The sequence below is a fragment of the Pararge aegeria genome, chromosome 18, assembly GCF_905163445.1.
Source record: "Pararge aegeria chromosome 18, ilParAegt1.1, whole genome shotgun sequence".
NCBI lineage: Eukaryota > Metazoa > Arthropoda > Insecta > Lepidoptera > Nymphalidae > Pararge > Pararge aegeria.
Window position 1 is genome coordinate 1,994,189 of NC_053197.1, and position 72,089 is coordinate 2,066,277.

The following is a 72,089-nucleotide window of genomic DNA, read 5'->3' on the forward strand; positions in this document are numbered from 1 at the left end:
TTGTGCACGCCACTGAAGGTATTCGGTAGTCGTGTTTTTTTTAATAACTAACTAAAATTGATTATACTGATAACTTACACGTAAGTTGGAGGATCTGTGACTGAAAAACTGCGGTAGTTAAGTAAAGTTGCCATAATTTGATAAAATATTATAAAAATTGGTGATCGACTTTAGAGCGTACATCCGCCTTAAAAGTCTTTAAACTGTCAATAACTCAGCGAGCAATGGAATTACGAAAATTTATGCTCATAAGAACTACTCAACCGATAGTGATAAAACTTTTCGCCGTCAGACATACAAATTTGCATACTTAATAATACGTTTGTAAAGAAATCCGTTTCACTTGAACCTAATTATATAGGAAGTGATTAATGCAAATTTTAATAATAAACATTTGTGAAATATCTTAAATTCCCATTAAAACAGTCAAAATAAAATATAATTTTAAATGCTCTACCTATATTTCATGTCGAGAACTACAATGCGGTTGACAGTAACGCCATCTATGCAAAAACTAAAGAACTACGTAGTAAATACAAAGTGTCTGGCACAGTTTTACTTAGATAGCGCTGTTAAAGCTTCTGTACTTTTAATACAACTTTAGGCAAAGTCAAAGTAAAATATTTCTTTATTCAAATAGGCACATAGATGGCACTTTTAATGCGTTGATTACCTATATACAAAATGTGTACATTGTAGTGAGTATTGATGTCGATAACTACATTCGTAATGATAAAACTAGACGGGTGTTCTTTTTGTTATCACCATCTCACATAGTCATTTGAAAATAATTAAGAAGCAACCTGGTTAGAGCAATAGTTTAAACCCAAGCTTTTTTATCGTTTACGTATTCCTTTATACTATAACTAACTGTCTCGGCGAACTTCGTACCGCGGATCATTATTTCTTTGATGAATTTTATATTTTAATACTTATTATTCTGTTATCTAAGAGGAATCCAAAAAATCAAATATTATAAAAATTGGTCCAGCCGTTCTTGAATTATAAATGGTGTAACTAACACAACTTTCTTTTATATATAAAGATAGGACTTTCCTTTAATTTTTCTATAAGCTTTTCAACAAACTTCGAGCATTTTATGATGAGTTTATCGCAAATATAAGCTACTCAAAACAAATTAGGGCCCACCGCGGGTTCATCTCGAATTTTGATTATAAGTATGCGGTATGGCAATCATAAGCTGGTCTTCTACGGCCGATAGTTTTCTACTTATCATCAGGTGTGCAATCTTATTGGGTCAATTATTACTATAAAAAATCCATCTCCAAGACAAAATTACCCTTTTTTAAACGCAGCCACCATCAAGGAGTTAATGAAAGTTTTAAGCCCTAAAATTCTGCTTAAAAATTTATTGGTATGTGCACAGAGCACAAAAATACGTTTCCTAAAATTACCTAAGTACCTTTACCTATACCTACCTACCTATTTTTTTTTTTAAAAAACCCCTTGATACAAGTAATTTCGAATATAAATTTATTTACTTTTTTTTAGCTCTTATTGCTTTCTCCGACTATTAATACAATAAAAAACTTAGTTTTGATTAGGTATGTAGTTACATTTTTAGCTTGCAAATTCTTAAGCAAATTCCCTGAGGTCATAAGTTTATCTTAGATTTACATCAAATAATTGCGTTTGCACGAGAACGAAAATGTCCATAGCGATCCAATCTAGAAAGTTGGATGAAAAATATTCTTAACACTGACGTGAGACGGTAATGTCATTTCGCAGATTAGGTAAGTACAAATTGTATTTAAGAATTGTGGTAGGAACCACAAACGTGACGGTCTGCCATTTCGTAATTTGCTATCTGGCAGGTATCAGGTGGTTAATCGATTGATCAGTATTATGGCCAGTTTACATTTTTCAAGTCGCTGGATCTTCTTAGCTGCAGCAAGTCTTTCAACCTTATAGCGGAACAAGATAAGATATCGCAAACAGGTAGATAGGTGCATTTTTTTATTTCAGTAAGTATATTCCCTTGCAAGCAAACCATAAATTAAAAAGAATTCAAATTCAAAAATGTTTTATTCGTGTAGACCTTATCAGCAGGCACTTATCAAGCGTTCATACAATTAACCTGTTAAGACTTATGTTAGGTGATGGGGATAACTGCATTCGTTAATTTAAAAATTAAAGCTAGTAGGGTTCCTAACGCGTCCTGGTCTAAGAAGAGCCTACAACAAACTGAGACAGTTTTTTTTTGTTATCACCATCTCACAGTCGAGTTAATGTTTAGCTATCATGTTAGAGCAATAGCATACGTGTACCAGATCAATAATGTCCATTTTTTTTACAATTTTCTAAAAGCTTTGGTCATTAAAAGCCTTCCTTAGTAGATTCTTCGTTAGTATATTTCACGAAAAAGTCAATATTCTTTCACAAGGTTATCCTCGTCACTATTGACTCTTTAAATAAGTTGTTTTAATACTATTCTCGTATTTAAAAATCATTTTATGGTAACGCGTTACTGAAGACTGCCACTGTCATCGCTTTTGCATACGAAACCAAATTCTTGGGCTGATTGAATTTTAATATGATAGTTTGTTAAATTTGAGTCTTATCCACGAACTAAGCGCTGGATCAGATATCTGGATTCTGCACGGCAATACTACTGGAAAAATATGAACTGGCTTTTATAATATCTTGAAGGAGAGGAGCGAAAGAGTAAACCTGGTATTGGCATGTCATACAATAGTGCTTTCGGTTATTACAAAGCAGCTAAAATAAATTGAAACTTAACAAAATTTAAACTTTGTGTAAAAGAATCAATCAGTGTTCTATTACATCCTTAAAACAACTTATCCAAAGTTGTTTTCAGAATGAAATAGAACGACTAATTAACAAAAATTTATTCGTAATATTAGAAAAATCAACTTACCAGTCTAGTTTACTTTTAATGAAAGTTCAATGATAAACGGTTAATCATTTAAGAGATTTATAGCGGTGCTACATTTGCATAGGGCGATAAAATTAGCAAACAATCAATAATTTTCGCACGTCCCAGCCTTTACTTTCTCACCTCGTTTAACAATGCTAACAGCGTACTGACAATGTAGCTAGCTAATCAGAAAGGTGTATCCACACGCATACAACATCGGCCGGTTTATGCAGTTAAAAATTATATCCCCCGATTATATCCCCAGCACGGCTAGCATGGGCAGGAGATCCCCGGTCAGGGTATATAATCGGGGGATATAATTTATGTTTCCAGCACGGCTAGCATGGGCAGGAGACAATTATATCCCCGGGCAAAGGTTACAAATTTATCTTCTCCCACAGCTTTATCAACTCTCGGAGCACTGGCGCACAGGTGGAAATAACATATGTTTAATATATGTGTCAAAATGAATTGAACGGGGGTGAATTTCTCCTATTCCATGTTCCCGTGCTTTAGCAGGTGGACACGTTAATTATATCCCCGGGATATAATCCGGGGATATAATTTTTGTCTTCAGGCCTATGCTAGCCCTGCTAGGGGATATAATTAACATATCCACCTACTAAAGCAGGGGAACATGGAATTCGGATACATCGCAAGAATCCAGGGTTCACATTTAGCTAGCATTCGAAAATCTCAATTATAATAAAAGTAATAATTACTGTTATATTGTAATATACTGTAATAAGTACTATTTACACATATTTTACGTTAAATGTGGCACATATATTATTTTAATTGGATTCATTGTCGAGTTTTCCAACTTCACGGTACGCGATTGATCTGCATTTTAAATAAATTATTGACATTATAAGACATCGATCTATCTTAATAACTTTAATTCTAGGAACTAACTTATCATACTAAGGTGGGACTTTTTGTATTTGTACGTCTAAAGACACGTACAGAAGGAGTAAATAAACAATGGGTAACCAGTGGCGTGCACTGGGCTCCTTACCAGTGTATGCATACAGTAGGAAGCATGCTAAAACCGCCTAACTCATTTTATGCGAGTTATATATCTATTTTAAGGTAGGCAGTGCTTTTGTGAACGTACGAAGTGCACGCCACTGTGGGTTACCTACCCAGTGGCGTACATAGAGTGCACAGGGTATGCAGATGATATAAAATAAAAATCTTAAAGATAGGCTTTGTAAGAGTGATAAAAAGCACTATATAAGATATTAAGTATTTATAACTCGTACTGGAGATTTTCTTCATTTTATATCATCTGCATACCCTGTGCATACCCTCTATGCACGCCACTGTATCTACCCAATAAGATTTTATTGAATTTCATGGATGGCGATGTCGACGACCCTGGCGAGTGGCTCTTTGGTTATAAGTTGAGAAGTCCTGGGTCCTAGCTTTCTCATGGCGTGTTCTCGGACCTCCTTCTTGACTTCGTTAAGTATTTTATCACCCTCCTTGTCCTTAACGCTATACTATGTGAGGTTTGTCGATATCCCACCCGGGGGAGTTAGGTAACTAATATTTTTTACATTTTATCTGGTCTGGCGTGGTAAAAGGTTTCGGCCTTGGTTAGTAAGGATGTGCCGCTAAGCGATTGGACATTCCGGTATAATACTGAAACAAAACAAAACAATTAGGTGTACACACCTGATGTTCCCCGGGCGTCTTACAAAGCCAACAAGAGGTACATGAACCACCACAACCGTGGTGGTTTTTAGTTTGGGTATACCCCCTTTTGAGGGGGGAGTCCCACATAACCTCCGGCCTCCGTCCTGCCCAATTAATTCTTTAGCAATAAATCTTTTCCACCACGCCAAAAAAAAGAAAAAAAGGGGGTACCAGGTATGAGCTTAAGGAAAACTGATAAGAGGTATGGTTTATATAACATAAATTCCATACAGGTTAGCTCGCTATCATAACCATAAACTGCATCACTTACCACCATGTGAAATTGCATTCATTTTTTTATTCTTCTTGACTGCAATCTCACTTATAACTTAAGTTTAAGTTCTATCTCACTTCTAAGTTAAGTTTCGGCGCATTTCATTGTTTTATATTTCATCATAATTTTTTTTTATACATATACTATGACAATACAAACATCGCCATCTAGTCGCAAAGTAAGCGTGGTTTGTGTTACGGTTACTAAGATGACGGTGAACATTTTTATGAATAATGTAAAAAAAATACTTATAGGACACAGATAAACACCCTGATACAGAAAATAATTCTGGTTCGTCACACAAACATTGTCCAGTTGTGGAAATCGAACCCACGGCCTTGGACTCAGAAGGCAGGCCGCTGCCCACTGCGCCAATCTGCCGTCAGATTCGGAGTGGAACGTTCAATGGCGAATCATGGTAAAGTGGGAAAAAGACCCAGAAATTTAGCTTTTACTGAAATTGGAAATACTTACAAATGATGTTAATCAAACTTGCTCAACCATATCACATCTAAATCTATATAACATATCAAATTACTAAAACTGTATAATTATTTTATCGAAAGGCAAGACGTTTAGGCCACTGCGCTTCTTAAACGGTACGTAGATAACTCTTTAATAAAACAAAAGTCTTTTTTAATACCGGTAGTTAGTCTTCGTAATGCGTTACCACCAAAACAAGTAATGATTCGAAATGGCCACTTTTACCATCAACTCTAACACGCCAGCTTTATTCCAACGGAATAGAGTTTATATTCATATAAAATAATCTTTGATGCAACCTTTATGTATTTAACGTGTAATTCAGCGTATACCTTATCGTAAGAACATAAAGTTCAATATGGTATGAAAAATATTTACAGGTGATGTAAATGATACTTAGTTTAACGATATATACAACCTTATTGCAATGGAATAAGGTCCAACTTATTATGAAACAAGCTTTGATTTAACTTCGACTCAGTATTTTGTTGATACTGTGCTGTAGTAAGCGTCGGGAAGAAGACGTTTGGTGACATTTTTTTTTTCGAAAACTTTTTTAAAATTTGTGCAAGTGATCAGTGTTTTGAGACAGTAAATTGGAGATATTGGCTTTAAAACAATTGTAAGTAGTTTTTATGGACTTCTCTTATTTTAAATGTAATCTCCCCCTCTGTATATTACTAGACGTCTAAAAATATAAAATAAAATTATTTTTCTTTTTTAAAAATAACTATAAATGAATACTTATGATATATATTCCACATACCTGTAGACCGCTCGTCAAAATCAGTTTAGGTACTTACGTCCAAAATTAATCAGTATATAGTATATACAGTAAATAGTATATATACTTTATAGTAGGTATATACTAGGGCTACCCTTTTCATAAATTTCTTTAATTTAATTTTGTGATCTGGAGATATTGAATTGAATCTTACCATTGATTTTTATATTATTTATTTCTTAATTTTGTTCATTAGCTGTTCCGTTCATTCCGTTCGTTCAATAGACATACAGATATAATGACAACAACCTTTTTTGACACAAAGAGTCTCTGTCTCAGGGAGAGAGGATTCCTTTTTTTAGACGGCCGATTGGCACAGTGGGCAGCGACACTGTTGTCTGAGATAAGGCCGTGGGTTCGATTACCACAACTTGATTTGTTTTAAGTTTTAAGTGAACTAATGCAGTTATCACCATCACTAACATTAGTGTAACATGTCAAATGTATTAACGCTTCATACATTTGACATGTTACACTAATCAAGTGCCTGTAATAAGGTATACATGAATAAAACATTTTTTGTTTTTTTTTTATTATTTAACAATGACAAACAATGCCAAACTTTGTATTTTATTTATTTGGAAGTTGAAATACGAGTAAATAGGCAACTCCCCACCGAACTAGATTAAATAGACTTTGTATACATAATAAGTAGGTAGCATAGTTTATTATGTAAAGTATATACATTTTAATCTACCCTGCTTCTGATACAGTCGGGTAATAAAGCCGAGTTCCGACCCAGCGCCTTAGATTCTAATCATAATGACTGAGATCGTACACATGGCATTATCGTCGCATACCGACCCGGTTTACATAAGCACTAAGAACACTACCGATGGTACCACCCACCACATGGTTATCATAAGTTATAATATTAACGGCAGCTTTGCTTTACAAAGGAACTTTTGGCAGTCAAAAATTCAAAATTCATTTATTTCAAGTAGGCCTAATTAATAAGCACTTTTGGAACGTCAAGTCAGTCTGTTTGTTGTGACTCTACCACCGGTTCGGAAGGCAGATTCCACTGAGAAGAGCCGACGAACGACGAACTCAGCAGATTGCTCCTTTTTAACATCATTTTAAAGTTTAACAATCTTAAGAATTTTTCGGTTTTGTGAGAGATGAGAGCGGTGTGGCCTACTTCCAAACAGCCGTGTCGTTAAGGAATTCATCAATCGTGAAGTAACCACAATTTGTTAAACGTGTTTTAATATATTGTTTAAACTCAGGTAAAGTCAACTTTGAATATTGGATCTTCTCGAAGATCTGTTTGGTGTGGAGTATAAGGATTGAAGAAATTATAAATTACACCATACAGGTTCTCCTGCTGTTCGCGGAGTGTAGCAAATTAAGCTTAATTTTCATAATATAAGTCAACTTTGGATTCTATCAACGAATACTGTAAATGATTCCATAAGGTGCGGTTCCATGTGGTTATGACTCCATAATATAATTATCATGACACTATCAACCAATTACTCAATACACGGGTATCCTCTCAGAATGAAAAATTTTAGGCAGTTGTCCACAATGCTGGTGAAGTGCGGATTGCTAGACTTTTTTTGTTTTTTTTTTGGTTCACAAACAGCTTTACATTTCAAAAAAACAATATAAACTAGCTTATACAGTTTGAAGACTTGATGAAGATTTGATAGAATCGGCACGAATTTGATATTTTCAACTGGTCTGACCATCTTTTTGAGGACCGGCCTCTACGTATTTTGCCTTCGGTGTTGCCCGTAACTATACGTGTAACCTAGTAGAAAAAATAACTATAGGCACGCGCGAAGTTGTAGGCAAAAGCTATGCTCCCATTTTTTTCTTGTCTGTTGTAATAAAACAAGTATGACTGACCGTAATTTAACGCCAAATTATCGATTATATTTATTTTTAGGGTTCCAGCTTATCGATCTGTAAAATCGGAAGAGAATTATGCATTGGTGCTTCTTCTGCCAAACAGTAACAAAACAAATAATCTCAAATCTCATAAAAAAATACAAAATAGAGTCCGAAAAAGCCTAACTCTATTTACCTTCTAATAATAAAATAGCTTAGAAACAAAAAAATACAATGCACGTTAAAAATAATTATTGTAAAGCTTTAATGAGTTCTTAGTTAAAGGATTATTAAACGTATATAGGTTATTTAAATTAAACGAATAGTTCCTGTGATCTTGTTTCCAAACACACTAAATTTTCAGCTGTATATTATTGAGCTTATTTTCTGCATATTAAACTCAAATATTACTGAAAATATAAAAGAAACAGATTTCTATTAATTTAACTACAATTTTAAAATCCATAATACGAAAACCTTAACACCGTCGTCATGAGTTTGGAGGTTTGATATGGTATCGACTAAGATCGAGGTTAGGTACTTGCTAGCATCGGGTTACATCTCTTACAAGATAAATAAGGCTAAATTAAACTTAGACTAATATTTGTATTTTATTTTTTTTAATTTTTATTATTTGTTTAATATTAATTTCTTTTATTCTCACTATTTTTGCTTTTAATTTAATTTAATTATTTTTAACCGAACTAACTTGATGTGTATACATGTGAGTGATAACTTTAGTCGGACTATAAACCATAATTTAAAATTATTTATGATGATAATACCGTAGTATCGTTGATATATGATCTAATGAAATAAATAAAAAATAATAAATAAAATAAATAAAGAGCAACTGCAGAATTTCTTGCCCGATTTTTTCCGGTAGAGTCTGCCTTCCAAAGTGGTTGTAGAGTCTGTACAATGAGATTGAATTGATGTTTATAAAGTGCTTATTGAGTAAGCCTATTTTAAATTATTATACGGAAAACCAGAGTTATACTCAATCAAAAACGATATCACACTTGACCGGATATATATAAATCATTAATTAACAAAGAATTTCAGTGAAAATGGGAAGTGGAAAAGTGGCCGACTATGACAAAATATGGTGTGCCGCGTAGAGGTAAAGTGATGGTGGTTTCGCTTCTGCCTTATTTAGTGCATAATCTTGTTTTGTTTCCTTAACATAGACAAGTTTACCATTTGTTGATGTTTAAGATAGTACCTACCCTAGGTACTTACCTCCATAAGCACCTACCTACGCTATGTGGGGTCGGCTCTCTTCATTTCTCTTCAATCTTCAAGATAGGCTTGTCGTTTTAGTTTTAGGCATATTTTTTACAACTGACCCATCTAACTTACACCCACCTTGGAAATGTAGGTGAGAAAAAACTACCATCTATCAGTTCAAAGAGGTCAATGTTTTAATCGCAAAGTCAGTCTCTAGTGTCTGAGTAACCACATGTTTTCATTCTGGACCTTCTTGCCTTCCTTCCCGACGAAAGCTTCCACACTAAATGATAACCGAGTACAGAAAAAAATGGTGCATAAGGAATACCAAAGAGATTATTAGGGACTGCAAGAGCAAGTAATTATTCGTAGTAGTAATGTATTGTTTGTTTACATTATAAGACAAGTCAGAAAAATAAAGTGTAGGCAATATTCAAATGTGTAGGTATAGTTTACGGCACTAGTGATTAAGGACGACATTTAATACATAATAGGTAGATCCTACAATGCATTGCATTTTATTATCTACCTATTTATACTATACCTACAAATTTTGAATATTGCCTACACTCCATTTTTCTGACTTGTCTTATGATGTCAGCAAACTATACATTTATTGAAAATTATGTTTTTGATTATACTAGAAAACAATTGCGATAAAATAACTAAAACAAACGCAAGAAAAAGAGATAGTGTCTATGTAAGTGCGATTTTATATAGTTTATATTAAATTGATTGTTTACGTTATAAGAAGAGTAAGAAAAAATAGAGAATAATTTAGGGTGCATCATCATCATCATCATTATCAATCCAGACCACTCAGTGGCGTGCACTTAATACATGCACAAAAGCACTGTCTGCCCTAAAATATTTGTATAACTTATAAAGGCGAAGGATTCAATTTTATGCCATTTTCCTTCTATTCCTTTATGCATACCCTGGTCAAAAACCCTGTGCACGCCAATGAGGCCACTACGTGGCATGAGTTTCCTCTCAGAGTCTTAGATTGAGAATGGTCTGGGCCGCAGTCCACCACGCTGGAAAAGTGCGTATTGGTAGACTTCACATATCTTAGGGAACTTTATGGAGAACTCTCATACATGCAGGTTTCCTAATGATGTTTTCCTACACATTTAATTAGGTACTATGTTCAATAAGGTACTTAGATTCAGGATTGGACAGGATGGGGCTCTTGCCGTTTCAATTTACACGACCCGGGGAGGACAGCAGCTTGCCGTAGCCCATAGCGAGGCTAATGAGGTCGGGAGAATATTTTCTCCTGGACGAGTTTTACATGCGCTTTACTAGGGAGGCACCGGTGCGTTCTTAGGAGATCCCGGAGCCTCCCAAATATGAGCCTCCCAGAGTTTTAGTGTGTAGAAATCCCACATAACCCGATCTTCCCTGAGGTCGAGTATCTTTGAAGATTTCCCCCCCGTGAACAAAAAAAAGGTACTTAGTAGATTCATCTATTCAAAGTTCTAACACTTGTCAACAGTTTTCATTGATGTCTTAAGTTTTAGTATATGCGATGCAAGGAAAGTAAAATTGTAATGTCACCATTATTATGCGCGCCGGTTGCTGAGAACGAGAGATGACAGACAAGAAATGCTAAAGTGGTCTCAGTCTGTGGTCTCGCATGCAAATTGCTGTGGACTTTCGTTTGTTTTTACTTTTTATATAAGTACTATTACGGTGACATCGGATCGCATAAATGTTTTACGAGTTTATATACCTCCCTAACTACTGTAGACTATTTAGGAGTTTTTGAAGTAAAACTTCTTTAGGCGCGACTACTCTAACGCTTACGACAGACGCCTGTGTAGTTTTCGCTTTTTAAAAATAATTATTTGGATTGGTTGTAAGAATATGTCATATACTCCACGCTACTTGACTTATACGCCAGCTATTGGCAAATATCATGATCAATTAGGATTATTTATTGCGAATATGTTCAAACGGATTTTTGAATTTGTGAATAGCAAAGTGAATAAAAGTTCAAGAGTTTTAAAAAAAATATTTTAAATTTCAAACTTTTTTGAAAATCTCTAAATTTTCTGACGATTGCGACATTCTATATTATTCAATGACAAGGTTAAATTGTTCTAGTTCAATCGTGCGTAAAGGTTACACACACAAACTTTTTTAAATGGTACCTATGCTATGCTTTTTTTAGTTTATAACACAACTATACCAGGTTTTGTTATGTCGCTTAGATTGATTCTTAGCATCAAATCGCGGATTTTACGGGTTGCCAACATTTAAGGTGAGGTATTATAAGCGGTGATAGCCCAATGGTAAGGACTTTGACTTCACTTTCAGTGGCCGAGTTCGAATCCCACCTCTAAGTTTGCTAAGTTATGCAATTAAGATATCACTTGCTTCAACGGTGAAGTAAAACATCGTCAGGAACATGTTCTCAAAGTTTTGTGGAGTTCACCAATCAGCATTGGGCCAGCGAGGCTACGGTATTAAACCCTTCTCATTGTGAGGGTAGATTTATGCCGGCAATGGGTTGATATGATGAAATAAGATTTTCGTGCTTTTTGTTTCCAAAATCCCAAGTGAGGTAATGTTAGAAAATACATATACATGTATAGTTGCAATTTGCACCATCAGTAAACCTTCTTCGCTTTTGTTAAATAAATAAACCATGAATGAACGTATGTTCTACAATAACCTTAATTAAAATTTTTAATTGTTAACGGATCATACACCTCTTGTCTGGCCAATAATTGTTAGGTACTCACATTTCTCTGCCAAGAAATGACTATACCAGCCTAGATCCAGCGTTGGTGCAAAATCTGTTGTACCTTAATGTCTAAACTAAAATGACATGTCTAGAACTAGTATTCTCCTAATCAAGGGGATACAAAGTGAAAAGGAGAGTATTACTTTTAGTTTGGTTAAGAGATTTGTGTAAAACGGAATCACATGAACACTTATAACACCACGTCGTTTTTGCGTCGATGATTAAAAATAGGCTACTATATCGGTTAATTCCTATTGAACAATATATAGCCATTCAAGCACGCAGCTAAGCAGCGAGTAGCTAACGGAAGTCTCACATAATATAACTATAATGGACTCTCTATCGGTAACCTTGTTACCCCATGAACTTTTATTGTGTATTATTTGCAGTTATCCACAATATAAGCTATGCCAGAGCGAGTTGTAGCTATTGAAACTACTTATTCGTATATTAGCAATATCAAAACCTTAACATTATTTTTAAATAGGATTTTTTTTATTAAAAGCTAGAAATTAAACCTAAAACCGCAAAACCGGTAAAATAAATAAATATAATACACACATCACCATCTAGTCTAAAGTAGGTAAGCGCAGCTAGTGTTATGGGGAACTAATGAATATGATTTTGATTAATATATATAAATACTCATTTACAGATCAACAACCAGATACTGATAAACATTCAACTTCTTATATTTATAACTTATTATATCTTAACATTAATAGTAAAGCCCACAGGGCTGTCAAACGATGTGTCGTTTCGGAGCCAGCCAGCCACAAAGTTTCGGAGCGAAACGTGCTTAGTGCATCAAACAGATCTTCGGCAATGTACTCTACATTTCCGAAGATCTGTTTGATGTAGAGTAGGTATAGACATTAAAAAAAAATATATAAATTACACCATACAGATTCTCTTGTTTTTCGCGGAGTATAGCAAATAAGTTTAATTTTCATAATATATCATGGATTTCCGTAAAGTAACGCCTGCTCCTATCCATCATCATGATCATCATTATATCAACCCATTACCGGCCCACTTCAGGGCACGGGTCTCCCCCCACAGTCCGTAGTCGACCGTAGTCGACCATGCTGGCCTAGTGCGGATTGGGAGACTTCACACACCTTTGAGAACATTATGGAGAACTCTCAGGCAATCAGGTTTCCTCACGATGTTTCCCTTCACCAGCACCTATCCAACGATACAAAATTGAAAATATCTACTAATAAAAAAAATGGGAATAAACTTTTATAGCTTGGCTCTGTGAAAGGCTCACCAGCCTAACTTTGATAGTGCACTGTGCTGCATGAATACTTGTAGCAGATCGTAAATGGGTCACTTTCTAAGGATACCGAATAATAAAATAGTTAATACGAAAGTTTGCTTCGATTTGTTCTACTTTGTACAAGTGTACAATTCAAACAAGTACGTAAATAAAAAAAAAATTTAAAGACATGACTGCAGTCTACTGCACGAATTTTCACATTCAAATAGAGAACTCTGAGATGTGCTATATTCTTCACGATGTCTTTTTTGCCCGTTAAAATTTTCATGTGTACCTCACAGGCATTTATTAGGCGTTAATACATATAATATGTTTACATAATTAAAAGGATAGTGATAACTTCGTTCGCTAACTGGAACCCAAAGCTACGAGTGTTCAAAACGCGCCCTGGTATAAGAAGAGCCTACACGAAACTTAGTCGGGTATTTTCTTAACTCAAAAAAAGTAAAGTAATATTAAGCTATGAAGTTAAGGCAAGTCACACCCAAGCTTTTTTATTGTTTAAGTAATCCTTAACATTATAATGGGATTTTGATGTAAGCTTGAATTTAACTTTGAACTTATTTTTAATAAAGTACTAGGGTACTAGGAGTGAGAAGCGCAACATTCTTACGGTATTGATACTCATACATGTATAAACGTTGAGATGTTGAGTTTGAAAGATTCAAGCAACAAGTTATTTTCTTTTAAAATGCTAATAATAAATCAAGCTTATATATAATATCTTTATCAGTATATCTTAATCAAATTTTCCGAGAAATTAAGTTTGCTTTCTCCTTAGACGTCGATCTTATTACAATCTAAACTACCTTTGCCTCTTGATTTTACCTACCCGAAGTCCTACCTATCACCGGCTATCACCGCTTCCGATAAAATGAATATCAAACGCAAAAAAAACTTTCATACCTACCTTTCAGATGTTTATCAGAGTAGCGCTAAACTATAAATTCCCAAGCAGGAAATCGAACCCCAAACTTTCTATGTAAAGGTCTCCGGCACACTCCTCAACAGAAGTTAAATAATGCTGTGGGAAAACTGTATAATGTTGGGTCTGAGCTCTGTAGTATGAGAGATCAAAAGATCAACAAATAATGTATAATGCGTTACTTCCATAGGAATAGATAATAACATATAACTGCACAGTTATTTTCATTTATGAGTTAGGCAAAATTGCTAGGTACGTTTACCAAGTAGAATTTGTTATAACTAGTTAGGAGTCAGATTCTCCCCACGCCATCCTTTCCCTATTTAAGATTTTTTAACTTAATGATTTCAAATATTTGTGGGTCATAGTAATAAACATTGTTTTTATATAAAAAAAAAAAAGTCCACTACAATTTTTTTTTTATAAAATTACAACTTGTTTTGTACAAGTAGGTAATTTAAGCATTTTAAATATCACTTGCTTTAAACGGTGAAGGAAAACATATTTAGGAAACGATGCCTGAGAGTTATCCATAGTCTCAGAGTGTGAAGTCCACCAAACTACAATGGCCTAGCGTGGTGGACTACGGGCTAAACCCTTCTCATTGTGGGGGGAGACCCGTGCCCTGTAGTGGGCCGGTAATGATGATAATGACGATGAAGCCACAAATTAGCCCTTGACAACAAACTCGCATCATTTCTTTCGCATTGTTTGAAAGTATATTAGCAAACATAAGTAGTTGAGTTTGAGGGAAGCTAATACTTTATGATTTGAAATTTGTTTGTGGTATACTAGTCCAGCACTTTCATTCGATACCCATATTAAGGGAATTGTGAAAATTTTATTTGTAAACCGCCATTTTGTGACGGCGGCCATCTTGAACTGATTTTCATTAAACATATTTAGTTGAGTTAGAGTGAATTTAGTCCAGCACTTTCATTCGATACCCATAAGGGAATTGTGAAAATTTTATTTGTAAACCGCCATTTTGTGACGGCGGCCATTTTGAACTGATTTACATCAAACATATTTAGTTGAGTTAGAGTGAATTTAGTCCAGCACTTTCATTCGATACCCATAAGGGAATTGTGAAAATTTTATTTGTAAACCGCCATTTTGTGACGGCGGCCATCTTGAACTGATTTTCATCAAACATAGCTAAAAATACTCCCGATCAATTCACATATCATCATCTGTCTGCGCCTTTTCCCATCTTCTGGGGTCAGCTCTCCTTGTCCGTTTCCTCCATTCAAGACGGTTTTGAGCAGTTTCCGCGTTAATGTTATTTAGCTTCAGGTCATTTTGTACCGTCGTTAACCAGGTTGCGGGGGGTCTTCTGCGCCCACGCTTCGTCGTCGGTATGTCCAGGGCTACTCGTACCATGTGGTCTGGCGGTCGTCTGACAACGTTTCCGTACCATACATTTTTGCGTCGGAAGTTAAATATGCCAGTAGATCACACCCAAAACACCCAAAAGAGGTGTCAAATGACAAGTCGCAGTGATAGCGATAGTGATAGTTATGTTTTTGCGCAACTAATTGATCGTGACTGAAAACTTGAGGTGTAGGATGAAACTTCGTGACGCCTTCGACCTGAATTAGCCAGAAGTCGTGCGTATAATGCCCTCAATGCAAATATACGATCCGAACGACATTTAACATCTCAATGAAAGTACTTTCCAACAAAAGTGCAGAAAAGTACTCAAATACAGACAGAGTGATTAATAATGTCATTACCGTTGAAAGTGAATTTTAATGTTTAAAATCTTTTGGATGTTTAAACGACTTTAATACGCATGACAAACCTTCTCGTGGTCGTGACGATTTGGTTCGGTAGGCAAAGTTTATAATGACACGTTGATTTCGATTTTTTTTCAAGAATCAGTGACATAGTCATATGCTATGATAATTTGTTTTAGAACTTATAAGAACAATTCCGTAATAAATTGTTTTGGCGTAACTGCTCTGAAAAGGAATATTTTTTCCATTTTTGTTATATATATTTGTTATATAGCCTGTAGCCTACCTCGATAAATGAACTAACTAACACTTAAATATTTATCCAGTTCGAACCAGCAGTTCCTGAGATTAGCGCGTTCAACCAAACAAACTCTTTAGCTTAATTTTTTATAATTTTTGACTCCACTACTTGAATTCAAACACACATGGTGTGTGATATGAAGTGATGATGCAGTCTTAGATGGTAGCGGGCTAACCTATTTGGGAGTATGGTAGTCATACCCCTAATTGGTTTCTACGCGACATCGAACTGGAACATTAAATCGCTTAGCGGCACGACTTTGTCGGTAGGTTGGTAACTAGCAACGGCCAAAGCCTCCCATCAGACCAAACCAGAGAAAATTCAAAAACTATAAATTCCCGAATTGCTCCAGTCACTGTTGCGCCAAAAAACTTGTATATACACAGATATATAGCGAGTAAGAGAGTTATTTATTCTCTCTCTCTTGTCAGAGTTTTTTTTTTGTAGTGGTAGTTGATGCCCTGCCTGATGCTTATAAAAACCGTTTTTAAAGTAAGCAACACATCGTACGACGTTTTGCTTTGTTGGTACTTTGTAGGAGGTGTTTCTTGAACCTTCTACAAAGTACCGTCCGGTGTCCATTAACCTGAGGCGTAGATCCTTAGCCTCATCATCATATCTTAGAAAAGTTACAGTGCGTATTGGGATTCGAACTAGGCCCCCAAGCCTCATGTGTCTGTAATTACACCGGTAATCACGCCCTTAAATTTACTCAATTCCCAATACTGCTTAAGCAGAAATAAGCATCGAGGGACTTCCCTGGACGGGCACTGTCACAAAAAGCTCTACTACTACTAAAAGATTAACAACTTTAACTTTAATTAAAATGACTTGTTGACAATCCCAAATTGACTTGCAGTTTGGAGTCCCTGGGGCACCGAAGAGATGTTCCCTTTGTGTGTTCTATCGACTCCATAATGGTGAGTGTTCTGAAGAGTTGTTTGCGTTGATACCTCTTTCCCTGTTCTCTGACCGCACCTCACGCCGTAGAATTACCAGTCCTACTGTTCGAAATACCAGATCATTTCTACCGCGCACTTGCAAATTATGAAACAATCTCCCTTCTGATGTTTTTCCTCAAAAATACAATCTAGGGTTATTCAAGGGGCGGATAAACAAATTCCTTAAAAGCCGGCAACGCGTTGGTGGCTCCTCTGGTGCTGCAGATGTTTATGGGCGGCACTTATCATCAGGTCACGATCACTTGCTCATTCGCCCGCTATTAATATAAAAAAAATAACAAAAAATCCCATAGGTAGTCTTATTATCCAATTATATTGTTAAGCATAATCTGTGTTATCTAATACTAAAATCTTCACAGATCATTGTCAATAATTAATACAGATAGCATATGAGATAATAAATGGTTATCTATAGATATAAACGACCAATTCAAATAGACACTTCAATATAATCACCGTGAGACATCGTATTTCATAATAACACCCGTTTTGCTTTATACATGCACCTACAGTGTGTTCTGACTTTGAGTTTTATGTATAAAACAGAAGGGCAACCTTTTCATGAACTTTGGTTCATACAAAATCATATTTAAACAGACATTAAATTTGCAGAATACTAAAATCTGAATATAGCATTTATATCAGAAAACCTGATGCTCAGTTGATTACAGCAAAACTACTTGGCGGTAGAAATAAGCATATAGGAAATCTTAGGTATCTTCGAATCAGGCATACAAAAATTGTGTCACTAAATATGATATATGTATATTAATGTAACTGTTTTGAATATTTTAGTAGATACGTACCTATGTACGTGTCTACTATCATATTCAACACAGTAATTTATGAATTGTATGCCTACTCATACTTAATGAAAGACTAGCGGACCCGCGCGACTTCGTCCGCGAATGAGTCAACTTCAAAACACTACTTACTACATACTTCCGTCATTTGGCGTAACGTTTACCGTTCACGCATCGCACGGATCACAATCTCTTTAAAAGGATATTTTTTGCAGTTTTTGGAACATGTCTCATTAATGATAGTAGCGTGATGTTATATAGCCATAATTGTTATTACAAATCGAAAAAAAAAATGAAACAGCATTTTCTGAGATTAGCGCGTTTAACCAAACAAAATTTAAAAGCTTTATAAAATTTCAACTATGCCTATCCAAAAAAACACGTTCATCTAAAACTCCGTTGCACCGATTTTGAAAGACAAATGCGGAAAAAATAGTGATGCTATCCTGTACAAGCTGTTTACTTTTCCGGGATAAAAAGAAGCCTATGAGCTATTCCAGACTATATTGTAGGTATCTCTGCCAGATTTCAGCCAAATCGGTTCATTCGTTGTGACGTTAAAGCGTAACAGCGTACATCCATGCATCTATCCTCGCAAACTTTCGCATTAATAATATTAGTAGGATGGTACACATGCATTCGATCGTTGTCCCATATGCCTTGCGACTTGCTGTTACCTGTGAAGAATTATGTCCTTGATTTCCGACAATATCATCAGATCTTCTTTATAATTAGACAATACATGCTTGGTATACACTGTCAAATAAAAAAAGAATTAAAAAAATCGGTGCAAATTTAAAGAAGAAGAGATATGATGTAAAATTGATAAAAAAAATCATCCCATTTCCCTGAGAAAACTTATTGTTTATCGGGATGAAAAGTATCCTATATGTTGACCCGGGATATCAGCTACCACTGTACCAAATTTTATTTTAATCCGTTCATTAGTTTTCACGTGATGCCCTGTCAGACAGACAGACAAAAATTAAATAAAAATCTGTTCTGGACTCGGTATCTATTATAAAGCATCCCCCGGTCAAATTTTTTAAAATATATTAAATGCACAGAAATCTTCCAGTTACAATTTTATTAAAAGTATAGATATAGTTAGTTTTATAGAATATGTATGTATTTTCTCGAAACTAATAGGAGTATGTTTTGTCGTCTATAAAATGACAGCAAAATTTAATTTATTATTTTTGAAAACTTCCTTGCATGCGTGAGTAGGTACTTTTTGGATGAACTAAAGAATAATACCTGTATACCTGTTTATATATCATGTAATAGTTAGTAATATCGTAAGTTTTATTTTTGCCACAGCCACACTCGTTTTCCTCGCACATCCGAAGGTTGGCGGCTAGAAAATGCTTAAGCATTAAAAGTCCACCTTTTGTAAACCATTTTTTATAAAGGGTCTACAAAAAGTCACCGAGCGCTTTCCATGAGTTATATATATTTATACTGTTTTTTTTATATTATGTTCTTATAGGGTAAAATAAAAGCGTGATCTGGGCTATATGTATACTGTGTAATATATGGTTCTACATATATTTACTTTTCATTTCTATTTGGCCCCTAAAGGCTACCCCGCATGTTTATTTTTCAAAACTGTCTACTCTTTATGATATGAAGTAGCTTAAAAATGCACCCTGTATATCTAGTAGTAATAAGATGAAAGTAAAACTGACTGATCACGTATAATTCTTTTATTACAGGCCACATGCTGAGGTCGTTAAGAAAAGCGTAAAACTGAGCGCGAATTGTGGAAGAAATCACAGAGTTTCTAACCGTTTTTACTGACTTTCATTGTATCGTATTGGACAAACTTCATTAAGATGACAAGATAAACAGAGATCGAACAGGTGAATGAGCAATCATCTAAGATAATGGATATGACTTCATAATTGCGAAAGAATTTGTAACAGATGCGAACAGTAGCAAACCTAATAACAGTATAGAGAAATACAAAGAATTAGGTGTAAATAAGGAAGTGTGTGTATTTATCTTCTAGTGAATAGTGGACTTTTACTGCTGGATGTAAATATTTTGAAGGACGAAGGCTACGGGTCAAAGGTGGATCTTGATGATTGGCTAGATGCGTTGATAACGAACGTCCACCAGATGAAGACCCCACCACTGCTTTTTCAGTGCATGGATTTCATTTCAGAACTTAACGACTCCGACGTCTCAACGCCGATCGCCTCTTCAACTTCTCAATTCGTTGAATTGTTTTCGTTTTCTTGGTACCCTCTACTGATCTCCTTAAACACGTGAAGATATCAAGCGTTTGAAATATTCAAAAAAACAAAACATTCTTATCAAATAAAACCAATCTATATGTCTGTTGTATAACGACATAAACAAAAATTAACTAGTGTTTTATAAACGTGAATTGAAATTAAAAGTGTATGTTTATAATTACAGAAATAAGATACTGCAAACTAGAAAAGTTGATATACTGACCAAGAAAACGATATAAACAAAAATAGACGACTGTTTGATACCAGTAAATTGAAATTGAAAGTTTGGTTACGAAATCGACAAGCTTTTTTTTACGGATATATGAATGAATGAATGATTGTAATTAAGTACTTCAATAAAGACGAAAACGTGGAACTAAATAACAAAGACGATCAAAGTCTTAACGGCAAAGTTGATAAAGAATTAGCTGTAACATAAACCGAAATCTTATACACAGGGTACGAAGGAACAAAATGGTATAGCTATTCCCTTTGATAACAGAAAAGATAGCTTTGTATTTTATCATCCCAAAACCACAGTATATGAATGAATATAGGAAAAAACTAACCTAATAACCTATGCAATAGTATTAAAGATTAAATTGCTTTAACTGTAGAGTATGATGATAGCATATAAAGCTTCGTGATAGACCTTTTTATGGCTATCTTTGAAAAGGTTAAATAGGCAATTTGTGAATTGCGTAACATAATACGTGAATGTAATAGAAAATAGAAGAAAAAGCTCGAAGATTCCTTCACTATGAAATAATGTAATCTAAAATCCAATATCTGGTGATGAAGATGGGAATTTCCGAAGGCAAGTACGTGATGGAAGATTGATTGAGCAATCAACAGAATTATGTTTCTAGGTAAGTCATTACAATTTCTTTTATGTTGAGGATAGAGTTAATGTTTGTTGATAATAATATGTAAATACTTGTTGTATTATGTACGCTGGATACTGATGACTTTGTAAGATGGAACGCGTTAAGGTGTGGAAAGGTGTGGAAAGGTGGTCTGATAATTGCTTACTCTCCGGGCCTTCTCTTTAATAGGCGAGTCGAGATACTGGGTCTGATTCTCTGCTATATATTTATATATATATATATACTACGACAATACACACATCGCAATCTAGCCTCGAATTAAGTGAAGCTTGTGTTATGGGTACTAAGATAGCTGATGAATATTTTTATGAACATAATACACATAAATACTTATAATAAACAGATTAACACCCCAGACACTGGAAAACATCCATATCCATGTTCAAACACTTTCCAGTTGTGAAAATCGAACCCACGGCCTTGGACGCTGCCCACTGCGCCAACCAGCTGTCTGCAATTATAGAACAATGTGATGGATCTATGCTCTAAAATCTCTTATATAAAAGAGGAGTCATGTATCCAACTTTCTTCTCTCTTTTTGTGCCTCTCCACTACTGGAGGTTGGCCGTCAGTTCAGCGAACTTCTCGCGGTCTTGCGCCAAGCGAAAAAATGTTTCCACGCTTACAATATTGGTCCATCCACGGACCAGTATTGGATTGGTTGTATCCAACACTTGGGCGTAATATTCTGATGATGATCATGATTGGTGCAACTGTAGCTATTCAATTATTCGTTTTTTATGAAGACAGCCAAGAATTCATACAATTACATACCTAGATTAACGTACAAAATATACTACGGCAATACAGAATACAAACATGACCTTTTAGCTCCAAAGCGTAGTTTGTACTAGTGGGTACTACGAGTAGTTGATACTAAGATGAATGCTGAATATTTTTATGAAAAATATCGAAACTACTTATAATATGCTGATAAACACCGAGACACTGAGAAACACTGATTTTTCATCACAGAAACGTTTTCCAGTCGTGGGAATCGAACCCACGGCCTTGGACTCTGAAAGCAGGGTCGCTGCCCACTCGGCCGTCAATATAAGGAGAAGGCGGATTTGGAAGGTGAGTTCTGCTCTCTGAGATTATTTTAAATACCAACCTTCGATGAAGATAAAGTGGTGGGAAACTGTTAGTTTATATTAAAATTCAAAGCTTATCATGGCGAAACCTTCTTAAATACTTAATTAAACTTGGTAATTCATGCTGATTGTGTCTAATACGTTCTATATATCCAAATATAAAAAAAAACATGCACACAAATAGATAAGTATTACGAGTATAATAAATAGATAGTTGGGATTAATTAGTTTTATATTTTAACATAAAGGTATGGTACCTATGTGAAAATAGGACAAAGGTAGGCCGGCGCTACCAAATGTCTATCGAGAATATTCCAATTTGATCTTTCACTTCGCAATTCCCGTATAAAATGATGATTGAAAAGACATTTAATGAGCAAAAGTAAGAAAAGTGCTACTTATTTGGTTGAAAAGTTGGAAAAAGATCGGGTTTCATTGAAATAAAAACGTCAAATTCCGGTTGATTTAGAGGGATATAAAAAAATTAAGAAAGCTTTTTCTTTTTGGGATGAATTAAGCTATTTAAAAGAGCATATTTCATCAGATTTACAGAGCCGTCTAACAATATGTTTAATAAACTCAGGCTTTTTAATATACAGAGACATCTAGTGCCACGGCACGAAACTACAACTCAACGTTGCCGACAAGAACTATGTCCCCGTCAGATTACGCTAGCGACGAGTTTCGAAGAGCTTTTCATAGCTGGCGCTGTTATGTTGCAACATAACTCACAGAAGTACCGCATAGATGGCACTTTATTTAGAATGCCCTTTAAAAAAATATAGGTAGGTGTTAAAGTCTAAGCAGAATAAAAAAACAATTAATAAATAAACAAGTACTCTCTAAATATAATTTAGAGATTTTCAAAAAACTTCTGAATTTTTATTCACTTTGCTATACACAATTGATCCGTTTGTAAATGCCACTAGCTGGCGTATAAGTCAAGAAGCGTGGAGTATGCCATATACTTACGACCAATCCAAACTTTTATTTTTAAATAGCGGAAACTACACAGACGTCTGACGTATTCTGTCAGAAAAAAATTGAGTTACTCCCTAGTCGCGCCTAAAAAAGTTTAACTTCAATAATAATATTTCTTCATTTTATTTTGAGGTTATTTAAAAACACTTATAACAATAACTAAAGCAAGTAAAATATTACTTGCTTTAGTTATTGTTATTGCTTTATGTCCTTAATTTAAGAATCTGAAGGTGTTCTATTTATAAATCATAGCATTCCTAATCCTAATACACACATTCCATTTTATTCAACAGTTTCATGCATTGATTTAATATGTTATTACTGGTTTCATGTATATTTTCATGCTGAACTAACTTGTCATCTTTGTAATACACACTACATTAAATCTCAATATTATTATTGTGTAAATTTTTTAGTTCAATTCCTGACTTTATGGTTTATTTGTAGGAACGAACGAAAAATAATATGATGAATATTGGGTCACAGTTATCCTCCAAAAAGGGGTTCAATATACCCCTTTTTGGAGGAGAGCAATCCATCGCTTGGCTCATCATAATCATCATCAACAGCTCGTAACAGTTCACTGGTGGACTAAAGGCCTCCCCCAACGGGAGGCATATGTACTATATGTACCTATATATGAATATATTTTATTTTATTACACATAATGATTGACCAAGCAGATGTTCCACTTGATGGTAAATGGAAAACCACGCCTATAAACAGGAACCTGGAACGTTCCGCTCTGTGTCCATCGATCTGAGGCGTAGTCGTTGAGCGTCATGTGCCTGTAATTACACCAGAAACCACGCCGTTATATCATAACTACCATATATACATATATATATATATATATATATGTATATATATATATATGATGTTAATATATTTATATTAACAACTTCATGATATCTCTCAATCGCGTCGCAGGGCAGCCGCGGGAAGAGGAGGGATGATGGAGGGTTTGTGTACCTGTTACTATTTACAGTGAACATCTTTTACCCTTATCTATCTATATATATATAAAGAGAAAGTGAGTGGGTATGTTCCGTATAGGCTCCGAAACGGCTGGACCGATTTCAATGAAACTTTCAGCGAATCTCCGGATTGACCTGGCGAGTAATCCTGTAAAGCTTGGTGACGATCGGAGCACTCCTGTTTTTGAACTGTCAACTACAGCTTTTATTTACTATGATGATATTCTATTGTTGGTTGTACATGGGTGTAGATAATGATCCGCTCGAGAAGAGAATAGAAGAGAATGAATACGGAGAGAAATAAATGATTTAATATATTATGAGAGTTAAATTAAAAATTTAATGATGTAAGTTTATTGTTTAAATAAAATAAAGCAAAATCTAGCCCGGCGAAGCGGGCTGGGTACTAAGACGACTGATGAATATTTTTATGAATAATATACAATATACATAATAAACACCCAGACACTGACAAACACTCATGCTCATCACACAAACATTTTCCAGTTGTGGGAATCGAAACCACGGCCCTGGGCTCAGAAAGCAGGGTTGCCGCAAACTGCGCCAATCGGCCGTCAAATCAAATTAGGTTGTCATAAGTGATCACTCAGAAATAGGTAAGCTTCTTTTGATTTCATATTATAACAGGGTGATTCCTAATGGAATAAACTTATGCATCCTTCAACATGACTGACTGATGACTTACGGATCAGAGACATGGTCGCTAACTATGGGCCTCATAAGAAGGCTCAGAGTCACTCAGCGGGCGATGGAGAGAGCTATGTTAGGAGTATCTCTACGTGATCAAATCAGAAATGAGGAGATCCGTAGAAGAACTAGAGTTACCCACATAGCTCAGCGAGTTGCGAAGCTGAAGTGGCAATGGGCGGGGCACATAGCTCGGAGAACCGATGGACGTTGGGGTCTTAAGGTGCTGGAATGGCGACCCCGCACCGGTAAACGCAGCGTAGGTCGGCCCCAAACGAGGTGGACAGATGACATCAGGCGAGTAGCTGGGAGCCGTTGGAGGCAAGCGGCCCAGGACCGTGCATTGTGGAACTCCCTACAAAAGACCTATGTCCAGCAGTGGACGTCCATTGGTTGAGATGATGATCACGATGATGATCCTTCAACATTAGTAATTCTGTTACATGTTGTTTATATACACAAACAACTTAAGGCTAATCTTAAAAACTTACTAATACGCCCAGTGGCGTGCATAGATGCACGGGGTATGCAGATGATATGAAAATGAAAAAATGAAACAAAATCTACAGTACGAGTAATAAGTACTTAAGGTTAGGCTTTTTATAACTATTACAATGCCTATACTTAAGTTCTTTATAACACGTACTGGAGATTTTCTTTATTTTATATCATCTGCGTACCCTGTGGACCTGTATGGTAGCGCTAGGTATATTGCGGCTTAGACCAGGGAGGCAGTCTGGCAGTCCACAACATTGACTAGTGTTCCTAAACTATTTAAATCTAAGTATGTTAACGAAGGGTATGTAAAATAGCAAGAAGCTCTACGCGAGTGTAACAACAAAATTCAAAATTCATTCATTTCTTCTTCTTCTTTTTGGTTTATTGGTTCTGCGCGCTGAGCGATTCAACCATATCGCTCAGCGCGCAGAACCAATAAACCAAAAAGAAGAAGAAGAAATGAATGAATTTTGAATTTTGTTGTTACACTCGCGTAGAGCTTCTTGCTATTTTACATACCCTTCGTTTACATATTATACATTTTACCGTTTCAAGTTACTTGCACAAGTGACTCGCACATACCAGCTTTGTTATGCAAAAATTACTGACTTGGGTATAGTCAGTAATTATTACGAGTTATAAGTAATTCAGGTAAGGCTTTTTATAACTGTTACAATGCCTGGAGATTTTCTTCATTTTATATCATCTGCATACCCTCTCTGCTCGTATGAAGTATGATAGATACCCAAGTCAGTAATTTTTGCATAACAAAGTTTGTATGTGCGAGTCACGCCACTGGTGGACCCGTATGGTAGCGGTAGGTATATTGTGGCTTAGACCAGGGAGGCAATCCGCAGTCTCAACATTGACCAGTGTTCCTAAACTATTCAAATCTAAGTTGTCGTTTCAGAAGTGCTTATAAGGTAGGCCTACTTGAAAAATAAAAATAAAACATTTTGAATAATTTGAATTTGATCACAGCGATCCATCACTTCGAAACTTCTACACACAAGCAATCGCTCGTTGTCAACTATTGCTTGTGCTTGCGCTGTGACCCTTTTGCATCTGGATGTGGCATCACTAAAAGCTCGTATGTTCAAGTAGGCCTACTTTATAAGCACTTCTGAAACGACAACTTAGATTTGAATAGTTTAGGAACACTGGTCAATGTTGAGACTGCCGGATTGCCTCCCTGGTCTAAGCCACAATATACCTACGTGGCGTGACTCGCACATACCAACTTTGTTATGCAAAAATTACTGACTTGGGTATCTATCATACTTCATACGAGCAGAGAGGGTATGCAGATGATATAAAATGAAGAAAATCTCCAGGCATTGTAACAGTTATAAAAAGCCTTACCTGAAGTACTTATAACTCGTAATAATTACTGACTATACCCAAGTCAGTAATTTTTGCATAACAAAGTTGGTATGTGCGAGTCACTTGTGCAAGTAACTTGAAACGGTAAAATGTATAATATGTTAACGAAGGGTATGTAAAATAGCAAGAAGCTCTACGCGAGTGTAACAACAAAATTCAAAATTCATTCATTTCTTCTTCTTCTTTTTGGTTTATTGGTTCTGCGCGCTGAGCGATTCAACCATTGTCAAGTGCTTATTCTGTGGTCAAGTGTTATTTATATTTAATTCATTAATTTCAAGTAGACCTAATATTTTTGACAGTGAATTTAATTTTGTTTCGTTTCGATTCCTTTAATTTCGTTTTGTTTTGTTTCGATTCGGGTTAATCCGTTAAATTTCGTTTTAGATTGATTTATTTAAATTTGTTTAGATTCGTTTCGATTCGTTTCGTTGAATTTCATTTCACATGGACATACTCGTGCAGACGTCATGCCCTTTGTATGGAAAACATTGAATTAAGAACTCACAGAATCCTCATTTAGCTATTATTGTATGTGTCCAAAAATGCACTGTATGCAATACCGTATCACTTTACACAAGCGGAATGTTGCTAGCTCTCAGAGTTTTTCCCATTTTCTTATTTTTTGGTAAACGATTAGAATATTAGAGGTCAAATAATTTCTGTCAACTGCTAAATGGTATGAAGTGACTAACCACCGGTTCGAGAAACACTACTAAAGTGGAGTGGTTTTTGATGCTTCTATACTAGTCGTGTACACGGATTCTGTGTGTTCTAAATTCTGTGATGGGGACCATATTTGGGGTTACTGGTGAAGGCAACTGCGTCGTTGGTGGTGAGGTTAGCATGTTTAGTTATGAATAACGAGCTCTTACTTTTGTTTCCCGGAAACCCCAATACATAACAATAAATGGCCCTGCTTTTATTGTTAAGTATTCGGGTTTTCGGTCAATAATTTTCAGTATCTACCAGATCTGAACTAGGTTATTGGCGGTTTTTATTCTCGTGCCTTGTAGAGCATCGGGTATTATCACCAACAGTATAATCAAAAGGTTTCTTTGAATTATGTTGCTACGAAAGAAAAACCCTGTAATTTTTCTCTCATTTGATAGAGAAGGCTTTCAAAAAAAATTAAGTTCCATAGATTTGTCCCGTTACATTAATAAGTACCTAGGTTTATAAATATTTTTCCGCTTATTTTAACTGGTGGACATTTTTACTGAAATCGTATTCTATAAAATCGTAAGCCCATCGTTTAGTCTAATGTAACTATCAAGAAAACGTCGGAAGTAGACCAATATACCGTTGCCTGCACGACCCATCAGTTGCTTCTTATACCTTGTGTGCAACGCGTGTGTTACCAAACCGGTTATAACGGTAAGTAAGACAGAATACTTGTATCCGTTTTTTTTTATAAACTAACTTGTAGGTTTTTTATCGTGTCCGAATCGTACAGGAGGTATTTTTCAGGAAGATTGCTTAACAGTTTTTTTTCATGTAGGTTCTTTATCATGTAAAGATTGGTAAGCTTTAAAAGTAATTTTTATGTAAAGTTTATTCGGAACTTTTTTGTTTTAAGTTTTCTGCATCAAGATATAATGTTATTGTAAACAAGTGAATACAAAAATACAATTTTTTTATTTAGCTACTACTCATGTCTACTTAACACTATCACACTTTCACACTATTTACACAAATATATCTAATAAATGTGAAAGTTTGCGAAGATGTTCGGATGCATGTTACTTAATCACGCACAAATAGCTTCAAAAATAATATAATATAATAAGATCTGAGTAAACAAGTAGATAATTTTCTGTATTAACACAGGTCAGAATACAGATCCTTTGTACTGTAAACCTTATTACGAAAAATATATTCAAAACATTTTGAAAACAAAAAATTATTACAACTTAAAAAAACATTTTAAAAACCGCATTTTTGGGATACTATTTGACCCAAAATAAACGAACATCGCTCATTAATCATTGTTAATGAGGAAATTATAAAAGATCAAGGAAATAATTTCTAGAAAGTCCTAGATATAGAATTGAATATATTAGACTGTTAACCTACATACGAATTGGTCATAAAACTTCACGACTAAGTGAGTTTTAATATGCATATATTATTATTAAAAAAAAAAACTACTTTACCGGTATTTCAAGTGCATGCAATACATTCTTCTCATTCTTAACTAGAAAGAATACAGAGCTTTGAATAACACAGACATAGCAAACCAAATAAAATGAATAATAAGTCGATCAAGTAACTTATGATACGTATTTGTAGCAAATGACTTACGAAATTATTTTTAACTTCTTTAATAAATCAGTTCATACTGGAAAAATATATATATAGTTAGAAGAATAATTAAGAAGTATAATTTAATTAATTTCATTCTATGTATAAGATTTACTGCAAGTAGTTAAGTTAACTGGTAGATTTTTTTTTGTTAAATTATGGAATTACATCTAAATATTATTGTTGGTAATTAGTATTCACAATTGACGTACATTTTGTCTATATTAAAGTAACTCACCTTGCGTTGTTTCTATTCTCTAAATTTAAAAACATTTGTTTTCTAACTCAAGACTATAACATTTGCCTCTAATGATTGTATTTGTTCGACTTCTTAAATAGTCCCGATTCTCTATTAAAATATAGAATACTCGTAACTGCAAATTCTGACCTGACAAGTGACGACATATATTTCTGATGTAGACAGCAGACAACTTTGTAAACGTTTTTTTGTACAATATTGCATTTTTATATAAAAATGTTTCTATTTACACACATAATAAAGTCCCTGTTGTATATTAATAATTAGCATTGTAAGCTCCAAAAACGAAGATCGCATGATTGTCTCCAAGCGCTAGCATATTTTGCATAATTAATTTAAATGAATAATTCATTAAATAAACCACTTTGTTACACAGACTATAGTGACCCATATTTCTTGTAATCTATATTTGTTAACATTGTTTATAAACAAGTTGCATCCGCAGACCATTTTTACTTTACTCCTTATGAAGGTCAAGGTATGAAAGATTTGAGTGAAATGTGAAAGTGCCCGCTCTATTAAGCTGCCAAGTCTGTGGCCCAGTGTTATGTTTCCCGATATTAAGGTTACTTTCGCTTTGCCCGTTCTTAGGGCTTGGTCTAGGTACACTAGGTATTAGCAATGTTTAAACTGAGATTTGTACAATGAATAGCCTAATGTTTATATTAGAAATCACTATTCGTATGTTTGTTTCCGCAAAACTCAAAAAGTAGTTGATATACTGAATTTAAAATTTTTGTACAATATTGCATTTTTATATAAAAATGTTTATATTTACATTTTATTCCTGAGATCCTACGGAAATTTTGTCTACTTAAGAGTACATAAGTAAACTAGGAACGGATTAAAAAAATTCCATTCCTGATGTGGTGAAATGAAGACAAAAAATTTTTCGTACAAAGTAGCGGGTACCAAACCGCCACTTTTCAACCTACCACTTTTTAGGCGTAAAAAAATAACGCAAATAAAGTAAGAAATGGTAGAAAAATCAGTGTACTACATTTATTATACATAATGAGAGCCTCCACCTCTTTTGGCGATCGGTTGAAAATGAGGTCCAATTTCTGGGTTATAGAACAAAGCTAGCTGTTAAGGCGATGTGTGCCAAATAGCGCTTAATTCGAGCAACGGTACCTTAATGTATAGATCACGACTGGTCTTTCAAATGAAACAATTGTAATAACTATTGTTGTCAAATGAAGGAACGATTGAAACAATGAATGAACCTTGATTGTACGCGATAGAAAATAATTTCAATCATTCTCTCTTTAAATCACTCAGTGTGAAAGGCAGATATTATAAGTATCAAATCAGAAGTGGGATCAGTAAAATAAAACGCATAAGTAGGCAAAGTCTAGCTGGTCTTAAAAGTTATTAGAGTGATCTCTTCTACACAAGCTTTATTTTTACACACATCTATGCCCGCTTGCTTTATTGTCTTTCTTGATACAATCAACTAAACATCTTATGGCTTGAAAAGTATGCCCACGCGTAACATACAAAGACAAATAACAATCATGGATTTCCTTCACTCATAACATTAGTGACCCCAATGCGATGTGACATTTCTCACATATTTTACAAGAGACGTAAACAACATTTCTATAGGAACAGGCTCTTTAAAGTCCGTTATATTATAACGTGTAGAGAAATGCCTCGAAGTTTTATTACATTTCTTATAACAATCTATCTTTATACCCGATTACAGCTTCGTTTGATAAATTAAACTATGATATGTATATGCCTTTCGAACCGGTGGCAGAGTCACTACAAATATACTGAATTGATGTCATAAAATTACTAGTATTGACGGCCGACTGGCGCAGTGGGCAGCGACCCTGCTTTCTGAGTTCTAGGCCGCTGGAAAATGTTTGTGTGATGAACTATTGATAAGGGCCTGTGATAGGCCTACATGAATGAAGTTTTGAATTGCACGCCTCATAAGCAAATCGTTGAGGTGGGTATTTCTGTCAGTTTACACACACCGAAGATAAAAGACCGACACGCGCATAGTACCTACGCTACGCGACGCGTGCCGAATAAAGTGACAGGAGTCACATGTTAGGGCTGTGTCTGATTTCTTTCAGTAAAAACTATGGCAGTGGTCGGTTTCACAGATAAGTCCCAGTATATAATGTACCTCTAAAGCCTGTGAAGTATTATTTCAGTTTTCATTTACAAAAAAAATAATAATAATAATAATAATTATCATTTTTGTTTTTACTCCAACTTAAAATGTCACTTTTTTATTCTTTATTGCTTTTAGAAGTGAATATAAATAGACAAATGTTGAGAAAAAATACAATTTTTAACACTCATGATATATTTAAATCTCTTTTTATTAATTAAACTAATTAAAAAATTGTTTAAAAAAGTTGTCTTGGACGTCCGTGTGTCTGTAACTGCGGATCTCGTATCTTTTGCGTAACGAGCGAAATATAGAAGAAAGAAGAAGAATTTTGAGGAATAGAAGCCTATTGCTTTTCACGGTATAATTAGATGTACTTAGTTTAATTATAATTTAATAAATACTTTTCAAATTTACAAATAATCTCAATTTTATTGTAATGAATGATATTATGACGCGTGCACTTTTGGATTTTCCAACTATTTGAATTTATTGTTGAACGTGAATATTTTCATGTACTCTAAGTGTATGCGTAATAGAAACGTACGTAATACTTTAAAGGGACATTTATTAAATGTTACCCAACGCGTTTCGGTCCAAAACACAGGTAATGTGTTCTTTCCATAAGTTCACCAGAGACGATGCATTGTTAGCACACCTCGTGAAACGGTCTAATGGACACTAAAACATTGTTTTAAATTATTGTAAGTGCATTGGATATAACCTAGCGTAGCTTTGCGGAAGTCTAGGAAAAACAATTAGTATAAAGCACAATTGACGGCTGACTAGCGCAGTAGGCAGCGACCCTGCTTTCTGAGTCCTAGGCCGTGGGTTCGGTTCCCACAACTGGAAAAATGTTTGTGTGATGACCATGATTATTTTTCAGTGTCTGGGTGTTTATCTGTATATTTTAAGTATCTATGTGTATTATAGTCATGAAAATATTCAACAGCTTTCTTAGTAATCATAACACAAGCTATGCTTACTTTGGGGCTAGATAGCGCTGTGTGTATTGTCGTAGTATATTTCTTTATTTATTGACAATTTTACCCCTGAAATACAAACATCGTTTCATTTCTTAGTAACTCAAGACGCTTGGTTCCTTATTTAGTGGGTAAAGTAATAAAAAAGAAATAAACACTCAAATGCAATACAAAATATTTGTGAAGTTTTCAATGTTCTTTTTTTAAAGCAAGTGTTTAAAATGAGGTTATTTTTGCCAGCACTAAAAATATTTTGATTGAAATTTGTGAAATACTAGATCAGCAAGCGACTTTGCCTCTGTTTACCTACTATATCGTTTTATTAATGACATCATTTATTTTTAAGTTGCTGCATTAAAGAAAGCCTTATAAAAATAATCTTGTTGTCGCATTCATGATATCGAAGGTTTCTAGGATAAAAAGTATCAAAATCAAAATCCTTCGTAATTTTTAACCGACCCACAAAAAAGTTGAAGGTTATCAATTCGGTTTTTTTATGTTTCCTACTTAAGAGCTCCGTTATTTATAATTTTATAGACTCGCGTACGCAAACAGGCATTCATGGAATTGCTCTTTGAGTTTATATATTATATCCCTTGGAACCATCGACGTAGATATAACATGAAAAAATATTATTTTTCTGGATTATGCAACCTGTGGTGTTAAAACTTCGGTCCGTTGCTCCGTTGCTGCGTGATCCAAGGACAGACCAAAAAAAAACTTTTGCATTAATAAAACATATTAGTAAGGATAATGTAGAAAACTTGACCCAAAAAGCTTAGTTGCGTAATTCTTATATAACACAATTGCGGGTTATTTAAAAGCTACTTAAATAGTTTAACATGAAGCTATTAGTGACACATTACAAGACAAAATGGCGGCATGTACTGGTAATAAGAGGTTGCATTTCGCGGAAAAACTTTCCTATTTATGACATTGTATGGTCATGCACACCATGGGATCCGCCCATCTATTGCCTACTGCACGTCATGGCTTTATAATTTCTATGCTATGTATTATTGGAACATATGGATTGCTTTATTTCCGTCTAAGTACCGCGTAATTACCTTTTTTTATGTCGTGAAATACACGAAACCTTATTTTTTTTTCTATCTCCCATCGGCTTTATCAGCCATGATCAGATTATATGTCTTAGTTCGTTGTACTTATTTAGTTTTGTGGGGTATAATATCCTTCCCGATTTGGTTAAAAATTGTGATCCGATAAGTTAATCTTTCAGATAAACCTACGGCAGATTCACCCTATCAAAATTAGAACCTTCGAATAATAATAATAATATTTATTTTAGGCAAAGCCCATAGTTATATAATAATTAATTAATAAATTCAAAAAATTCAAAATTCAAAATTCATTTATTTCAAGTAGGCCTAATAGCACTTTTGAAACGTCAAGTCTGTCTGTGTGTAGTCACTCTACCACCGGTTCGGAAGGCAGATTCTACCGAGAAGAAGCCGGCAAGAAACTCAGCAGTTGCTCTTTTCCAACATAAACAATTTACATTTTACATTTAAAAATTCAATTTTCTATCTTGTGAGAGATGAAAGCGGAGCCGGATCCTTCCAAGCAACCTTGTCATTAAGAAATTCATCAATTGTATAATAACCTCGCTGTAATAAATGTGTTTTAACACATTCTTTAAACTTATGCATTGGTAGGTCCAAAATTACCTTAGGAATCATATTATAAAAGCGTATACTCAGTCCCACAAATGACTTCAGCACCTTTCGCAGACGATATGCAGATGTCACTAATTTATGACCATTTCTTGTAAGTCGACTGTTTATATCCACTTTTTGTTTATAAAGACCAATATGTTGTCTTACTAATATTATATTGTTATAAATATATTGTGAGGCTACCGTAAGGATACTTATTTCTTTAAAATTTTCAATACATTTAAATATTACAAAATTAAAAATAAGAACTAACGATACTTTAAAATTAATGTGGATATTTTTTTTCTTATCAGTAGTGAATTTTGAGTCATAGCTAAATACTTTAAATTCTCAAAAAAGTAACGATTCCTATAATAAATTTTTAGTATTTTTAGAAGGCCAAGAGGCGCATATTATTATGATAACCTTGATAGCAGTTTCAATTTTGTGCCTTTTGGAGTAGATACTTTGAGACTGGGGATTGGGGGCTCGATTTCTTTTAATGTATTGTCAAAAAGTGTTAACGAGTCAACCGGTGATCCTAGAGCTGGCATAACTGCCATACAAAGGGGCAATGTTTCAAAGAAGTTTTAGATTTTATTTTGATATATAAATTATTTTATGTTATTTTTACAGTAGTAGCATATAAATGAGATATAAAAAATCAAACTTTCCAATATTGCCAGATATCGAAAAATGCCGGCGAAACGCAAATCGACTCTGTCCGTAAATTCTAAAAGAGCCCGGGCTATGAAGTTTGCCCGGAGTCAAGAGACGCCCGACCAAAAGCAGATGAGGAGAATCGAGCAGGCTATGCGCCAAGCGGCTCTCAGAGCGGCAGAAACGCCGGAGCAAGCAGCAGAAAGACTTCAGTGTCATGCTCTTTACATGGCAACCCAGAGGGCAAAAGCGCGTCGTGCGGAAAATGCTGAGTGGAAAGCCTGCTTGCCTACCTTAATTGCAATGTAACCTCAATTTATTCTAAACTCATTTTTAACCCCCGACGCAAAAACAACGGGGTGTCTATAAGTTTGACGTGATTGTGTTTGTATGTATGTGTGTGTGTGTGTGTGTGTGTGTGTGTGTGTGTGTGTGTGTGTGTGTGTGTGTGTTTGTGTGTGTATGTGTCTGTCCGAAGCGATAAAACGATTTTCATTTTGTTTTTTCTTTTTGAAAGTTAAATTAGTCAGTGTTGAATTAGAGTGTTCTTAGCTATCTTTGATGAAAATCAAATCAAAATGGCGGTTTACATGTATATTTTTCATAACTCCAATTTAAAGATTCCAATATGAAGGGGTTTGACTCATGGAAAATTTAATATAACAGTTAACTTTTAAACTTTCAAATCCAAAATGACCACCATTATAAAATGGCGATTGACATTTTTATTTTCATAACTCCCTTATTATGGGTATCATATGAAAGGTGTTTTTTTCAATTTTAAATTTATGTCTAATTATTTATTTACATACTGTTTAACAAAGCAGCACAAGACCGTTGTATTTTGAACTCCCTACAAATGACTTATGTCCAAAAATGCACGACCATTCGTTGAAACGATGATTATGATGATAATGATGATTTTACAGACTAAACAAATCGTGACACAACAGAAATACAAGAACAAAACCATGTTCAATAAAACTAGCAATTCTCCAGCACACGCATGCCAAACATGACGAATTTACGAGGATATGTTTCCTAAAAAATTTATACTTATAAATTAGACACTACTGCCAAATTCTTTTGCCTTCTCTCTTTAAATTTGCCTGTTAAAAATAAATCCTTAGTAATATATGCTGCAAAGACGTGTGAATTCTGCCAATCCACACTGGGTCAGCGTGGTAGATTTCGGCATAAACTATTCTCATTGTGAGAAAGACGATTTATAAATGAAAACACTAATCCGTATTAATAACTAGTCGAAATAAAAAGATTTCTACGTAAAGCTCATCAAAAATTGAAACTTGATAGAAACCGTTTATATCTCTCGGTTATTTTCTTAATTTTATCGGTTTGACACCCGCTTGGCGCAGTGAGCCCTGCTTTCTGCATATAAGGCCGTGGGTTCGATTTCGTTCGAAAAATGTTTGTCTTATTTTTATCTGTATATTATAAGTATTTTTGTGAATTATATTCATAAAAATATTCATCAGCTATCTTAGTACCCATAACACAAGCTACGCTTACTTTGTGGCTAGATGGCGATATGAGTATTGTCGTATTTATTTACAAGATATAAATATATATAATATGAGTATGTATCTGGCATTACTTGTAGGCACGCGATATTCGTCTGTGGCAAATGACAGTTTTTATCTTTATTATTAAAGATTCAATAAGTAACTTTCATTTCGCTATGTCATTGCGCATTTCGTTTGATTGCTTATTATCGATAGTTTATCGGTGGATTAATAACGATCTATCAACAAGTGAACCTAAATAATTTCAAAAAAGTATTTGCTTACGCCCTTTTTTGTTTAACTACCCAATCTTACAAAGGTTGAGATAGCTTCGCTCAGATTTTAAACTACAGAGTGTTCTTTATCATCTCTTGCACTTACAATTGGAATTTTTAGCGTTCCATTATTTATGATATTGTTAGGCTAACTGCTTGAGAAGGGAGACAGTTTGACCTAAGCTTTGTACTTCTGCGTGTTCTTTTACATATCTTTATCTCTATCTTAAAATACACGCACTACGCGACAGTAATCGCTTCCCATCTTCGCCTGTAGGCCTTCATGGTAAGTCAATCATAATTACCGGTAGATATTTTGGAGATGCCTTTCAAAATAAACGTAAGCTTAAAGAAAAGTCGTTATGTATAAATCTTTTTAATTCTCTAAATGTTTTCATCCATATGTTGTCATTATCCCAAAAACTCATACAAATCGATTTGTGTTGTATTTTCTTATTCTGTGCTTTGTGTTTCCTAATTCTTACAACCTGGATATCTTTAAAGCAAGAGCGAATAGGCATCTTCTATGCGCGAATCCATCTTAGGCCACATCTACACTTTCCATCAAGTGAGAGTGTGGTCAAGCGCTAGTCTACTAAAGTTAAAAAAAAGAAAAAAGTTTGCCCTTAGCTCCAAACTCACCCGTAGGTAAGTGATGATTCTGTCTAAGTTAGTAGAAGGGTTAACTAGTTAGTACGACAGTGATATATATATTTTTTAACTATAATAGACTAGCGCTTGGGCACCATCTCACCTGATGGAAGGTGCATATGTGGCCTTAGAAGGGACGCGCTGAAGATGCTTATTCACTCTTGATTTAAATATACCCAGGTTATAAGAATTAGGAAACACAGAACTCGGAAGGGTGTACCAAACCCCAGCCACGCGTATAAGAAAAGAAGATGCAAATATAATAATAAATTTAGCCTTTAATCAGTTTCGTCAAATTGTGATAAGCGTAAATCAAGCTGTCACTAGACCGGCCAAACCCCCCACCAGACCAGAACCGAACCAAGATTTTTTTCTTCCTTTATAAGTGTAGCCTTTGACTGCAATCTCATTTGCTAGTAAGTGATGATGCAGCTAACAACGGTTTTGGAGTAACTTGTTAGTGTGGTAGCTGTATTTAATCCACAACTCTAATCGGTTCTGCGCAGTCCTGTTTAAGAATGCCAAAGCGTGGTAAACGTTAAAAGCTGTCTAGTAAGCCACGGCCATGACAAGACCAGACCAAAGAAAGCGCTGAAATTATAAATTCTCCCTGTCGAAGTAGTGCTTTTGAACCTACGTTTACAGCCTTTTGGATATAGGTCATAATCCTTATGATTTTGCGCCTTACCTTATACAAAAAACACTGGGCAAGTTGACACAACATCTGCGATCACAGTCCACAGTCACGGCCGTAGTTGGAGCTTGGAAAACCGGCGCGATAGAAACGAGAACGCATTCCGATACGCGCCTCACCAGTTATACGATTACCATAATAGTCATGGTTTGGTTGTTCTGAACTAAGTTATAAGCGGGAGCGGCTTCGAGAAAACTGCATCCACAAATAGTCCTTCAATCAAAGCTCTAGTCCAAAAAGCCACACTTGTCCACAATGACAATCAGTTTAGTTTGATTTTGATTGGAAAGTTGTATTGCATAAATATTTCAAACAATTATTTCCCCTAACCATTGTGACTGGCAGAGATTGATTTTAATTGATAAGGCCGCCTTTTTCTCTCTATTAGTCCTTTATTTTCCTAACAGTATAGTGGTGTACAAATGAAGAGTTTAAATAAGTAAATAACGTTTCGCTGTAACTAAATAGGTCTTTAATCTTGGGTCACTTTGGCGTTGACTAAATAAATAAAAATAGCAAATAGTCTGATTTTATTATTCATCTAGGGCCTAGGCAATTAACAGTATGTTTAATTTATTACAGTACCCGTTGTTGAGATTCGCAAGCTCATAATTGGTCAATCGCATCGGAGTATGATTTCTTTTCAACGATAGATGAAGCGATAACTTAGCGCGAGAACATACAAAATGCATTTAAATGAATGAATGCAATAAATGCATATAGAAATTTATCATAATTGTCTTTTTACCAGAAGAATTGAACTCCTTCGATTCGTCTTTAACTTGCACCATCGTATTATTGCAGCTCACACGTAATTAAATAGTGAAATGTTACGGTCAAGTACGGTTTAAAATTAACTAAAAGCCGTTAACTTGGCCTTTATGTAACACTTGATAATATAGTTTTTTCATATCGAACTATAAAAATGACCAGGATCGACTAACGTCAAAAGAATAATAATATTTAATCATAAGGAAGTAATATATATTTCATAATCTCGGTTTCGGAGCGAAACGTGCATAGATGGTTCATTGCCGAGGCTCTGTTTGGTGTGGAGTATAAGGATTGAAGAAATTATAAATTACACCATACAGATTCTACTGCTGTTCGCGGAGTATAGCCAATTAAGCTTAATTTTCATAATATATCACTAACATGTTTTTGTAGAAATTAATATTTTTCCGCCACAGGGTGACTAATGCAAATAGGTTAGTTCGCCCTTCTATCGACAGAAACTAAGGGTTGCATTAATAAACTAAAGCCCGCCGGCCAGCTAAGCAATGTGCAAGTGACTCTTTGTACATTCTAAGACAGAGGAGGTCTTAGCCGAATATTGGGAAGTTACAATGCACTGAAGAAGATGATAATTTAACAAAAAACTAAGTCTTTTATTTTATTATTTACTTAAGTTTTATTCAAAGATTTAATGAAAACGCAGGTTAAAGGAACAAGACAGAAAATCTTAGGAATGAATATTTAGAATGTTATATAGGTATATATATCATTATGACGTGAGTAAAAGTAAAAGTAGGTGAATTGGTAAACCCAAAAGGAGATTTTATTATCTTGCAGCATCCTTCTCGCTTGTATTATATTCAAACCTTTCGCTGAAATGTTAAGAAATCATCTGACATGATTAAAACATCTTAATTTTGTATTTCTCGTTCATAACTTGATATTCATATCCTCCTTTCATTATTTTATTTATATATTTGATAATAATAAAATATAATAAAAAAACTGAAAAAGTAGATATTGCACGAGTAAAAAGTATTAAGTATAGAATAGAATAGAATAGAAAAACTTTATTGCAACACAACAGGAAAAACACAAGGAAAACTGTAATAGTACTTAGTGCTAGGGTGCAAAGGCAACCATATCACTAAAACTGATCTAAAGTAAAATTAAATTTTTAAAATAAAATCTACTTATAAAACAAAATAAAATAAAAATAAATAAATAGGTTTTTAAAAGATCAAAAGCTTCACTTTTTGATATCCGCGGTTTCTCAAATATTTATTATCAACTGTTGCCTCTGTTCTTCTTCTCCGATGTGTAAAAAACTTTAAGTTTTTTACACATCCATTTAGTTTTCCTAGAACAAAAATCAGTCTACGATACTGTCCGTCCTTTCAGCTAACTTTATACCAAAAATGAAGTTAATTAGTGTCAAAGTTAGGGCGTATAGGAAGGACAAACAAACAAACATTTCTTTACGTGAAAATTGTCGTACCTGTAATCGCAAACAAACCTGATGCACTACGTCATCTTTACGGCAGCCCCAGCAGAGCTCTTAACCTTATAAGAGTGTATTCCGAGTGAGTGAAATGCGGTTTTGCTGTATTTCTGCCAGAGTTGAGAGGCTTTGAGCGCTTGGCTTTAAACAGGTTGAGCTTCTCTAGTCGGAGACAGCTGGTGGCAGGCATGCAAGTTTTCTCACAATATTTTATTACAAAACTATCTCAAAATTTTTTTTTTATAAAATTCTAGGTCAGACTACTGTCGGTATACAAACTAAACGGTTATCTGAAAAGATGTTAACCTATACAGAAAATTTAACGTATATGTTTAACGTTATTGTTATTATGTATAACGAGTATGTTTTTCCCTTACAAAAGATTTGGTTTTTAGCACAGTATTTGCCTCAGTATCAATTAGGAAAATGACAGTTCTCTGTTTTGTTTTGTTTCAGTATGTCGTAACTTACGCGTCGTATAGCTCGTAGCTCTGCATAAAAAGACTTTAATACAAAAGACTTCAACGGTACACGTTGCTACAGATTTTAAAATTTTAGTTAGTCTTGACTCAGTTTGCGCTCTATATTTACCGTTTATTGCGGTAAATATTAGTCTCAAATACAACATGAAAAGCTCCTTGTTTTAAATCTAACAGTTTGCAGCGACCCTGCTTTCTGAGTCCACGGCCGTGGGTTCGATTCTCACTACTGGAAAATGTTTGTGTGATGAGCGTAAATATTTTTCAGTGTCTGGGTGTTTGTATGTCATCATCATCATCACATCAACCGATAGACGTCCACTGCTGGACATAGGTCTTTTGTAGGGAGTTCCAAGTTCCACGATTCTGAGCAAGACCCCTTGCCCCGCCGTTACCATAACCGCTGCCAGAGCCAGGAATAGCGGGGCCGCCGGGAACTAGGGGCTGTGGTTTTTTTCTCCTTCCCATTAAAGATGTGCCCGATAATGACCACGCTGGGCAGGCGGGTTGGTCATCGCAGGGCTAGACTGATCGCCCCGGCGTCGCTGTTGCCCGACACCGGTCTGTGCCATTTGTTCAGCCTAGCCAATTCGAGTTCCAGTTTGTATGTATATTCTAAGTATTTATTTATTTTACTCATAAAAATATTCCTCTGTCATCTTAGTTCCCGTAACTCAAGCTAAGCTTACTTTGGGGCTAGATGGCGATGTGTGTATTGTCGTAGTATATTTATTTATTATTTTTATTATTATTTATTATACCGTACCACCCTCAGATGGGTCATTTAATAAGTAATTATTTAGTAATCAGTACTAAAATAGGAGCTAGTTCAATATTCATGATTAACTTTTTAATGTTTTACGACTGGGAACAGGCTCCTCCCTCAGGAGGGGAGGTTGCTAGAGATTTTTGTGACAAACCTCATCCGGGGAAGTACTTTCGCTATATTGGATACTTAACAATTATATACTTAACATTATGTAAAGTCAACATCTCCTGAGGATGTTCCGGTTTCGGAGCGAAACGTGCGCATGTACCGTACATTGCCGAGGATCTGTTTGATGTGGAGTATACGGATTAAAGTAATTATAAATTACACCATACAGATTCTCCTGCTGTTCGCGGAGTTTAGTAAATTAAGCTTAATTTTCATAATTTACTATCGCCATTTTTATTTCTCCCGCTAAGCAGCATTTTTGCAATGGTGTTTCTGCCTAAATAACTTTATTGCCAGTTTAATAATAGACACATGAGGCTTAACACCTACTTAGTGGTATGGTTACCATACTGCCTAACAGGTTAGCCCACCTACTATCTTAGACTGCTTTAACGTCTATAACGGTCGTTAAATTTGGCGGTTTTGTTTTAATCCGAGCTAGTACTAGAATTTGTTTTTTATTGAATGGGTACCAGCCAGAACCCTTTTCTTTTTCTAAACTAGTATCATTCAAATTTCATAAAGCTATAAAGAGTTTTGGAAATAAACAACGGAACTCTTGAAAAATTGGCATCAAATCAACAGTGATTTCTGCTATCACATAAATATGTATTGATAAAGTAATCACAATACATATATCACGTCTGTACACGCATATATATTCAGTATATCATGATACACCCAAATTGTCTATAAAATTTAGTTGTTGCATTTTTTATCGCGGCTGGAAGCTAGTTGTAGCACATATTATTAAAAATGGATAAAAATATGCCAACTTTTTAGATGGTTATAAATTTATATCAGAGTTCGATTTTGTAGTTAAAAAATGTTTGTTTTGGGAAACTAAGCTTGTAATCGTTTATTTCAAATAAGTTTTTTCAATAAAAGGACCTTTTAAAACTGTACAAGCCCGTTTCGGTTATAGAGGTCAGTAATGTAAGCATTCCGGTTTCGGTCAGGGCCGTGCGGGGTCATTCAACTTTTGAAATCGAGATTGTAAGGTCACAGTGACATATGAAAACTTTACTTACGCTTCCCGCTGTAGCGGTGCGAATAATCGCCATTAATACGAATGTTTACTGGATCTATGCCTAATGAAGTATTTTTTAAGATGCAACCTATCTGACTTACATCAGAGTAATTTTATTATATTTTAAGAATATATAAACAAATATATTCCAATATTCAATTACGTAAATACACATACTACTATCACTCAGAGCTAGACTGATCTTGAAGAAATTTTGCATAATGATAGTTTGCATTGCGAGAACGGGCTTAGTATATGTATTTATTACTCAAAATCGAAAGGGATGTTAAACCAAATAAACGCGAACGAAGACGTAAGTTAAAGCTAGTATCACAAATGATTGCACTGGGCCATGTGGTGACGGCAGAATGCAGTTGTCGCCACCTCTCTTCCCGCTAGTATCTTACGAGGTGACTAAGGGAATATAACAGAGATCGTGCAGCACCGTCCTGTGTGCTGCTACATCTACTGCGATCAGAAACCCGTCTGCCCAGCGTTGCAATAATGGGCAAATCCTTCCATACGGAGAGGACTTTAGTCCAGCAGTGAACTGTGATGGCTATAAATTATTGATGATATATGATCATCATCAAATTAACCTACTAGCCTCGCGTGCTACTTCGGCAGCATTTCTTTTCATTTAAAATACTTGCGACTTAAATTTGTATTATACCGAAACAGCTGTTGCCCGCGGCTTCGTACCAGGTTTTTAGGTTCTTATGAATACTGTGGGAACTGGACGTTTTTCCGGGATAAAAAGCAATCAAGGGTATATTCTTTCTTCATTTCAAAATTCAGTCAAATTGGTCCTGTAGTTTTTGCGTGAAAGAGTAACAAACATCCATCCATCCATCCAGCCATACAAACTTTTGCATTTATAATATTAGTTGGATGTTTGATTGTTACCAGGTTACTTAGGTACCTACTTATGCTGTTAAATATTTATTTTGTGCGATGAAATCAAGTGTCATATGAGTAAACTTCCATTAGTAATAAAAAAATAACTATGATATTTTTATTGTTTCTTTAATCAAACCACAACAATCGGAAAGTTAGGTATGACACATTGCTTCAGTGGAATCACCAAAATGGCTTTATATTATGTTAATGAATATAACCTCAAATCAAACAATAGGTTGATTTTAATCATATTTATATACACTTTTTTAACCCCCTGATGCAAAAACGACGGTGTGTTATAAGTTTGACGTGTCCGTGTGTACGTGTGAATGTGTATGTATGCCTGTCTCTGGCATCGTATTTCGCAAACGGATGAATCGATTGAGATTTTGCTTTTTTTTTTGTTTGAAAGGTGTATTAGTCGGGAGTATTCTTAGCTATGTTTTTTGAAAATCGGTCCAAGATGGCCGCTTTGTTCTATGGGTATCAAATTAAAGGGCTTGACTAGTAATGTACACTATATGGAGAGTCAGGATGATTATTAAAAATCACCCAGGAATAGCTTAAGTAGGCTCCATAAGCATATTGACTGGTCTGAAGGCAAATTCTACGGAGAAAAGCCCTTTCTTAACGTAAACAATTTACAATTTAACATTGATTTTTAGCGTTCCTTATCCAAAGGATAAAACGGAATCCGATTACTAAGACTCCACAGCTCGTCCGTTTGTATGTCCGTCTGTCACCAGGCTGTATCGCATGAACCGCGATAGTTAGACAGTTGGAATTGTCCCAGATGATGTATTTCTGTTGCGGCTATAACAACGAATTCTAAAAAACAGAGTTAAATAAATATTTAAAGGGGGCTCCTACACATCAGACTATTTGGCCGTTTTCATAGTGTTACGGGACCCTAAGTGCGCGAGCTGACTCATAGTTCGCCGGTTTTCCTATCTTGTGATGATAAAAGTGGTGATTTATTTCGAAGTTATTTTATTAGATACTTGTCACAGTAAGAGGTTTCTACAATCATATTAGGGCATTAACAGTAGTATAAATTATAAAGAACCGATAGGAAATGTCGCAGCGGGCAACGCAATAAAGACAAGATCGTGATATAATAAAGTTTTCGTAACGGGTCCGTAAGAAACACATCGTGGGTTAACGATAGATTAACGGATCTACTTCCTTCATGGAAACCGGTTTTAACTTTGTTTTCATACATTAATATCGGTACCGTTTGTTTCAACGGTATAAGAGACTAGATTCAATGATTACCATTTTTATAATTAAAACTTTGTATTCAAACAATTATGTTTTCATTCTCACAACAATTAAAATAAGTTTGGGCTTAATCACAACGCTAGACCGACGGGTTGTAAGGAATGTAGCACTACTTTTAGCCTGGTCAATTTAGTGAAGTTTTGAGATTTGCGTACAACATGTACCTGTATACCTTATAAAACTAAGTTTTTAACTTTTATTATTAATCGATCGTTACAAGAATACAATTTTAAGCAATTACCACTACTAACTACTACTTGTTTTGTATGCTACTAAATCAAAGCTAGACCACTAAATTTATTATAGTTTTTTCTGTATTTTCTTTTTTACTAATGGACATATTTGTTTTTTCCAGGTACATATCGAGTGCACCGATATGGCGCGACGAAAAAGTGACAGTGTGAAATGGACTGTAGTTTTAGTGTTAGTTGTCTTAAGTCCTTTAGTTTTTTCACGACCCCAAGTCGAAACACCTTCTTCTATAAATTTAACAAGTATACAATCAAATCAACCCACAGAGACTTCAATAAGGTATGGTAATAATAAAAATAATAATATTCCTAGATCTATGTTACCTTTAGAAACAATTGTTAGTAATAAATCTTTAGATAAAGGTAGTAATATATTCAGGTTTAGCAATAATTTTAGATTAGTGAATCCTAGTGTTGTCACTACCTCAAATATCTCAAAACGTACCAGTCGTTTAATTCGCAGAAGAACTAAAATTAAACCAAATAATCTGCTACAAAAAAAGACAAGTGAAATAAATGGAAACTTTAATTCGTTCGTAAAACCGCCGTCAAATAAACATAATATTAATTCTAACAAGAATACACACATAAAAAAAGTTTACACAAAATGGGTCGATAACGTCAAAGATGAGGATTTAAATATTTCTCAGGAGAGCAGTATTTCGAGCGAGACAGACGCGATTAATTTCGCAAATATATTGAACGTAAATGTTGATAAAATCAGTGCAGGGCATGTCGATGACTCTAATGAAAGTTCAAATACTCAACAATATTTTAGTACAGACTCGAACGATAAAAGATTAACATACTCTTACAACAGACCTAGACCACAGTACTCTGAAGAAACTCAGGTTTACTCAGATGGTTTTCATTTAATAGGCAACCCACATGCAACTCGACCTACTTATGTATTTACTACACCCACACCGACCCCAATTATTACTAATGTTGGCTATCCGCAACAGTGGCCAGAATATATTCAATCTGAAATAAGACCGACTACTCGTAAACCTATAAAATCCACGTCGATTAAAAATCCTTATAATTATCACAACACTATAAACAATAATTATCCTGCTTATCCGAGTAATAACTTCGACGTAACAACATTCCCACCCGCAAGCGCCTATACAGATAGAATCGTAATAAGACCACAAGAATATAGCGCAGATCCAGATGAATGTCCAACGATATTTCTCACTCTTAACAATACATTTCAGGGCCAAGCTAAAGAAGCTTGTCCAGATTTAAACATCGCTGTAAACACTAATGTAATTAATAAAAATGTAGTAATTGAATCTGATGAAGATACGGACACAACTATAACTGATGTATTTGGATTACCTGATGACTCAGAGAGTGATGAAACTCCTAACGATTATGCTGAATCACAGGAAAATAGTGACGACGAAGACGATAATGATGATGATGATACTGATGAACAAAACGCATCAGTCGAGGATTTGCAGTTTTCAAATTACAATGCAGCTAATAGTGTCAATGCAGAATCCTCTGAACCAGGTAGTTTTGCATCACCTAGTACAGCTCTATCAACGTACGCTAGACCTAATCAACCAAGTAATAGTGGTGATGATGACGGATTTAGCTTTTCATCTTTAATAGATTTTTTCCGACCTGCTGTTGGAGCATTTAGTTGGCTAGCTGCAATAAACCCTTTAAGTTTTGGCGCTATATCTTTCTTCTTAACTCCAATTGTACTACTTTTCGCTGGTGCTTCAGGGTTAGCAACTTTAATTGCTCCTTTTGCTTTGTCTGGAAGGGAAGCAACCGAATCATTTATCTACGAACCAAAGTGGCAATGGGATGACAATCAAAATAAGTGGCACCTCGAATCATTTCCAAATGACAGGATAGATATAGAATGGATAGATCGGCCAAGAATGAGAGTACAAAATTATAAAAGCAATTCAGAAGGTACTACGTGGTTATATAGGGTTAAAGAATTTTTGAAAATATTAACTAAAAATCTTAGAAATAATAATAATAAAACTAGGCGAAAAAAAAGATGAACGCGTTTCATAGTATTTCAAATGGTTGAATCATTGAATACCTAGAGAAGCCTTCTTCGAGGTTATAATAAAAAAAGAGGAATGCAAAATATAGCTATTTATGCGACTGTTAGTAATGTGGGTAATTATAACTCGAAGATAACTTTTTAAACGAGCCTTGCCTAGCATAAAATAAAACAGCAAGAAAGTTACTAATAATAATGGTACGCCAAATTTGATCTGCATCTTTCCAGATTTATTTAAAATAAATAAGAAAAACCAAATTTGTCACCAAAATAAATAATACCTATTAGACCTACTTACATAAAATAATCTGCTATTAAGGCCATACCGCATATCTATGCGAATTGACAAACCACTAAAATACTTTTTTGGCGTTTATGGTATGGCTATGAAGGATTCAACTTTGGACTTCCCTTTTCCTTGCATTAGTTTATAAAGATTTGTGATTTAAAATAGATACCGAAATCAAAATTGACCCTATTTCGATAGTAAATTAATTTCAGGAAGATAATTAATTACTTTCATCACCACGACAGTAAGATTTTTTGTTTATCAAATTATTTTTAAAGTAAACCTTGTGAAAAGTTGAGTGAGTAACTATTAGTCTCTAAGAAATCCAGAAACTTTCTTCTATCTTGTAAATATTATTGAGAGTGTACATAGTTGTGAGTTAACAAATTATGAACATATCTTTTATCTTTTTCTTAAAGAACAGTTACAGGATTTAATTTGTGAAATGGAAAATGAATATCTCTTCTGGAATGGTGCTAAGTACTTTAGTAAGCATTATGCAGGAATTTAGAAAACTCTTCCGTGTGAGTAGTTCACAAACAAATATTTTTAAAATTAATTAACCGGTATTGTACTTTTTACAGTATCAAATGGATATCTACTGCTTCAAACAGGGGTTTTGGTTAGAATATTCAATGTTCATGTCATATAATGCCAGAAATTTTTTTGATGTCTGATATTTTCGACCTAGTGTCTATTATTGTTGGATTCGATCACACAAACATAATCTAACTAGAATCATCTCCATTGCCAGCTAAGTTGTAACTAGTCTTATGTCTTTAACCTCTTAATAAAGCGACTGTGTTCTGAAGCATCCGCTGAACATCCGAATTATCCGCTGGCAACAATCTTTGTTCAAATTCTCTGTTCTTTACATAAGCGGGTATATTTCGGCATTAAATATTGGTTAGTTTTATTAAGCACTGGTAAGTGTTTTAAAGAAGATCAAAGAAATCTTAGAAGAAAGCTAAGTTTATAGGTTTATCATAAGAGGAGAAAATAGTGGTGGAATATAGGTTCTTCAGTCTTTTACCGACTGTGATTTCGGTCGAGCCTCCAATGTATGTATGTACAGTAACTATTTTTAATTAGCAGATCTCTTCTTTGCTAATCTGACCAGGGATACATGAAGCATAGCCCACATCCTCTAATCAGTTAAAGCAAAAATAAAAAGTAAATTTTCAGGAAATATTTTCTTTAAAACTTAAGCAAAACCTTATTTCAATGGAACTAATAAAAAAATAAGATAACAATCTTATTGTCTCTTGCGCTTTACTCGGACTATCCTTTATATTTCCCTAAAAATAATGTGCATAATATAATTTCGATACAAAATTAATAAGACCGTGAAAACCATCTTTAAAATAGTTTATTTGCTATTCGATTAATTATGTTAACTGGAAATATATTTTGAATTGTGATATTTTTATACAATAACACTTTAGATTATTAGCAATAAATTAATTTAATATAAAATTATTTTAATATTTTTACTTTTTAAGTCAAAAAAAATTGTAAACAATAAATATCTTAGTGTGAGTTATGGAATAAAAATACTTAAACTCTTCTCATTGTTTTATTTGCTCCTTTCAGATATTCAAATTTTGAAAATTAAATATGGGAGTTTCATATATTGCTTTTCTGTGTTACAGGGTGACGAGTGAATTACTTAGTGATGAAGAAAAGAAAAATGATTCAGCACCATTTGTATCAATTAATACCTCAAGAGAAGTCAAAGTTAAGCCAGCTGTAATTGGAGAATCAATTAAGAAGGTTGCAACACAGTTACTCGATAAACCAAATAAGACCATACAAGCAGCAGTTGTATCTGATACCAGAATACCACCAAAGCTTAAATCACAAATAGCACAGAAGCAAAAAATTAAAACAAGGAAGGAAGATGAACAATCTATTGAAAATTCTCACATAGGCATCGCCGTTCCCGTAACCATGGAAGAGTTAGAATTGGAAAATAAGGAAGTACATGAGTCTTCTACTACAAATGAAGGTATATCAACATGGATTTTGCTGAATAATCCCGTAAATAAAGAAAACACTTCAATATCAACAGAACCAACCAAAACTGACGAAGCATATAAAAAACAAAAGCCCACTCTTAATAAAAATAAGAATAAAAAGCCTCAAAATAAAGGACCAGGCGCAAAACGTCCTATAATTGGTAGCACTAATAAATCTGATTTGGTAGCTGGTGGATCCGCGATAAACGAAAATATTTATAACAAAATTAAAGATACAGTACTATCAAATGTACAGAAAAACAAAAATATCACACCCCGGTCTACAACAACAAGTACAACTACAGTATCAACATCGACTGAAGCACTTACAACAAAAGTTTCAGTTCCAATAGTAAAAGTAACTCCAAAGCCAGTAAAAAAGAATAATAAAAATAAGCAGAAAATTACGTCAACCCCAACTAGTACTACCACGTACCTTCCAATTGTTAGCGAATCAGCAATGTTACCACTGGAACCTAAAGAACAAGAAATCGAATTAGAAGTAAGTACGCCTGCAACAACAACTAAGAAACCAAAACGTTCTTCGACTAGGAAGAAGACAAAAACAAAAAAGATAGAAGCATCAACTGCAGCATCAACTGAGGTAAAAACGTCGAACAAAACTAAACTAACTAAAACTTCAAAGAAGCCAACTAGTTCCACAGGTCCGTTCACAACTCAAATTTACAATTATTTCTCTAGAGAAGTGATGCCATCAGTTGGAGTTGGTGTAATTGGTTTAGCAGGACTTGTGGGGCTTGCTAGTTACTTTTTGTATCCTTTTGCTACACCAGTGAGACGCACAATTGACGTTGATAAAAAAGATGATATTTATAGGCATAATGCTGAAGAATACGCCAGTGAAGGTAACGGTCAACCCGAAGAAGAAATGCTCGGAACAGTTCTTGCTGGGATGCCGATACATTCAAAACAAAAGTTAAACCCCTATGCTTCGCAAACAGCTTATGTTAACAGGTATCCAACTAAAAAAGACACAGACTTAAGATATCGTCACGTAGCTACACCTAGTTATCCAAATCATAGTGTTCACTATCCTCAACAGAAAACAGGAATAGCTCATGGGGCAGTATATTCTGAACCTTATAATAATTATAATCGCTATCAATATGAAACAAGACATGCCTATACAGCAGCAGAAAAGAAGAATGATAAAGCTCAAACATATAATCCATATCCAGTCGCTGCTGTTGAGCCAATATATGCAGCACCTCAGGCCGGATTACCAGAGATTTCATCATACGGTAGCGATATGACAAGCGCCGTAGTATATGGAGTAAAACCTTCAGAGGAAACAGATTTTAAGCCCGTCTATCCCTATGACACCCAGTTTCATGGAGAAACCACTAGTAGCTCTATAACATATCCCCCTACTTCTATGTATTTAGGTTCAAATGATGACGCAGAAGAAACAGAAAATGAAAACTATGCTGAAGAAAACAATGAAGACATGGAAACGGCAAACAATAAATTTGTTGTTGGTAATGTACCGAAAGAGTTAACAGAATCTGCTACACCGGCAGTTGTACCCGAACATGGGCCTAGAAAATTTCTAAGAAGGCGGAGAAATATGCGTCAAAAACGAAGTGTTGTCGGTTCTATTGAGGAAATATTGAAAGCTACTCGAGCAAATAAAGGGAATGGAATATTCATAAGTAACGAAATTGATGATGGGTTGGAAGTCCCTGCCAGGACACTATCACCAGTACAGTCAATGCAAGTAAAGAATGAAGTTACTATTTCACCTGAAAATAAGCACGTCTTCACAGTGTACGCAGTGCCAGTTGATCCGGCTAAAGATTTTACTCAAACTGAAGAAGTAAGCACAATAAAAACCGAAGTTATTGAGAGTGTCTCTACTATACCTGTCGATGGCAAAAAATCAACTGAAACAGAAATATCGAATGAAGTAGATGTTACAACTAAGATTTTTAAAGTGTACGAAGTTTTTACAAGCAAACCTGAAGTCATAACTGAAAATATTGCGCTTACTGAAAATAGTAATACAAAAGCAGATTTAACTACACAGTACAAAAATATGAATACAGAGACTACTACTGAAATAAGATCTGAAACTACGTCAACATTGCCTCCTTCTCCACCTCCAGTTTCAGTTTTTACTAGCAAAAGGCCTTACAGACCGACATATTATGGTCCAACGTACAGGCCAGAGGTAATAACATATCCACCTCTATCGTCTAGTGGTGGAGGATTCTTTGATTTCTTGAAAAGGGTAGTCGATTTCAAATATAGACTTGGAATGAGCATTTTACAAAACACTTCCGAATCTCTCAATAGATATTTAAGAAGTATGGAAGAATCAGTAAAAAGGGCTGCAAAGGCATAATTCAATTTTAAGCGCCCAATGAGAGCGATCTGGAGTCCAGCAGCGTAGAATACATTTTTCTCTACCCCATGTTTCCAGTATGTTCTAAAAAAATTCTCTAAATTAGTAAAATTTCACATCTAAGATAAAATTTAGTAGTACTATCCTTTTCATACTTTACCCCGTCGCTAAGTATGGTTATGATAACTTTTTTACTTCATGAGAAGATTTTGGATTATAATTAATATTACCTTCGGGCGTATATCATAGGACCGCTTATTAAAAAAATTAAAAGTATAATATTTTACATTTTTATTTTCCACATTAATGCAGCGCCTAGAATGATATATTTTAATTATTAGTATAATTAATATGATTTTTTTTCAATGTACTATAATTATTGTAGCAGGTATATTTTGCTATTTACAATGATCTGAGAAAATCTCTTACAGAAAGACCGTTAAAACAGGATAGGTTAATTAGATAATGGACTTTTGGTAAATATTGTTAATAGGATTTCTATGACATAGTTACGCATACTTTAGATTTATATATAGTGCATTTATTACGTTAGTGTAATGTTATAAATATAAAGCCTCACGCACATTTATATGTATCGCACTGATAGATCTGTAGCAACAAAAAAGTAACCTAGTTTTAAATATTAAGATTACATACGTGCGTCTGAGTGCCCTTTTATAATTTTATAACTTTTGAGTAGTATATTTTCAGAACGTTATCCTCGAATTCTTGAGGGAAGCCTACTGAATTTATATTGTGATATTTAATTATTTTTTAAGGTATTTTTTTAAAAGTGCTTTTATGCCTGCATTAATATATCAATTGATTGTAATATTTTCGATTATTTATAAATGCAGTTTACATAAAAGTATTATGCTATTTGCTATTTTCGAAGGCACTCAACAGAAAATACAAAGAAATAAATATATATTGAATTATTCACGTGTATTCTGAGAAAAAGAGGCTCAGTAAACTATTAAATAATTTAACGCAACTTTTGCACTGCAATCATAAACAGGTATTGGTTTGTGGTCACCCTCAATACTATTTTGAAATTGTGTAAATATCAAAAATACAATTTAATATATGATTACAAAAATTCGTTTTATTCCTTATAGTACTTATAGAATTATTCGTTCTGCATGAAAATGAAAATTTCACGGGAAAGTAATAATCTTAAAAGCTTAAATCTAAATCCTATTTAACTTGAAACAGAGCCATCTATTTGCAACATTGCAATCTGACTTCTTGCAGTCCCGGCGCGGTTGTACTTGTATCATTTAGATGGCGCTGCTATAACACATAGAATAAATAACATCATGTTATTATATTATGAGTTTATGAGTATTGTTATACTTATAACATTTTGTAATCCCTAAAAAAATAATTTAATTCCTATTTATCGTCAAATCCTCGTTGTAATTATCGATGTAATTATTTAGTATAGATAATAAATACAAATTTATTTTAACTTCATTAATTATTATGTAAATATTTATAACTATATATTAATGATACTATTATTATTATTTATATGTTTTAAATACCTGAATAACAATAATCGACGTTATAGGACGAAGTCATTTTCTAAAAGGGTCTTTCTCTGCTTCGTCCACCTGATTAAACAACGCAGGTTCAAAGAAATTGCGACGGATTTTTTAAGGAAAATTCTTTGTATTTTACAAAGAATTTTCATTGAGGGGGGATTAGACAGCCGGTTGGCGGAGTGGGCAGCGACCCTCTTTCTGCGTCCGAGGTTGTGGGTTTGATTCCCACAACTGGAAAAAAATGTTTGTGTGATGAACATGAATGTTTTTCAATGTCTTGGTGTTTATCTGTATATAAAAAGTATTTATGTGTATTTTTTTCATAAAATTTTTTTTTTATTAATACAATACATATTCTTAGCACCCACAACACAAGCTCCGCTTACTTTGGGGCTAGATGGCGATGTGTGTATTGTGGTAATTTTTATATTTATATTTATTCTTGTGCGTTTATCAAAATATATTGCTTAAACCATCAATTTTCACAACCTAAGTGTGATTCTTACCAAGATCATGTTTATTCGAATTCATCGGAGAATCACTAACAGAGGTAAAACTTACACAGCTTACCTTCGCTGCCTATTCTGCTGTGGCTTAAAGTGGGTTTAATTAAAATACTACCGATCGGTTCTGGGTTTGACCCCGGAATCTGACTTGTTAAATGGTGAAACGGTCGGAATCTCCATCGGACTTGTTAAGTATTGAGTTTTTCAGTTAAAAACTCTCAGTATCAGCCTGGAGTTAGAAAATAAGTGATGTCTACCTGTTTCCAAGTGTTGTTATGCTCTTTTCCACTTAACATCAAGTGGGACATCTGCTTAGTTGGTCAATCATTACTTTAAAAAAATGGATGTAACTTAGATATTAACATTAGGCATCTAATTTATGTATTTATTATTTATTAGGTAATACCAGGTAATTGTATGATACATTTCATTTGTCTATGATAGATATTCGGTATATTCTGCGGCAAACCAGAAGCGATGGGCAGACGATAATGCCCTGCGGCTAGCCAGGCGATCCCGCAGCTTGGGAATAATCATGACATATTATGTGACACCACAGAATAAATTATATTATATCGCTTACCTATTATCTATGGGAGGCTTTCATATCTATTTCTAGCGAAATACTAAAGCGTTTCAGTAGCTTACTTACAATAGCCTCGCAATATATTTATAACAATATATAATATACTAGCTGTTGCCCGCGAATTCGTCTGCGTTTGATTTTGTTTTTAAAGTATTCAGTATCCCTAAGCCTTAAATGAGTATATATAGTAGTATATGTTTATATAACATGTGACTGTCAATTAATTATAAACAAATTATTTGAAATTAAATAAAATTGCGACTATAATTAAGGATCTAAGCGATCCTATCTCTTAAGTTGGACCAGACTGCTCACGGTGTGCCAATTTAATTTAAAATCGGTTAAGTAGTTTAGAAGTCCATCGCGGACAAACATCGTGACAGGAGATTTATATATATTAAGATTTATTCTATTTGACGACCTCCCTGGCGCAGCGATGAGCGCTGTGAATTTCGGAGGAGGTCTCGGGTTCGATTTCCGGCAGGGGCAATGGATTTTCTCTCGTCTGCAAACCCTTTATTTGTATGAAAACCATACTCCCTAACAGGTTAGCCCACTACCATCTTAGACTCCATGATCATCTACCACCAAGTAAGATTGCAGACAAGGGCTACTAAAAAAATAATATCAAAAAGTAGATATTAACAATCGACTTACTATAAATTGACATAAATAAGTGATATCCGCATATCGTCTGAGAAAAGTATAGCAATCCTTTGTGAGGATGGGTATATGCTTTTATAACATGATACCGAAGATAATGTTAGATCTACCTTTACCTAAGTTTAAAAAATAGGAATTTACCAATCGTGGTTACAACACAATTGATGAAACCCTAACGACTTATTGCTGCTGCTTGGAACTCCAGGCCACTCCGCGCTTATATTTCACAAAACAGAAAAATTCTAAAGATTGTTTAACTATAAAATGATGTTGGAAAAGAGCAATCAGCTGAGTTCCGGCTCTTTTCGGTGGAATCCGAACCGGTGGTAGAGTCATTAAAACAGATTGATAAATGCACACGCAATGAATTTATTTAGATTAAAACTAATCAAAATATGTGCCATTTCAATATATATATATTTGACTTCGAAAATTACCAACTTGGGTCAACGTTTACCAAATTAATCCATAAATGTACGCTGACTCTACCACTCACATCCATTTAGACGGTATAAAGTCATAGAAAACGTCTTCTGAGTGAACCGATGCCGACGTTTATGGGGCTTTACCCATCCTTATCACGAGACCATGACAGCTATAACCGTACGCCCCCATTATCATTACCCCCTAACGGCCTTTGTTTCTCTACCCCCTAATCACTTGCGGTTTTCTTAACTACTTTACTTAGAAATAAGTAGGTTCTTTATTGTCCCCGATCCAACAAAAGGTGAAGCGAAGTAGAGTTCCTTCAAACTTTACCTTGAACTTTTTACCCAATGCTTAAAATGTTACAGAATTAAACTTCTGTTTAATCAAAACTAACATTATATTATAAGTAAAAAGTCTGGTTTTTTTATGAAGTATAATCGAATTTCATAATTTTTTTTTTATGTTTTGTTAACAAGTTATATCCATAGCTTAGTGATCAAAGCGGTCAGGCCGCGATTCCCAGAGAGTTGCAGGTTCAAATCATGTCGATTTCAAAGATTTTTATATGCACTGCAAATTTATAAAATTATTTTAGTTTTGTTCTTTCAAAATTATCCTAACTAATATTATCAATGCGAAAGTATGTTTGTTTATTTGTCCTGCCTTTACGCTCTAACTAAGCAACCAATCTTTCTTTTGGCATAGAGTTAGTTGAAAGGTCGGAGAGTAACATAGGCTATTTTTAAACCTAGGAAACCAAATGATTCCTAAGGGAAATGTAAAAAACCGTAACCTTAAAAAAACTTTAAAAAGTTTATATTTGGTTTGTTGCCCACCATCCTTTTAGAAACATCACTACCAGAACAAATAATAATTTCTTTCAGCGTATAATTTTTCCTTCTCAGATTCTTTTAGTTTCACACCTTTACCCGGGCTAAGCCAGGATACCTATATATGTTTCAAACTTCATGAAGATCTGCAAATACATCTTATAATTCTATCATAGTGGACGTATGACATTCTTACAATAACATTTTTTATTACTTTTAATATATTTACAATTGAGTGGTGATGTATAGATAATGAAGATTTGCATGTCGTAGTCTGCGACTAAACATGTATAATATTTTGTCATGTTTTAAGCAAATAAATCGAATTTGAATTTGAATTTGATCTCAAAAGTGGCTAAGCCGGATATAAATGAACAAACAGGCACATTTTGTAATTAACAAACATACATATTTGGTCTTTATTTTTTATATATAACACCACACACATCTTCCAATATACGGACTCTACGAACATTTTTCGCTGACATCGAAGCTACTCGGATTTAATATGAAACCGGATGAAATGAAATGGGTATACTTTATTGTGCACATACCAAAAAAGATCAAATAAGGGATAAAATAACAAATATTATGACAGGCAGGGAAGAACATGGACAACTTTTTGGCGATAAAGGCGCCTATCTAGGCTGTATCTATCGTAGACTGCCTTATCGCTAACAAAATAACTTTTATTTTACACCAAGAACAGCATGTTTGAGTCAAACATAAGAATTACAGAAACCAACATAAAGACGCGTATTTATAATTTATATATATGTATATAATATATATATATTTTTTTTATTTGTTTCTTAACTATGTTCGTCTTAACCGTTGCACCGATCTTTATGAAATTTGGCAATGAACAAGTTGGTGGTTTCAACGATCTAGGATACTTTTTTTCCAAAACTAACGATTCCTATTTATGAAAGACCGAAACAAAATTGTTTTGCCTACGTAAAAATGCGCATTTTTTACGTATACTAACAAATTATACGATAAAATGCTTCAGTTACATATAAAGCCTAGTACACACAAAATGTTAACCACACAAGTTTTGAAAGAGAGCTGAAAGCTTTGTTAACATTAAAACCCTTTTGTATTTAAATCATTCGTCGGAGTTCGAACAATAGGCCTTCATTTAAACAGGGGTTAATTTCGTATACAATTTTGTTTCCGCCTCAGTTTACACGATTGCACTGGGTTTTACATCGGGGGGGTTAATTAAGGGAGAGTGCAGACTGTTTAAGTTGAACTTTTTGACTAAAGTTCTATTAAAGCTGCTTTTTTAAATTTAAAAATTATTTATAACTAGGCCAGTTTATAAGCAATTTTGAAACGTCAAGTCAGTCTGTTTGTAGTGATTCTACCACCGGTTTGTAAGGCAGATTTTACCGGGCGGGCAAGAAACTCAGCAGATTGCTCTTTTTCAACATCATTTCACAGTTTACGATTTTTAGAATTTTGTATCTTTTGTGAGACGGGAGCGGAGCCTGCTTCCAAGCAGCCTTGTCGTTAAGAAATGTATCAATCGTATAGTATAATGGTATAAAGACATTGAATAAATCATGGGATTTATTCAATGTCTTTAAACTTGTTCATTGTTACCACAATTAACTTGGGAATCATATTAGAAATCATAAATTTAATTCCACAAATTACTTCTGCACTTTTTGCAGACGATACGCAGATGTCACTTAATTAAGTTCGTTTCGAGAAAGTCAGTGGTTTATATCCACTTTTAGTTTAAATGGAGAAGGGAAGATTATGAGGGAACCTGCACGCCTCAAATTAGTATGTCAATCTACTAGTAGTAATTACTATACTAGTATTGCGTATTTGCTTATTTCTGCCGCCATCCAGTATTACTTTGTTTTGGTCTGAAGGGCGTGGTTGTCGGTATCAGGAACATGAAGCTTAACACCTACCGCTCTGGATGATGGACACGTTCCTCTGTCATAAATAGCTCTACTTCTATGTCCTTTCTTAAGCTTGTATACCCTGACATCAAACTTAGAACAGGTCCTCAACTCTCGGTCATTCCATGCTTATCACTAAACTTGAGAATGTGTTCTGCGCTGGATTTCTATTTTGTGTTCGGACCTAAGACAGTATTGTCTCAAATCTGCGTTCACCAAAGGCGCACAGTTAAATGATCCAATAGCATAATTTTTGAGCCGAAATTATCAACAATATTTCCAATCTATTTAGTTTTCGGCTACAGAGAAAACTCTATGAATGTTTGAGTCGTGGGCTTAACGTCCACGAATTTAACCATCAAGTCATCTTCAGTTTGAAAATGTTACTAATAATTGGATACTATATAAATGATTGGGTACTATTAAAATCACAGCAAGATCAAATGTACGAGTAGCATGTGATAAAACTGAACTATTTCGTAAAATGAAAAAGATACTTTGAGATCGCAATCTCAGTCTATAAGAGCTTCGCTGCTACATCTAGTCTATTCTACATATGGCGTAGAAATCTGGACAATAACGGAAAATCCTTTCAAGAAGAATGTTTGGATTTCATGGGTACATCACATGATAAAAACGGCAGTATAACAGAGGCTAGACAAAGATCTAGAAATCATGAAAACAATTAAAAGGCGGAAGTAAGAGAATACTATAGTCATATTATGAGAAACTATATGACCTCCTTCAGCTCAACATTTAGTTAACAATAGAACGAGACTAGCGGACCGAAGAAAAACGTCTATGGTAGGTTGTTTTTTTTATTGTTGCACCGAAAGTACAGATACCCTTAATGATTGCCCACCCCCAATAAACAGCACTGCAAAATGAAAAAGAGCTATAACTAATTACAATTTTTTATAATCATATGAAATACATGTATATTTCGATATCAAAACACCAGGCAATTATGTGTGCATAGGAGGTGTCACAAGCAAAATGGAACAGAAAAATGAAACACGCAATACAAAAATTACAAGGATGCCAAATATGAAAATTAATAGTGTTCGGCAGGTGTGCTAGCTTATTTACAGTGTTCCCGAGAAGACGAAATTCCCTTTTTCTCTAGCTTCTCTTCCTATCTTAGGTGTAGAGTATAGGTATATAGATTTTAGCGTTGAGGGCAGCCCAGCAAAAGGAAATGCCACTATAAAGCCGTTAGTGTCTTTATATTTATTGGTATAAGACCCGTAAATGCGTTTTCGAAGAGCTCCGTACGGTATATAGTCAATTGAATTTTAAGACCTTTGGGTACTGAACAAATATTGCCCATTCGGCTGATGGCTTCAGCAATATTATGAATGAATAAACAGCCAATATTTAGACGACAACCTCGTACCTACTCGATCTATTCCTATCAAAGAATATGAACCCGATGTAATGATTTAGCAAAGAGATTCGTGGACAACATGTTTTGCACCATTGCCTCCTTTGGTGGTTTTTTTATTACATTACAAGTAGTCTATATTGACTGATATTTCGCTTGATGGAAAACGATGATGCAGTCTAGATAGTAGCGGGCTAACCTTTTAGGGAAACCATAAAATGAGATATGGAACCAGCGTGATATCAAAAATTACCTTAAAAACCGTGCTAATATTGACAACATTTTGCATACAGGTTTCTTGCATCCTAGTAACCGACAAAGAATACTGAATTTAAAAAAAAATGAAAAAAATCTTACAAAACTAGTATTGTTATCCCTACTAATATTATAAATGTGAAAGTAAGTTTGTTTGTTTCGCTTTCACGCAACAACTACTTAACCGATCCTCATGAAACTTTGTACACATATTTTTGGAAGTGTTAGAAGTAATACAGGATACTTTTTTATCCCGACATTAAGTTTGGTCCCTTTGGGAGAGGGGATGAAATTGTTTGACGATTTTACACCATAACTCCGAAAAATTATAACAGATTTAAATAATTATTATTGTACTATAGAGGTTATAATATGTGTTTAATTCTGCCCAAACTTTGTGTAGATCTGATGAATGTGGTTGGAGATAGAGGACAGAACTCCTCAGCGGACAGCAGCAAACCCCTCATTTAAGCCTTAGCGATACTGAATACTTTAAATTGTTTTAGAACTACAACTAAATTGAATGCCAAATCAAAAAACAAAATCAAACGCAGACGAAGTCGCGGGCAATAGCTAGTAAATTATAATGTAAAACTCAATGAAGTTGAGAAACCAACATTTTCGCATTCCCATTTGAGTATCGGGATATAATAATAAACCTGTGCATTATTCCAATCCATCAAATTCCGTTTAAACATTAGCGTATAAATTATAAAGCATTTAAGCATTTAATGTATAAAAAGTAATTTTTTAGAAATATCTGTTGAAATAGTTTAAAATTACCGTATAAAAAGTTGCCTATGTTATTGTTATTCGTTATATTTCTAAGAAAAAAAAAACATTCCCATCCGTTACGTTGTCTGTATAAAAGAAGTACAAATCAATAAATGCGATTTTCATTTGAAATACTAAGTATAGATTTAAATGTCGCAATATAAAATAATTAAAACATTGCTATACTTAAAGTATGTATCGGAAATATTTTTGCCGAACCAATGAATGGCATTCAATATATTCAATGCATTTCGCGACAAACAACAAAAGCATGTAATCAAATTAATGGAACATCCTGTGAATATAATAACAACAGAAATAAAATAACATTTATTCGAGTGTTGTGTGTGTTTTAATTAATCAGTTTTCAGCTTAAACACGCCCAAAATTAAACTCAGTCCAACCCATGTATGTAGTCTTTGGCGCATGATTTTGCGTTTCCAAGCTAGTGCACTTTAGTCTTTGTATTGCATTTTCGTAATCAAAAGTGCCTCAGCTGGCAATGGATCTGTGCTCGGATGAAATAAGGAATGATTTAAAGACAGACCAGAGTGAACTGATATAGCTGACGAATTTCTCGAGGGGGGAAGGTTAATTAGAATTAGTGAATGGTATACTTAGCGACATCGGTGCTTAAGTGGCTTAGTCTTATGATGCCAAATCTGCTCAGGAGCAAAACTGTTTTGGTTATAAAATAAGAAGCCGGGTCACTATGTAACCAATTTAAGGCCTTAAAATCATTATTATTAACCCATTAATAACCCACTAAAGGGAATAGGTCTCTTCTCAGCATGAGATTGGTTTAAGTCCACCAAGCTGGCAAATTGCCGTTTGGTAGCCAATACACGCTTTTGGAAACTTTATGGAAAACTACCATGCAGGTTTCCTTACGATGTTTTCCTTCTACGCTAGAGCAAGAGTTATTTTATAGCGTATATAAAACTACCCTAACTCCGAAAATGGATCGAACTCGGGCCCCCGACAGTGAGGCTTCTGGTCGATCACCCTGGCGCAGCGGTTAGCGTTGTGGCTTTAAGTTGGTGGTCCCGGGTTCGGTTCCCGGCAGGGGAGATTTGGGAAATTATTATTTCCGAAATCTCTGGTCTGGTGGGAGGCTTTTGCTGTGGTTACCACCCTGCCGACAAAGACGTGCCGGTAAGCGATTTAGCGTTCCGGTGCGATGTCACCTAAAAACCGATTAATATAACTGCCGGGGTATGGGATTAATATAACTGCCATACTCCCTAACATGTTGGCCCGCTACCACCTTAGACTGTCAAGGGCTAACCAATAGGTTATCACTGCTTTCTTTAGTAACAACGCGGCATCGTATTGTTATGCTAAATCGCTTAGCGTCACTTGTTTAGTTCGGTGGCATCTAGCCATGGCAAAAGTCTCACTAAACCGGACCTGATAAAAGTGCCACTGGCGGGATAAAAGTGAATAATGGCGGTACACTAGGTATATCATCAAATCCCGGGATAGTAAGCGTTGTGTTCTTAAAAGTATAACAGAGCTTACTGCTGCGTTAGGAAGATAAAAAATAAATATTAGGCTTCAAGCTATCAATAATCTTATATCAGAAGATTAAAGTCCTACCGCTTGCCACATATTTCTTATCTCATTAGACAGAAGTTATTACAGCATTGACCCACCACGCTGCTTCAATGCGGGTTGGTGAGCATCACGTTTATCAAGTTAGTGACAGTGATCGGTACCAACGCGTCGTTTGGTGTGTTAACGTAGATAGTATTGTAGCATATACATTAAGTTTATGTACGTACCCGGTGATAGCGTAGTGGTTAATAGTTCGGTTTGCAGTCCGGTGGACCGAGTTCCACCCCCAGCACGCACTTTTAATGTTCTCAAATCTCTCACTTGGACAGCTTGGTGGACTACAGACAAACCCCTGCTGATTCTGCGGGGAGATGCGCACCCTGAAATGGACTGGCAATGATGACGTAGACTCCAGATTTTTTGCCCATTCAGATGTTCTTTTAATATGGTTATGTTATCAATAACTGAATCTAAACGAGTAGTTCCCTGAAGAAAAGTTAGCCCCAGCATATTATTATAGAGGTAGTTCAACGGAAAAGCTCCGTACAAAGGAACGCAATTCGATAACAATTGGACCACAATGACTTCAAGTAGTGGAGACAATGAAATCCGCATTGACGGATGCGGATTTATAGACGCAACATTAGATTTTTCCCCAACAAGGGATGAGTGGAGTCGTCAGTAGAATTTTAGAGATTCCAGCAGCAGCACAATAAGTCCTTTTTTGTTGAAACTGTGTGGCACTAGAACTCCTTGCCTCTCCGTGTTCATCAACATTTCACGGCCGATTGGTGCAGTGGGCAGCGAACCTGCTTTCTAGGTCTAAAGGGTTCGATTCCCACAACTGGAAAATGTTTGTGTGATGAACATGAAAGTTTTTCAGCGTCTGGGTGTTTATATCTATATTATAAGTATTTATGTATATTATTTATAAAAATATTCATTAGTTAACTTAGTCCCATAGCACATGCTTACCTTACTTTGGGGCTAGATGGCGATGTATGTATTGTAGTAGTATATTTATTTATTTGTCATCCGCAGCCTAACTTCCTGCTCGTTGTTGAATATGTTGAACAACGAGACAGTCGCTCCATATAAGGCGTGCTCAGTCTACCTAGCAGTATTTAAGTGACTTCTTAGAGTCTGAAACTAATTTCAATTGTTTGCTTGTATCGTATTTAAACTTTTTATTATTTATTTTTCTTGGCGAATTTTGGCTTTTCTCGGCATACTCAACCTTTTCTCTCATTTATCCTATGCCTTGTTGTGTTATGTATTAATATATGTATAATACGTAAGAATAAATATAAGAGTATATCATCACATCAACCGATAGACGTCCACTGCTGGACATAGGTCTTTTGTAGGGAGTTCCAAGTTCCACGATTCTGAGCCGCTTGGATCCAACGGCTACCTGCGACGCGCTTAATGTCGTCTGTCCACCTCGTTGGGGGTCGACCAACGCTGCGCTTACCAGTACGGGGCTGCCATTCCAGCACCTTGGGACCCCAACGTCCATCCTTTCTCCGAACTATGTGCCCGGCCCATTGCCACTTAAGCTTCGCGACTCGTTGAGCTATGTCGGTAACTTTGGTTCTTCTACGAATCTCCACATTTCTGATTCGATCGCGTAGAGATACTCCGAGCATAGCTCTCTCCATCGCCCGCTGAGTGACTCTAAGCCTTCTTATGAGGCCCATAGTTAACGACCATGTTTCAGAGCCATAGGTCATCACTGGCAACACGCACTGTTCGAAGACTTTCGTCTTCAGGCACTGAGGGATTTCTGACGAAAAGATGGCACGGAGTTTCCCGAACGCTGCCCATCCGAGTTGGATTCGGCGGTTCACCTCCTTCTCGAAATTGGACCTACCTAACTGGATCGTGTGTCCTAGGTATACGTATTCGTCAACAATTTCGAGTGCAGTGTTCTCAACGATTACTGGTTGAAGCGGAACATGAGCATTAGACATAATCTTCGTCTTGCTCATGTTCATTCGTAGGCCAACCTGTTGAGAAGCTCTGCTGAGGCCATCGAGCATCGTATTTAGGTCTCCCAGAGTCTCTGCCATTATGACTACATCGTCGGCAAACCGAAGTTGAGTGATGTACTCGCCGTTAATGTTGATGCCAAGTCCGTTCCATTCCAGAAGCTTAAAGACGTCCTCCAACGCAGCGGTAAATAGTTTCGGGGAGATAACATCTCCCTGTCGCACGCCTCGCTGCAATTGGATTGGTCTCGTAGTCTGATCCTGTATACGAACTGACATAGTGGCGTTTTTGTACAAACACTGCAACACTTGGATATACCGGTAGTCAATTCGGCATCTCTGCAGTGACCTAAACACAGCCCAAGTTTCCACCGAATCAAAGGCTTTTTCATAGTCCACAAACGCTAAGCAAAGTGGCCGGTTATACTCTTCAGTCTTCTGTATAACCTGCCGCAGCGTATGAATGTGGTCTATGGTACTAAAGCCCTTACGGAAACCGGCTTGTTCGGGAGGCTGGAAGTCATCAAACCTACGAGCGAGACGATTCGTAATGACTCTCGAAAACAGCTTGTAGATATGACTCAGCAGCGAGATGGGTCTGTAATTCTTCAACAAGGTATTATCACCTTTTTTGAAGAACAGAACCACCACACTCCTGTGCCATGCCTCTGGCGTTGTGCCTTGGTGAATAACGGAATCAAACAATCGCTGAAGGACTTTCAGTATCGGTTTTCCACCTGCCTTCAGGAGTTCTGCCGTTATTCCGTCATCACCCGGCGCCTTGCCATTTTTAAGCTGCTTGAGAGCCACACTAATCTCGTATAGGCTGACGTCTGGGATATCTTCGGTATAATGTCGAGTTAATTTGGCTCTAGGATCCTTAGCCAAATCTTCAACAGGCGTCTGTACTGTGGTGTACAACTGTCCATAAAAGTTCTCAACCTCACCCAAGATCTCAGGTTTGGAAGAGACAAGACTACCATTATTGGTCTTCAGTCGCATCAACTGGCTCTGACCGATAGACAGATCTCTAGCGAACACTTTAGAGCCTCTGTTTTGCTCGATGGCATTTTTAATACGCTCTGTATTGAAGTGCCGCATATCACGAGTCTGTGATTTAGAGATCTGCCTATTAATCCGCCGGTAAGCGGACGCGTCTGCTATAGACTGTAGTCTCATCTCTTGCCTCTCCGTCATAAGCTTGAGTGTATTGGTTGAGAACCTATTGGCCTTGTTTCTACGGTGGGCCTTGTAGAATTTGGACCCGACTGTTTGGACAGTTTCCACCAGCCTGTTGTTCAAATCGTCCACAGTGTCGCAATCTGCTAGGCAACCGAACCGGTTCTGTAGTTCTAGTTGAAAGCTCTCGGGGTTTTGAATATGGGCACGAGTAGGCCGGAGTGTAGACTTCACCAGTCTGACTCTTTCAAGTTGAACGTTTATACTCAATGTGCCTCTTACCATACGGTGATCACTTCCGGTTTTAACCCTGTTGATCACAGAGACATCATTGAATACATGCCGTTTGGTCGACATGATGAAGTCGATCTCGTTTCTCGTGGAACCATCGGGGCTTATCCAGGTCCATTTCCTGTGTGGCCGCTTCTTGAAGAAGGAGTTCATCATATAAAGGCCCTCCTTCTCCATGAAGTCAGCCAACATTTGACCCCTGTGGTTCCGTTGCCCATACCCAAATTGCCCCACCCTCAACTCTGAACCAGTTCGCTCGCCAAGCTTCGCGTTGAAATCCCCCATCACAATATTGTAGTAGGTGTTCGAGGCATGTATGGCTTTTGAAATGTCCTCATACAAAACCTCTACATCCTCGTCTGGGTGTGCCGAAGTCGGCGCGTATACCTGTATGACCTTCAACGAATACCGTTTGGTAATTCTGAGTATAAGGTATGCTACCCTGCTCGACACACTTTCGACTTTTACAACATTGTTGACGAGAGACTTGTGGACGATAAACCCGACACCACCCTGTGACTGTTGGTCACCCTCCCGGTAGTAAAACAAGTTGCCGGATTCCAAGATTATCGAGTCCTCCCCCTCTCGCCGGACTTCAGACAATCCTATAATATCCCAGCGCAACTTGCTCACCACTTCTTCCAGCTCAATCACCTTTCCATCGGTCCTCAACGTGCGTGCGTTGTATGTTGCCAGGTCAAGTCGTCGGGGTTGGCAGCGGAATCTCTGCCGGAGATTCTTAACACCCCTTGCCCCGCCGTTACCATAACCGCTGCCAGAGCCAGGAATAGCGGGGCCGCCGGGAACTAGGGGCTGTGGTTTTTTTCTCCTTCCCATTAAAGATATGCCCGATAATGACCACGCTGGGCAGGCGGGTTGGTCATCGCAGGGCTAGACTGATCGCCCCGGCGTCGCTGCTGCCCGACACCGGTCTGTGCCATTTGTTCAGCCTAGCCAATTCGAAGTGGTTATACCGCCACTTGTCGGTCGCCAGAGCCTCGTCGGTTAAACGGCAGGGTGCACCACGTGCAGGTGAGGTTGGCAATTTGGGAGGCTGACTGGTACTAGCCACACCCACTTACACCCCACGTTTATATGTATATTATAAGTATTTATGTATATATTATTCATTAAAATATTCATCAGTGATCTTAGTACCCATAACTCAAGCTAAGCTTACTTTGGGGCTAGATGGCAATACGTGTTTTGCCGTATTATATTTATTTTATTTATTTATCTTTCATTCATTTGTCTTATAGTTATCCGTAAATTATGTAGTTCCACCTAGTTAGTGTAAGTGGCCCTGCCGTAATATCAAGATGTAAAATAAATAATCCTCACAAATTTTATAAATGCGAATGAGTGATTAATGTTGTTTGTATTGTATGTCCTTCCTTCGCTAACTAAACAACCACATAACTTGATTTTTAGCATAGAGTAAGTTGAAATGACGGAGAGCAAGCGATTTGTCAAAAACTGTAATAATCCCGCAGGGTGATTACGAATCTTGCGACAGGTGTAAATCTTGGAACTACTGCTGTCAAACGTCACTTTAGTTTATATATTGTCTGGAAAAGTGACGTTTGACAGCAGTGATTGCAAGAATTACCCCGGTCGCAAGCCTGTCGCGAGATGTGTCACTGCCAGACACACATTAAAATTTAATAATTTACGGAATGTCAGTTTGCTAAGCATGTAAAGGTGCATAAGTTTTATGTACCAGTACCGCTAGTACTGTACTATATTAAAGTTAGACTTTATGCTAACATGTATAAAGAGTACCGTTTCCGTAGTCGCGGTACTAGACTACGGGTGAATTGGTTCGAAAACTTTGTAGGTAAATCAATATCAAATGGGAATTTTAGTTAGCACTAGTTAAATTGTTTGCCGGTCCATTAGCCTTAGTTCACGCCTGAAATGAAATTAATTCATGGACTACTGTTTAATATGCATTTTCATACCCACTTTTATTACATCAAATAAGAATTATATTAATTAATTTACGTTAAAAAAGGAGGAGGTTCTTAATAAGACTGTATGTTTCTTTTTTTGTGTATTTGTAACTCGATTACTTCGCCAATTATGATTTTTTGTACGTTAATTTGGTGAAGATATATTAAAGGGATCCTAGAGAATCGAGTGAACTCTACAAATATTATAGTTCAATTTGAGTATTTTTTAAATGAACTCGTGCATCTTCGTTCGGAAAGTGCCATACGTTCAAGTGGATCTGATGATGAAGATCATGGATGGCCACTGGAACGATACAATAATTAGTATTACACGGGTTGCGCTTTGCTGCCGACTTCCCTGGTGCAACGGTGAGCGCTATGAATGAAAGAAGGAGGTCCCGTGTTCGATTCATAAAAACATTTCTAAATTTAAGAAAAATGCGGCTGCAATAATTTAAATATTAGAAGTAAGAATAAACTTACAGTGTAATATACTAGGTAACATAAAATTCATAATTCGTTTAAAGGAAATTGCATACAATTCTACAATAAACTACCCATTGACATCTTAGAGATGTCTCTTAAAAAGTTCAAAGTTTGTATTAAATGTAAGCTCATAGAAAAGTCCTATTATAGTATAAAGGACTACGTAATCGATAAAAAAGCTTGGGTGTGAATTATTGCTCTAACCAGGTTGCTCTTCTAATAATTTTCGGAGAATGTATCTATTCTGTTTCTGACTTGAACTTACTAGGGCATTCAACTAACTTCAAATCCTGTTACATGTCCTGCGCCGTACCTGCGCTGTTAATGGTTATTATGACGGCCGATTGGCGCAGCGGGCAGTGACATTACTTTCTGGGTCCAAGGTCGTGGGTTCGATTCCCACAACTGGAAAATGTTTCTGTATTGAACATTAATGATTTTTCAGTGTCTAGGTGTTTATCTGTATTTCATAAGTATTTATGTATATTCATCACTCATAGTAGTAACACAAGCTACGCTTACTTTGGGGTTGGATGGCGATGTGTGTATTGTCGTAGTATATTTATTTATTGAATGAAAGTAGTGGGGTACTATATTACATTTAGTCAAATGATGTTTCCGCGTTATTATATTGTAATAAACGAGTGTGTTTGTTAATTCATCTTTTTACGATTACGATGAAGGAAGCAGCGTTCTTTGTGCAACTAAGTACCACTACGATTTATTGCGATCGCTAACCCGCCTGCCTATCTTTTTTATTATAGACAAATACCCCTAAGCATACCCCATAGAGGCTATTGCTGAAAGAAAATCAAATTGCAAACCATTCCCTACGCTTTAAAAAAAATTATAAAATAACCAGCTGTTGCGCTCGGCTTGGTACGCGGTTTTTTGGCTATTCATGAATCCTACGGGAACCGTACATTTTCCAGGTAGAAAAATTTCGGATGTGTTAATCCATGTTATAATCTATCTCCATTCCAAAATCCATTTTAATTGGTTCAGTAGTTTTTGTTTGAAAGAGTAACAAACATCCATCCATCCATACAAACTTTCGCTTTTATAATATTAATCGGATACTCCACGGATATTTTGTTCAAAGCTACTTACGGAACATTACTCTCGGCGGGCACCATTCGATAATATTCCCATTTTATTTTATTAAAACCCAACCCTCCTTCCGGGCCACTGGAGCCCTTTCAAGCCCTTTTGAGAATTTTGACACGTTATTTGTTGACTTGGCGATATCTATCGTTAAAATTCACGGCCGACGGCATTTATAATGGGGGCATTTATTTTTGACTTGTTAAAAACAAATTGTATTTATAATTAACGGTGCGTGCTATCATGAGCCTCGATTTTTATTACTTCTCGGCTTATACTTCGGTATTTTCATATGTATCAACAGTTTTTAGGTAAGTTAAAAAAATACACTTTCTAACTTTCGTTTTCTGGGGGAACGAACGCAACAAACTGTATTCCACGCGAAACACTGGTGGCTATGTTCTTTTAATGTCGATGATCTGGAAGATCACGAGTGAATAAACAAGCAGATCTTTCCTCCATTAAATATTTTAAGTACCATTTTCCGAGATATAAAACAGAAGTAGGGATATGATTCCAGACTCTGTGTCTGCGCTAAATTTCCAGATCCTTTTAACGTTCGCGCGTATTCCCAAACATCCACCTATGCATTCTCATTTATAAAAAAAAATAAGAAGAAGAAGAAACATTTTATAAATTTAAAATATTTAAGCATGCAAAGGCGGCCTTATTGCCGCAAGCAATCTATTACAGGCAACTTTTGAAATACAGAACCTGTGACAAGAGAGCAGGACAGTGCTATAAGTGTTCTAATAAATATATATTGTTAAAAATAAATCAATAAACATATACATCCGGGGAAACGGTGATAACGTAGTAAGTAAGAGTTCGAATTCACACTTAGGGGGTTTGAATCCCAGCCAACACCTCTAACTTTTCTAAGTTATTTGCGTTTTAAGTAATTGAGAACATCACTTGCTCTGACGGTGAAGTTAAACATCGTGAGGAAACCTGCATACCAGGGAGTTAGTACACATAATGTTCTCAGAGATATGTAAAGTCCACCAAACCGCACTGGTCCAGGGTGGTGGATTACGGCCTTAACTCCTTCTCTTGGTAGGAGGAGATCTGTACTGGGCCGGTAATGAGTCGATATGATGATACATCCGAGTTCAAACAACATCGGTAAAAGGCAGAAAGTAGTCTTTCAGACGACACTTAAATATGGGATGAGAATTACTTTGACTATCCGTCAACATCAACTGCCGGAAGATTGCTCCATAGCACGAGAGCAGTGGAAAAGTTACCGAAGAACTTCTGTTTTGAGGTTTGAGGCGGTTATGAGTTCGTAAAGGTTAACATATTACAGCGTTTCCCATTACTTAATTATTTTATCTATAAACTCACTGTTTTACGTAAAGCATTAATAATTTTACACTATACGTATTCGTTCCAAGCTCCTAAAAACTATTAAAATTCTGTCACTCACTGCCACGCTGCCACTGTAATAAAACGACGCTCCCTTAAGACTGTTTATTATCAAACAATTCTTGCAGAGTTCTTTGTTTTAAGTGACACTGTGTTGGAAAATAAAAAGAATATAAGGCTGAGTTTGCACTGGTCTCCGCTTCATGCACTACTGCATTTAGAACCGTCGTGGTTTTGGGAGAATGAAATATGGAATAATAACAAGCTGCGCCCCGCGGTGCTACCCGCGGTGAACCAGTCGTTTGGTTACTATGTCAGGATGTATAAAAAGGACGAATATATGGTGTAAAAAAAGAATAATTCCTGTATGTTCTGGAAATCATCGTGGGCCCATCCCCACGAAGAATTTATATGCTTTTATAATATGATATCGAAGGTAATATTAGATCTACCTTTACCTAAGTTTCGTACACGTTTGATGAACTTCTCAATGTTCAGAACACATGAATGTTTGCTTTGAACACAGGCCTTTTTGCTCTTGACCCTAAAAGATAGAATAAAATCAAAGATTGTTATACTGTAAAAAATGTTGAAAAAGAGCAATCTGCTGAGTTTCTTGCCAACTTTCCTCGGTAGAATGTGCCTTCAAAACCGGTGGTAGACTCACTACAGACAGACTGAACTGACGTTTCAAAAATGCTTACAAACTAAAACTACTTAAAATTAATGTATTTTGAATTGGAACTTGAATTTAAGGCAACCATTGAGAATTTAATGTTTCTACATAATGTAAAGTAGACTTTGCCACTCTACGTCCTTTCAACTCTAAGCTAAAACTCAAGTCAATTGGTTGCTTATTTAGGGCGCAAAGAAAGGACAAACTAACAAATAAACACACTTTTGCATGAGAGAGAGAATGAAATTATAATTATTATCGTCAACCTAATAAATAAATAAATATACTACGACAATACACACATCGCCACCTACCCCCAAAGTTCTGTTATGCTTACTAAGATAGCTGATGAATATTTTTATGAATATAACACACATCAATACTTATAATATACAGATAAACACCCAGATACTGAAAAACATTCGTGATCATCACACAAACATTTTTCCAGTTGTGGGAACCGAACCCACGGCCTTGGACGCAGAAAAAGGGTTGCTGCCCACTGCACCAACCGGCTGTAAACTAGATAATAAGTCACATCGCACACAGGCTGCCCTCCTCATAGGAAGGTTTAAGAGCTTCTTCATCTTCAGTAGTAGTGGATCTTTTTGTGTCAGTGCTCGTCCGGAGCAGTACCACCGCCATGCTTATTTCTGTCGCCAAACCGCATTGCTGAGTTCCAGTCTGAGGTCACTAGACGATGAAGTAGTTAAAATCTCACTAAAATATTCATTAACATGTAAAATTATGAAGGTTCAAAAAATAAAGGATCCTAGCCGTAAAAACAGGCAGCCAAGCGATTTAGCGTTCCGGTACGACCACACCGCTAATCGTAGAAACCGATTAGGGGTGTGGGAATAATATAATGCCATCTAACAC

At 35.6% G+C, this 72,089-nt stretch overlaps 1 protein-coding gene across 1 annotated transcript; it reads left to right on the forward strand.

Moving 5' to 3' along the window:
* Positions 1 to 28,084: 28,084 nt before the first annotated feature.
* Positions 28,085 to 51,713, forward strand: LOC120631706. Its single transcript, XM_039901386.1, has 3 exons — positions 28,085 to 28,116; positions 45,111 to 45,286; positions 48,983 to 51,713. Exons 2-3 carry the CDS (start codon positions 45,132 to 45,134, stop codon positions 51,711 to 51,713), a joined length of 2,886 nt encoding a protein of 961 aa, XP_039757320.1. The 5' UTR covers positions 28,085 to 28,116; positions 45,111 to 45,131.
* Positions 51,714 to 72,089: the final 20,376 nt, after the last annotated feature.

Coding starts and splice junctions, on each gene's coding strand:
- LOC120631706 (XM_039901386.1), top strand. CDS start 45,132: ATGGCGCGACGAAAAAGTGACAGTGTGAAATGGACTGTAGTTTTAGTG. Junction 45,287..48,982: donor CCCACAGAGACTTCAATAAG/GTATGGTAATAA, acceptor TCTGTGTTACAG/GGTGACGAGTGAATTACTTA.